This window comes from Microtus oregoni, unplaced genomic scaffold (genome assembly GCF_018167655.1).
Source record: "Microtus oregoni isolate MIOR12 unplaced genomic scaffold, Mior012 000003F_ref0000135, whole genome shotgun sequence".
Classification (NCBI taxonomy): domain Eukaryota; kingdom Metazoa; phylum Chordata; class Mammalia; order Rodentia; family Cricetidae; genus Microtus; species Microtus oregoni.
Window position 1 is genome coordinate 62,248,994 of NW_024543062.1, and position 56,397 is coordinate 62,305,390.

At 53.1% G+C, this 56,397-nt stretch overlaps 1 protein-coding gene and 1 long non-coding RNA gene across 3 annotated transcripts; one reads left to right on the plus strand and one right to left on the minus strand.

Annotated features, from left to right (window-relative positions):
- Positions 1-12,063: 12,063 nt before the first annotated feature.
- Positions 12,064-37,747, minus strand: Cdk18 (cyclin dependent kinase 18). Of its 2 annotated transcripts, none has more exons than XM_041648939.1 (16): positions 37,417-37,747; positions 21,364-21,530; positions 21,127-21,206; positions 20,538-20,663; positions 19,273-19,329; positions 17,847-17,961; positions 17,599-17,693; positions 17,264-17,326; positions 16,568-16,691; positions 16,292-16,412; positions 15,240-15,337; positions 14,975-15,080; positions 14,826-14,868; positions 14,208-14,298; positions 13,874-13,951; positions 12,064-13,348 (listed from the first exon to the last, which is right to left on the minus strand). In XM_041648939.1, exons 2-16 carry the CDS (start codon positions 21,503-21,505, stop codon positions 13,314-13,316), a joined length of 1,374 nt encoding a protein of 457 aa, XP_041504873.1. In that variant the 5' UTR covers positions 21,506-21,530; positions 37,417-37,747; the 3' UTR covers positions 12,064-13,313. The 2 variants fall into 2 exon arrangements, with proteins under 2 accessions (XP_041504873.1, XP_041504874.1); XM_041648940.1 differs by having other exon boundaries at positions 21,400-21,530; positions 37,417-37,746.
- LOC121446364 lies at positions 37,474-43,727 on the plus strand. The gene is made up of 3 exons (XR_005974055.1): positions 37,474-37,599; positions 38,496-38,559; positions 43,605-43,727. It is a non-coding gene; the product is annotated as an uncharacterized LOC121446364 (long non-coding RNA).
- The last annotated feature ends 12,670 nt before the right edge of the window (positions 43,728-56,397 follow it).

A 56,397-nucleotide genomic window follows, 5' to 3' on the forward strand; every position in this document is an offset into this window, starting at 1 on the left:
CGTGGGCTTCAGGCCCAGCCTGGGAGACCTTTGGGGCAAACCCTTAGCTTGTCAAGGTCCTTGGAACCTCCAACTTTGAAGCTGGCCTCCAGGAATTCTGGAGTCTCCATTGTTGCCCTTCTAGGCTCTAGCAGCCCAGCCAACCTCAAGGAATGGCAGAGCCTGTGAAAGTCTCAGCATTCATAATGGGCCACTCCTCTCCGGAAATGTTCCCTAACTCTGCTGAGAGCCTGCCAGGAGACTTGGTGACGGCACTCTTGGCACACACAATAGACTGGGGTCAGAACAATGTCGAGGAGAGAAAACATCCGCCTGTCACCTGTCCATAAGCTGCTGTCCTCCTGGGACACCCCTCATCCCATGACCAACTTTGGGCTCCCAGAGGAGGGGGGGAGTGCACCTCAGGGCGAGAGGCCAGCTGTGGCAGCCAGCAGGGGAGGCGCAGGCTGGATGCACAGCTGAAATTCCCCAACTTGACTGCACTCTGAACAGATGTGTGAGTCAGATTAGAAGTCAAATCCGCTTAGTCTGGCTCCCCTGCCAACCCTGGGACTGCTGCTCACAGCGCCAACACTGGACAGGATTAAAGCCCAAGCTAGCACACAGAACAGTCCCGAGTGCACGGCTGAGGGTAGCAGGGCTCGGCAGGTGGATGTACCTGGTGGGCTTGCTTCGTTCACCACACACGGGGCTCATGCTCTCGATGGAGTCATTCCGCCTGCCCTCTCTGCCCTGGGAAAGCTCGGGAAACAAAACTGGGCTACTGTGCAAGAGACGCCTTGGTACTTAAAAGGGGCTCCTTGGCCCTCAAGTAGTCCTACCACCCTAACGAAGGCCTCAGGGGAAGGGCTCATCTGAGGAAGAGCACAACCAAATACAGCGTGTGCCCTCTTCAGCACAGGAAGATCAGTCCAACAGAGATCCCACAGGTACCAAAACCCTGGGTCCTGGGGGCAGACCACAATGATAGGGAATTTCTAGATAATCTGGATTCCAGGGCCCTCCTACAGTGTGATTTCTCCCCTAAGTTCTGCGATGTTTAAATTGTGTCGATCTGGGTGGGCTTTGTGATGGTGAGTGGGTCCCATGGCCCTCTGTGCCAGCACTGATGGAGGATGTAATGCCAAGGAGGGCTTCCTGGTAGAGGGGAGTTTGAGACAAGCTTGAGAGAAAGGGGAACCGGCTGACGTGCTCACTTCACGGCAACACAGACAGTGAGAATGCAATGGGGCAGGGAAGGTTAGCATGCCGCCCCCCCCCCCCATGACGTGCAGGGAAGGTTAGCATGGCCCCGGGCAAGGACGACATGCAGGGAAGTGAGGGGGGGGGCATGTGAGGACCACGACGTGCAGGGAAGGCGAGCACGGCCCCCACACGAGGACGACGTGCAGGGAAGGCGAGCACGGCCCCCACACGAGGACGACGTGCAGGGAAGGCGAGCACGGCCCCCACACAAGGACAGCATGCAACCTCAGAAGTAATCCACATTGTCTTCTAATTCTTTTGTCTGTGTTTACTGACATAGAAGTGAGTGTAAGCAGATGTCACGAAACTAAAAGAGGCCCATGAAGGGTCAGAGGCTGAGGCTGTGAGGTAGGGAAGAGTAAGGAAGATGTGTCATGTGAGTCCTGTGAAAGTGTGAAAGGGAATTCTGGGGTGGAAGGAGTGGAAATGCAGGGAGCATCTAAAACCAAGGATGCATGAAAATGCCATGGGTACTGGGGGCAGAGAGATGGCTCAGCAGTTTTAAGATCATTGGCTGCTCTTCCAGAGGACCTAGGTTTGATTCCTAGCACGCACATGGCCGGGCACAACTGTCTCTGACGCCAGGGACTCTGATGCCCTCTTCTGGTCTCTGCAGGAACTGCATGCACATGTTACACAGAGATCCTTGCAGGTGAGACATCCACACACGTAAAACAAGAATAACATTTAAAAGAAAGTGCTGTGGGCTTGAGAGGTGGCCCAGTCAGTAAGATGCTGATGGCACAGCATGAAGACCTGAGTTGGAATCCCCAGCACTCAGGTAAAAAGCCAGAATCAGCACTTGGTACTGGGAGGGGTAGACAGCAGATGAGGTGGACACCGGCAGACTCTAATCCCTAGTTTATTGGCCAGTCAGTGCAGCCAATCAGAGAGCTCCACATCCAGGGAGAGACCCTGCTTCAAAAACAAGGTGAGAGCAATTGAGACAAAGGCAATGTTGACATCTGGTGAAGACATGTGCACCATACACAAACAATACATGTATGTACATACCCGCCTACACACATGCACACACACATGCAAAGACTATGTCATAAGGAAATCTGTTACTTTGCATGCTAATTAAAAATTAGACTAAAAGCATTAACGTGGGGCTGGCAATGTAGCTCAACGGTAGAATACTTGCCAAGCATGTATGAGTCCCTGGGTTCACCCCCAGTACAGGGATAGGTTGGCAGGCTAGTCAAGGCAGGGAGGGCATTCTGAAGTGGGGAGCCCAGTTTCAGGAACCAGGGTTGTATGTTGGTAGAGCTCATTCTCAGCTTATATAGACCTGGGTTCCATCCCCAGCGCTTCCTGCACAACCAGACATCTAGGGCCCATTTTCCTGATAGGGATGTGAGCATTGCGGTCCAGCACACACAAGGGGCCTGACCAAGGCTCACTGGGTAGGAACTGGGATAGAGGTGCTGCAGAGGGGTGGGCAGGGCATCCAGCAAGGGGTGCAAAGGCTTGAGGAAGGTGGCGCCTTCTGGGTAAGTGGGCCATCAGTTAGTACGGCTGCCGAGCATGTAAAACAGGACAAGGGCACCTTGCTGAGGAGCGGGCATAGCCCATACTGATAACAGGCCAGCCAGTAGCGAGTACTGAAGCTCCCCAAGCCTGTGACTAGGAACACCTGTGGGCATAGACCAGTCACTAAGGAAGCCATGGAAAGGAACACCTGTGGGCATAGACGCACGCCGAAGTCTAAAGAGGCAGCACTCAAGGGAGCGGGGTCCCAGCATGCTGCCCTGCGAGGGGGGCCTGGCTGGCAGGTGGGTTCCAGCAGGTTCCCAGTATAGCAGATGCTTCCTATTTATGCTAATCCGTTTAGACTTTTAGACACCTTTGAGCCTAGAGGTGGAAGTCCCATGTAGTTTCGGAGACTGTAAACACCTGCTGTACCACGGGGCTGAGCCCTCTGCAGGAGGGGCTCCCTCTGTATATATCATCTCTGCTCAAACCTGTGGAACTCAGATGCAGCGCCCACTTGCAGCCATGCTTATCCTTTCTGAAACAGCTGCTTTCTCCTTGACCGGACTAACCGGACTATAAGGAAAGATCCTTGTATTTATTTTTTAACTTCTAGTGTTTTACAGAGCGCTTTGAACCGAGTGATTTTCTTTTTCAGGTAGGAGTTCACTGTGGTGTCCAAGTTAGTCCCTGGGTTAGCTCCTGAGATCCACCCACCTCAGCTTCTCAAGTCTCTCCCACAGACATTCTCTCTCTCTCTCTCTCTCTCTCTCTCTCTCTCTCTCTCTCTCTCTCTCTCTCTCTCTCTCTCTCTCTCTCTCTCTCTTTCTCTCTCAGGGCTTCTCTGTGTAACAGTCCCTGGCTGTCCTGGAACTCCCTTTATACACCAGGCTGGTCTCAAACTCACGGAGATCCTCCTGCCTCTGCCTCCTCAGGGCTGGGAAAAAGGTGTGCACCACCATGCTGGGCTCTAAAAAGATTTCTAACATTCCTGTTTTAATAAAAATGATTTTGAGCACGTGTGAGGGCACATGCCTTTAATCCCAGCCCTGAGGAGACAGAGGCAGGTGGACGTTTGTGAGCTCCGTAGTTCTAGAGTTTAGTAGGCGCAGGCCTGTTGCTGGCAGATCCAGACTGGCTGGGCCTCTGGCCAGAGGATGCCCTCACCAAGCAGGGAATGAGCGGCAGAATGGCAGGTGACTGAAGGTGGCCACTTCAAGATGTCTGTCTGAGGTGGGGAAAAAAAGCAGGCCCTAACTTCCCCCCTTCTTCCCAGCCCTGGCAGCAGTCTACTCTCCTACACTCTGGCCTCAGGAACCCTAGAACCTCACGCTAATCTGTGGTCCTCAAAGGCCATCTGGTTGAAAGCCAATACCTGGTCGCATCCTGAGGTCCAGGGAGGAGAGACTTCCACAAGCACAGAAAGCTCGCTGGACATATTCTCCCCAGGCTCTGGAGAATGTTTTTCTAGAGAATTCTTAGAGAACGCATCTACTAGCCAGTTATACCTGGCTGCCCTGTGAGGCAGCAAATGGGAGAAGCTCAAGCAACAGGGTCAGGCCAGGCATGGCAGTGCTTGCTTTGGATCCCAGCACTCAGGAGGCTGAGAGATGAATCCCTATGAGTTCCTGGCCAGCCAAGGCTACAGGGTGAGACTCTGTCTCAAAATAAAAGGGGGGGTGGGGGGCAGAATCAGAGTAGATGTGAATCTGCTGCCTTCCTCAGGACCCTGTTGTGACCTGTTGGGGTCAGTGGTGCCCCCCAAACTCTCAATCTTTTCATTGTTCTCCAGTCTGCTTGGAAGCTCTTAGGGATGGTGCATTCCCTCCCTTAGAAGGTAGCCTGCACTGAGGAACCTGTGACCCAAGGCTTTTTGCTATGAATTTCCTTTCTATGTTTACTTCAGACACATTTACAGCCCTGGGAAAACAATGCAAAACAAACGAACAAACTCCAGGGCCGTCCGAACGGCTCTGCGGTTAAGAACACGGACTGCCCTTCCGCAGGTTCCAGCTTCATCGCCAGCACCTACAGGGCAGCTCTGGTTCCAGGGCATCTGTTGCCCTCTTCTGGCTTCCACAAGCACATGACATGTAAGCACGACATAGACATACATGCAGGTAAAACACTCATACACATAAAATAAAAAAATAAAAAAAAACACTCTCAGATAGTCATCTGATTTTTAGATTTTTTTGTGTTTTTTTTTTTGGGGGGGGGGTGGTTTTATTCAAGACAACGTTTCTCTGTGTGTAGCCCTGGCTGTCCTGGAACTCACTTTGTAGACCAGGCTGGCCTCGAACTTACAGGGATCTGCTTCTGGAATTAAATGTATGTGTCATTACCGCATGGCTCTAAAGTCATCTTTGGAAGCCTCACAATATATTTTCAATAGGTTCTACTAAATACGTTCATACTGAGATCATACCATGGGTAAAGACTGAGAGAACAGTAAACATGACTTTCAGTTTTAATTCCTGGGCTGGGCTCCCCTGGGAAGAGAGAAAGCTGGAGTTCCCGGCGTAGACTGGGTAGCAGCATGCAGAGGGAGGGCAGCAAATTTCCCGGAGTTCTCTGGGTGTCGGGCCCCTGTGAAGACTCTGTGAAGGGCACCGGCACGAACTGTTTTACAGAAAAGGAAATGAAGGCTCAGAGCAGTCACAAATCACTCACAGAGACCCAACATTGGGGACCGGGTGGGACTTGAAGCTGTTGTATCCCCAGGTTTGCAGCTCTGTACCCCGCCAGCTGGGACGGGTAGGTCCTTGTCAAAGGACCACGTAGGCATTGCCACACGGCTCTGTTGCATCTGAAAGAAGAAACTCTGGCAATTTATTTGTATTACTTATGTGGTATAAGGGACTGGAACTCAGGGCTTTCCACAGGTGAGGTAATTATTCTACCAATGGGCTAGACACAGGCCGGGGACTTGTGAAACAATGACGAATGGGCCATTCCTCATCCCTCAAGGCCTGAAGTCTCAGGAGAAGAGGCAAACCCACATCCTAAAGCCACAGGCTATACAGCTCTTGAGAGTAGGCGGGTGCTAAGCCAGAGTGGTGTTTACACAGGGCACTGAGGACAGCCCGCAGGTGACTTGGAGTGGTGGCAGAGAAGGAGGAGCTAGGGAAACTCTGGGGGAGGAGGAGGTACTGATGTGACGTTTCCAGTCCAGCAGGGAGCAGGGGCAGGTGCTCTTGCCTGGTTCTTGCTGTGACATCCACGCCTGCTAAGCCATGTGCTGACATCACTGGGAAGTGGATGGGGTGCTGAAAGGGTTGATATTTGAGGCTTCTCGGGATTTGAGGGATGGTTACAAAGGTACAGCTATTAGCTTCTTCCTTGGAGAAGAACCTGGATTGGGCTATTTATTTATTTTAGAGACAGGCTCTATGCCGTCCAAGCTGGTGCTGAATTTTGCCTCTGCGTGCCAAGTAGTTGGCACTGTAACCTGTGCCACTGCGCCCAGGTGGGTCACATGACTGCTATGCTTGGTGTTGTCCTGACACCCTCTAGAACAGTGGTTTTCAACCTGCGGGTCGCGACCCCTTTGGGATTTGACTGACCCTTTCACAGGGGTCGCCTAAGACCATTGGAAAACACAGGTATTTACATTATGAGTCATAACAATAGCAAAATTACAGCTATGGAGTAGCAACAACATAATTTTGTAGTTGGGGATCACTGCCACTTGAGGAACCGTATTAAAGGGTCCCAACACTAGGGAGGTTGAGAACCTCTGCTGTAGAACCACCCGGGCACCTGGGAGACGAGCTCCAGGCACACTTGCAAAGGATTATTTAGCCTCCAGACATGCCTCCGATTAGATTACTTGAGGTGTGAGGACCCAGCCTAAAAGTGAGCTTGGGTCCTGGATTGTATAAAAAGGAGACAGCAAGCTGAGCAAAAGCCTTTATCACCCTCTGCTTTGTGATGGTAGATGGATAAGATGTGACCACCTGCTTCAGGCTTCTGCTGTTTTAACTGGTCCTTGAACTAGGAACTGAACTAAATCCTTTCTTCATCGATTTTCCTGTTAGGGCACTTTAAACAAGTATTTATATTATTATTGTGTGTGAGATGGGGTGTGGGGTTGTGTGCTTGTGTCTTATCCCTGCAATGGGAACGGAAATGAAGACAGAAAATTGATTATCATCACCGTGATGAGCCTGACCTTTGGAACTGGTTTGTGGGAGGAATGTGGAACCGTCTGAGAGTTGGGGCTAAAAACACCCTAGCATGGAGGAAGCAGAGCACATGGGTCATTCTCGTGGGAGCTTGAGAGACAAGCATGCCCACAGAGACACTGGCAATGGCTCATGAGGTTTCTGAGAGGGACAAAGCTTGTATCAATGCAGCCGAGGACCACCTGACATTTAGACCCAGAATCTGGTTTCTTTCTACCTCTGTCCTGAGAACTTGAGTGAAATTCAATTTAAAACTAATGGGCCGGGGCTGGAGAGATGGCTCAGTGGTTAAGAGCATTGCCTGCTCTTCCAAAGGTCCTGAGTTCAATTCCCAGCAACCACATGGTGGCTCACAACCATCTGTAAAGATGTCTGGCGCCCTCATCTGGCCTTCAGGCATACAGACAGAATATTGTATACATAATAAATAAATATTTTTTTTTTAAAAAAAACTAATGGGCCAATTTGTTTGGCAGAGAACATCTCAGGACAGGCGAGCTCTCAGGCTGGTGCTGAGAAAGCAGCTGTAACTGAGGCCAGTATCACTGAAGAGCAACCTTCTGCATGGCACTGGGACAGCAAGAAAGGTGTCCTGAGAGCAGACCTCACCCACCCAGGAGAGGTTCCATCCTAAGCTGACGGCCGAGCTTGGGAGCATCATCCACGTGGTACAGGCTTTGCAGGCATGAAAGGAGTCAATTCTAGAACAAACTCCAAATTCCTCAGACTCCAAAAGGCTGTCAGAAATGAGCTCGTTAGACCAAAGGACTTCTGGCAGTTAGATAAAAGCCAAAATTTCTCAGGAATTCATGAAACCAAGTCCTATCTGCCCAAAAGAGGCATTTCCCTTACTTCTGGTAGAAGGGACATATGGTTACCCATGGAGCCTGTCAGAATACCAAAGCTCATGCTGACCAGTATCACAAGTACCTGTTAGCAGATTTCAAAGTCCATGCTAACATCCTAGCCCTTCTCACCTCCTCCCCTACCCTAAACTCCCTCCAGCTCACAGGCTTCTCTACTCTTAGCTACTCATCCTTATAGCTTTGCTGTTCTCACTATTATCTCCCTCCTTCCCTCCCTTGTTCTCTTATTCTCTCTCACTATGCTCTAGTCTCTGCCTCTTGCTATCTCACTATCTCCACCGCTCTCTCCCATTTTCCTAGCCCTAGGCCGTGCCCAGTCTACGTCTTTCTCAGTTCTGGTCTCTCCAGATGCCGCTGGTTATTTTCTTAAAACCTTAACCTTATCATGGAATGATCGTGATCATGTCAGCAGTTTTTGTTTGTTTGTTTTGTTTTACTGTATCCCTTGCATACAAAAGGCACAAAATTGGGGAAGCTATGGGATCTTGCTCCACTGAAGGCCAAAGCAGGGGCAAGAGCAAACATCTAATGTGGAGGGAAGTGGCTGGGGGTGTCTCATCATGTTGCCGTACTAAGTGCACCCTCGCCTGTCCATCTGTCTGAGGGAAGTCAGCACACTCATCTGGAGCAAGCTACTGACCATCAGCAATGTCACCACCCAGTGTCATAGCAGATGGAACAGGAATAGGGCCTGCTGTCCTTTTAAGTTGATAAGGGGCAGTGGGGCTGGGAACCTAGGGGAGGGATGGGTGAGTGTAGGGGTGCCTGATGGAGCAGAGGACAGTGACTTCTGACACTTTGACTTTGCCGCACATCCCCTGGCTATGGCTACTCTCTATAACAACAGAGTAAGATCCCATCGCTCTGTCCCATTGTTACAGAGAGCAGCTGTGGCCAGATGTGTGGCAGAGTCAAAGTTCCTGCTGGTCAATGTTCCTGTGAAATTGTGAAAGAAAAGCCTAAGTTGCCAGGGAGACGACAGAATATTGGAGATTCGTGAATGTGGGATGTCCACTGAGGAAACCTACATGCAGAGCTGGGCTCACCCAAGAGAGAGATGGAGGGGTGAAGGGCTACCCAATCCTTTAGGAGCCCAGTTGATTTCACTAGGAACCCCAAGTGCCAGACACGAAGCTGCAGGATTTAGTGTCTGCTGTTTGGGTTTGGGTATTTATTCTGACCATTCCTTGCTAAGCCCTGGTTCTTCCCTTTCAGGATAGGCATGCTAAATCTGTGCCATTATGTGCTGGAGGTATGTCACTTATTTCTTATTTTATAGGAACTCACACAGAAGAGATTGCTGTGGGCCTCAGATGAGACTTGGAATTTCGGAAGGCGTTAAAATTATTAAAGACTGGAGGTGGTTTTTCAAGTTGAATTAAATAGTGGATTTTTTTGGTATTATAAATTGGTCATGAGAAGGTAGAAGGTTATGATTTAAGTGATGTGTCTGAATGTCAACTTGACAAAGGGGAGGGTTGTGGTGGTGCCAGCCTGGCATGATCCAGATTCACGTGGGAGGCAAGCCTCCAGGCACACCTGGGATCCATTATTAGCCTCTGGGCATGCCTGATAGTGACTGATAGGTTAATTCAGGAGGGAGGAGCTATCCAAAGTGGGCTTGGGCGCTGGGCTATATAAGAGAAAGTGAAATGGGTCCATGCACTCAACACCCAGCTTCCTGCTGGTGATGTGACTGATAGGACCAGCCGCTTCGAGCTCCCACAGCCTTGGCTTTCCCGCCATGGCAGCCTGGGCCACTGAACCAAGAGCTGGAGCTGTGTCTCCCGAGTTACTGTTGTCTGTGTATTTTATCACGGCAACAGGAAGAGAAACTAAGGCAGGGTATGAGTGCTACTCAGTCACTCACTGGGTAGGACCTAGCACCGCAGAGCAAGAAGGAAAGAAGGCCAAGCAGGGGCAAGAGCAAACCTGTAATATGGAGGGAAGCGCGGAAGTCGGCACACTCATTGTGTGGCTGTGGTTGTGCAGGCATGAAGAAGGGTGCCCGAGTCTGTGAGAAGTCGCTTCTGGCTTAGAAGGCTGGCAGGGTCTAGGGATGGATCCCGCAGGGGACGTCTGTGGAAGAATGGGGCAGGAGAGCGCCAACCCTAGGTTCCATCGGTGGGAGCGAGCGTGGGAGCATGGGAGCCGCAGCCCAGCTCTGCAGCACTCAGCACACAGGATCTTCTCAGCAGCAGCTAGAAGCGGGCATGGGGGACGATAGGCCAGATGTGGCCCTGGGCATTCCTGACCCAGGAATGAGGGCGGTAAATGTGGTACCAGAGGGGACAATGACTCACCAGGGACTCCAGCAAAAGGCTTCTGTTAGGAGTGTCACACAGCATCAGGAAATGACTTCTGGATACCCAGGAAACAGGGCTCCAGGGCCTGGGGCTGGGCTGTGGCTCAGCTTGGTCCCTTGGGGACCAGCAGAGATTCCTGCAGGCCACAGCTCTGGCAGCTCATAGCTAGTCACTCAGCCCTGCCTCGCTCCTAGATCCAGCTTCCCCCTCCCAAGCCAACATCTCTCCCAAGTACACGCAAACCTGGAGTAAGCCTGATTCACAGGGTCTAGGCACAGCTCTCCCCCAGCCTGCCCGTTTTCTAGGGTGAAAGTTCCTTGACCCAGGCATGCCTCCCTGTACCTTCACAACCACAGCCAAACACAGGGACAGCTGCACAGGAGGGCTCTGGAAGACGCAGGGACTTCCGCACACGCTGGGCCCACAGTGTGGTAAGCGTCCGCCTGCACAGTGCTGCTCTTCCCGGGCCCTTCCTTGTACCTGCTTCATGCTTCCCTGTCTCACTGTTTACATGATCCTCTCTCCCTCCCCTCCCCTCCTTAAAGACCAAGGAGGGCTGGGCCGAACACAGACCCAGGGTTCTAAAATTCTAGGAAGGTTTTTGTTGTTGTTGTTCCTGAGTTGGTTTTCCCCAGCGCTGAGAATGGAACATGGGGCCCATAGACTCAAGGACCTTGTGCGTGATAGGCAAAGCCTCTGCCCCTGAGCCACGTCTCCAAGTCTTAACAGACTTGGGATTCTAATTTGTTGTGTGACCTGAGGCCAGGCATTTCATCTCAGGGGACTCCAGTGTTTTTGTATGTGATCAGGCAGAAAGAGATTGTAGCGGTGATTCGGTGAGATGGGTCTAAGCATTGGAGGCGGGCACAGGGAAGGCACCTTAGTATACAGGCTGCACGTCGTCATCTTCTCACTGGAGCTCAGTCTGCATGTTCCCCCGCCTTTCCCCTACAGAAAGCACTGATTTCTGCCTGAGAGGTTCTGCATGCTGATGCTTTGATGGGGTCTAGTGTGGGAAATGGTGTGTAACCAGGGACCAAGCCCTGGCCTAGCTCAACTTCCATGGCCTTGGCGAGGAAGCAGGACCCCCCCTTGAGTAAAAAAAAAACACAGAACAGATAAGGCCAGGAGGCATGCCTTAGGGCATTCTGCATGGGCTTGGAACAAATTTGAGCAGTGAACTGGAAAATAGCTGGATTCTCAGCACTTAAGATCTGTGTGATTTGAAGGAGAGCCAGGAAGTGCATTTGAGAGCATCAGGAAGTGCATTCAAAAATTAGTAAGGTCTGCACTTGCCACTGCCCTGGCGTGGCCACCTTCATATCAACTCAGCACTCACATTCTCTCTCTCTCTCTCTCTCTCTCTCTCCACCTCAATATCAACTCATCACTCATATTCTCTCTCTCTCTCTCTCTCTCTCTTTCTCTCTCTCTCTCTCTCTCTCTCTCTCTCACACACACACACACACACACACAGGCAGAGAGAGAGATCCCACCTGCTGCTTCCTTAGTGCTAGGGTTAAAGGTATACACTACTACACCTGGCCCAATTCTCTTTTTATCTTTGTGCCTTCCCATCTCATGAAACCAAGGAGCTGTGTGGTATTGGCAAAGCCGAGTGACCCATGGAAGCCAGACCCCATTCACCTCTTCAGGATTATCTCTGGGCCATCCCCGTTGGTCCCACCTCGCAGGCACACCCTGAGCCAAAGGCAGGATGCAGAATACAGATACCCAGGCCTGTGTGTTTTCTGTCTCACCCACAATCCTCAGGTGAGTTGAAATGACCTTGAACATAGCAGGGAGGGTACCAAAGTCTTCCCTCCCCCAGCACGGGGCAGGTTCAGTGATGTCACAGACCAGACTCTTCCCTGGTTTGTGTGTCTGTACAGGAAGCCCAGACACTTAAGAGTCTTTAGTCCTCTATCTTTGGCATTGTCCTATTAGCCACATTTTCTGAATGAGACTGCTCACTGCTTTCTGTACAACATGAATTAAATATATTCTCTGCTTTTGCTCTGAGTCACAGGACATTCACAGTCAGTGGGGAAGGGGGTTAGGGAGAACCCAGGCTCCAAGGGGTGGGGATGGGCATGGGGCCTGTGGAGAAAACATGGGCTTGACGTCCCCTTGGCCTTTGCCCTTCAAGTTCAACCAAGTGTGGGGAGACCTGGAACACGAGGTGGGTATGGAGGAAGGGTACCCTCTCCAGCTTACATAGTGGTGCCAGCACCTTTGCTCTCAGGACCACCCTCTTTGGAGGTTGGTGCCAGGGTCAGGTAGACAGGGCTAGGAAGGAGGTGGTGGATGGAGGAGAGGCCACACCAGCCCCAAAGAGCCAAGGCTACCTTGGTACCAGTGTCAGGGTGACCGTGCATATCTGGGTGCCAGCCTCAGGACCCTGAGACAGGGTTGACTTATTATCCCTCAGGGCTGATAACACCCGTGGGCGTGGTTTAGGGAGGAAGGGACACAGGGGCTAGGTCAGAGCTCCAGGAACAGTGTACTCTTCCACCTGCCAGTTTAAGGCAACCCTTTCCAGACTGGGGGATGGGCAGGGGGATGGCTGAGGTGGCAGGAGTACAGCTGGGAGTCCCAGATTACCTCCAGGTGCAGCTGGACATGGGTAGCATGCTGTGCTCTTTAGCTTTGGTTCAAGCCAGAGGGCACAGGGCTCTGGCAAGGAGGGGAAAACAGTATGGAGGGGTGGTGACAGGAGGGGCTCCTTTTTTTTTTGATGCTCCAGAGAGGTCTGCCTTGGGGTGGGGTTAGCACACACACTGGCACAATTCCAGGGTCCCAGGACCTTGTTCCTGGAGTAGTCCTTGTTCTTGGAGGGGAAGAAGGTGAAGGGAGAGTGTCCAAAGGCTAAGGAAGGGGTCTGTCAGGCTGATGAGCCAGGCAAACCCAGCCCCCCCCCCCAAATACCCCGCACTGCAGCTGGGAAAGGGTCCCAGGTTCCTCCTTGCCCCTCACTTCCTCTCAGGGAAGCAGCTGACGCCCCATCCCACAGTGGGTGACAAAGGGGTTGGTGTCCAGGTAGGAACCATCACAGAGGTGCGTGGCAAGCAAGGAAAGGAAGCAACTGCTACCACCAGGGCTGCCAAGTGGTCCTCAGACTGGCCACAGGCGTTCATTGCTCAGCCCTCGGATGGCCACACAGGCCCCATACTTCCTGAATTCACGTCCCCTGTGGCCTCCTGTCCCTCGAGTTGCACCACGGTGGACGCAGCTCAGAAGATGCTCTGTCGCCGGTTCTTCCCTCGCCCTGGAGAACGGAGCGGGACGGGAAGGGTTAAAGGGACCCTTGTCCTTCACACGCTTTGATCCAGGAAGCAAGGGCGTGTACTTGGATTCGGGTCTCATCCCTGCTGCTTGTAAGCTGTGCTAAATTGGGACTTATCTTCTAGGGGCCTCGGTTTCACTGAAGTGGAAAGCATTTACAGTGCCAGTCCACAGGGTGTTTTAAAGATTACACGAGACCATGCATGAGAACCACTGTCAGTCCAAGGCCATTGCCTGTGCTAGAAACAAAGTGTGGACTGGCCAGGAGCTTGGGATCTTCAAAGAGAACCCACCAGGGACAGGGTGCACCCCTGTCAGGGCTACTGTAAAAGGCAGTGAGTGAGGGAGGAACCTCGTATAAGGTATGTACGAGGGGGTGTAGTCTTCTCATCTCATCTCAAGGGTAGACTGCCAGGCCCATCTCTTCCTTAAAGGAGAGTCCTCCCTGGGGAAGGCAGTCTACTTGGTTGCTTCTAACAGAGGGTTTAGGGGGAGCCTGTGGCCCTACCTGGGTGCTGGAAGGCCAGGCCACGATAGCCTGGGTCCTTTTGGAGCTGGATCTCTTTCAGGGAGAAGATGGAGGCAGCTGGACAAGAGAAGAGGGGAGGGGAGGCCTCATGGGAGCCACTCTGCTTGCTCCTGTATCTACTGTCCCCACTTCCACTAAATCCACAGAGCTGAGGCAGCCTCCAGGCAAGACTCAGTTCTCCAAATGAGAATTGGGAAGGGGTAGCCATGTGTCCAAGATGACTTGCCTGGACCCAAGGGTCCAGCCCCTGTGATAGCCCCACCCACATCCACTGCCCCTTCCCTTGTTCTGGCCCCATCCCTTGGGTACTTACTGTCATCAAGCTGGTGTATGCGTTCTCCCAGAGACTGGAAGTAGGGGTGACTTAGGGCTGCCTCTGCTGACATACGACTCTTGGATTCATACTGAAAGGCACAGGGTAGGCTCTTGGGCCCTGCTGGAGAGCCTTCTAGAAAATGGGCCGAGGTGGGAGAAGCCCCCATCTGACCCAAACCAGGCAGCCTTGGGACTTAGGATACCAGGATTCAGACATCAGGAAAAAACTAAAATGGGGCTCCACAGAGGGGGCGGGAAGACTGCTTCTTGGGATGGGCATACATGAGCAGACGATGCCAATCATCACCTGAGGGAGTATTGGCGCTATCCGCAGATTGCACCGCTAACTACCCTTTACCCTGCGCTTGCTCCCAGGTGGGCGCTGTGTCAGCCCCACAATCTTGGCGTATCCCCAGCATCTTCTAAAGCATAAACTGATACCCGCCATGCAGCTGAGAAAACTAAGCCTCCCGTCCTCAGGAAGTGCCCAACCAGGCCTTGAGTACCAAGCACAGGGACTAGTGTCCCTTTGGGGCTTTGGAGCCGCAGGCCTGAGCTACTGGCTGGACTTTCTTTAGTGTCTCTCTCTCTCTGGGTAGGATTGGAGGAGACTCACCAGGAGGAGGCTGGTCAAGAGGTTGATGCCTTCAGTATCCAACCTGCAAGGAGGAGGCGCTGGCACAGGCACAGCCAGGGGCAGGCTGGGGACCCGAACCTCTGGGAGGGAGATCACAGTGGGGAGCCAGGGGCCTGGCAAGGGACTACCTGGGAGCGTGGCTGAGCAGCGGCTGTGGCAGGTACCGGGGGAAGTTGTAGGCTCGAAACTCAGAGAGGGACGTCACACCCGGCCATGTCTCTTCTGTAGGAGTCCCTGGAGAATTGGAATGGTAAGAAGCTTATATTGCAAGGGTTCAACACAGAAGAAGCCAACAAAGAGTAGTTCCCACCCGGCCCAGTCCTCCGTGCTCCTAGGTGGACAGAGTTCTGGTGACCCCTGCTGGTGACGTGGAGGGTACAGAGGGAAACTAACCCAGGAGACGGAAGATGAGGTACAATTCCTCCTTGACAGTAGAGCCTGGGAAGAGGGGCTTCCCGGTGGCCATCTCATAGAGGATGCAGCCCACGCCCCTGGGGAAGCAAGGGCAACGGTGAGGCCAAGAAGCACAACCATCCCTCCTAAGGCTTCTGTGTGAGAGAGTCAATGACACCCTAACACAAGCCTGGGAGGTCACCTCTGGGTCTTAAAAGGCTCCTAGAACCAACCAGACTCCCACTACGATCCCTCTCTGTGAGCCCTGGGTCCCCTAAGTCTGCTAGGCAGAAAGACAGGTGCATATTCTCACTCTCTGGGGAGCCTTGGGCTTGGCCAGAAACCTGGGTTGACTTTCAAGTTGAGCTGGTTTTCATTTTACACTAAATTGCTGTGTGATAATGCTCTTGTACACTGTAAAGATTTGTCACTCATGTTGATTTAATAAAACGCTGATTGGCCAGTAGCCAGGCAGGAAGCATAGGCTGAGCAACGAGACTAAGAAAATTCTGGGAAGAGGAAAGGCAGAGACTCAATCATCAGCCTGATGCAGAGAAAACAAGACGAGAATGTCTTACCAGGAAAGGGTACCAAGCCGTGGGGCTAAACATAGATAAGAATTATGGGTTAATTTAAGTTGTAAGAGCTAGCTAATAATAAGCATGAGCTAAGAGACCACACAGTTTGTAATTAATATAAGCCTCTGTGTTCATTTGGAACTGAATGTCTACAGGACCAGGCGGGACAGAAACTTCTGTCTATACCAAACCATACATTTGTCAATTTTAACAATCAAATAGTATGTCTCTTCCAAATGTTCTGGGAGAAAACTCATCTACCCTCTGGCGATTCCCACCTTTACTCATGGGGAGGCATATCAGAAGTACAGGATTAGATGGTCTATAAGCTCAGAGCCACTGATATATTTCTGATTTAATTTGCTAGCAGTAGCACAGCAGGGAGAAGGGGCACTCTGAGCAAGGTCAGGGTCATCTTGGACAGGGTCTAAAGTCATGGACAGTCTCTCCTACTCCCCTCTGCTGCTCACTCACCACATGTCAATGGGGGTAGAGTACTCTGTGGATCCCAGCAGCACATCTGGGGGCCTGTACCAGAGAGTCACCACCTCATTGGAATACGTCTTTGTAGGCACTGATTTGGCACGGGCCAGGCCTAGGAACAGAGAGGTCGCTGAATCTCTGCTAAAGGGTCCTGAAGAGTCAGGTTCTCGGGCATCCCTCAGAATCCCTCTGTCCTGAGGAGACTGTGCACCCCAGGGGTCAGACCCACTTGCCAACCCTGACCCCTGACCCTGGCGTCTGCCTCACCAAAGTCAGCCAGCTTTAGCTCGCCCCTCTCGTTGATAAGCAGGTTCTGGGGCTTCAGGTCCCGGTGCAGGATCTTGCGGCGGTGGCAATAGGCCAGGCCCCGGAGCAGCTGGAACATGAAAATCTGGCGGAGAGAGGGAAAAGGGGAAGTGTGATAGGACCAGGTCCTATGTGGGAGACCCTTTGCCTCTGTCTCAGACCAGAGAGGAAGGCTCTAGGAAGGCTCCCTGGTTCTGCTGGCCACCCTGCAGGCCACCTGGGACCTGTGCACACCAGGAGTCATACACGGAGAGGAGGCAGTGAGTGTGAGGGGCTGGCGTGGCCTCTACATGGGAAGTAGGAGAGCAGAGGGAGTGAGGGTCCTCTAGGCAGGCATGGATGTGCTCAGTTATTCATCACCAGAGCTGGTCATCCGCCCTCCTCGCTTCTCAGAGGCCTCCCCTCACTCTGGCAGAGAGCTCATGCTTGATAGAGTTAAGAGAGGAATCTGTGCCAGCAGCTAGACAGAAGTGGAGGGCAAGTCTGTTCTCGGCTGGGGTGCTCAGAATGGCTTCTAGACTAGCCGAGTGGCCTTTCCCTCCTTCCTGCGTTTGAAGCGCCAAGCAACCTCAGCAGCTGGTGGGAAGAGGAGCACCCCGCGCTGGCCTTGATGACAGGTAGCTGCCATGATGAGGTCCCAACCTTAGAGGCCCTCACCTTGACATTGTGCATGCTCATGAGGTTTCCACAGTGGTCTAGATACTGTTTCAGGTCACTGTCCTGGAACAGACAGTCAGGTTCAGTGCTGCCCCCTGCCTGGCCAGTGGTCCAGACCCAGGCTGAAAGGAAACCCTCTTCAGTCTGGCCTCTGCCTGCTGGCAGCACAGGGCCCTGGCTCTGAACCCTTGGCCCTCTTCCGCATGGGAACTTCATTGACAAACAAACGCTAGGGTCCTTCCCTTGCCCCACCCTTCCCAGGCCCTCACCCTCTCTCTTCCCTACCCACTTCACCCACCACAGGGGAAGAGGCTGCCAGCCCCAGTCCAGCTCACCAGGTACTCAAACACCAGGGTGAGGGACCGATCTGTGTGAATGAGGTCATGCAGGGTCACAATATTGGCGTGTTTCAGGTCCTTCAGCAGAGACACTGGGGAGACAGGCCCACCTGGGTCCCCAGGCCCACCAATACCTCCCCACTATCCCTTCCAAGGGCCAAAGATGGCCCTTCACCCAGGCTCCCACCAGGTGTAGGTTGAGCCCCTCCTCCCAGAGGCCCAGGGTGCAGACCCGGACATTGTACCCTCTCGAATGGCAGTACAGGGTGCTCCCTCCTCATGCTCCAGCCGGATCTCCTTCAGGGCCACGAGGTTCTCTGTCAGCTTGCTGCGCCCCTTGAAGACGGTGGCATAGGTACCCTGGGACAGAGCATTCCTGGTCAGCCCAGGAGGGTCCTGTTCCTGTTCCCAGTTCCACCGTTTAGGTGTCTGCTTGGGTTAGGATTCAAGCTGGGTACCCTACTCCCTCTGTTCAAATGGTCTGCTTTTTCTGAAAGTATCCCAATTAATTTCCTGGCTGGAGTGCCCATTCCTCTGCTCCCCTGCTCCCCGGCTGGAGTGGACTGCCCATTCCTCTGCTCCCCTGCTCCCCCGCTGGAGTGGGCTGCCCATTCCTCTGCTCCCCTGCTCCCCCGCTGGAGTGGGCTGCCCATTCCTCTGCTCCCCTGCTCCCCGGCTGGAGTGGACTGCCCATTCCTCTGCTCCCCCGCTGGAGTGGGCTGCCCATTCCTCTGCTCCCCTGCTCCCCGGCTGGAGTGGACTGCCCATTCCTCTGCTCCCCCGCTGGAGTGTGCTGCCCATTCCTCTGCTCCCCTGCTCCCCTGCTGGAGTGGACTGCCCATTCCTCTGCTCCCCCGCTGGAGTGGGCTGCCCATTCCTCTGCTCCCCTGCTCCCCTGCTCCCCCGCTGGAGTGGACTGCCCATTCCTCTGCTCCCCCGCTGGAGTGGGCTGCCCATTCCTCTGCTCCCCTGCTCCCCTGCTCCCCCGCTGGAGTGGACTGCCCATTCCTCTGCTCCCCCGCTGGAGTGGGCTGCCCATTCCTCTGCTCCCCTGCTCCCCTGCTGGAGTGGACTGCCCATTCCTCTGCTCCCCCGCTGGAGTGGACTGCCCATTCCTCTGCTCCCCTGCTGGAGTGGGCTGTCCATTGCTCTGCTCCCAGACTGTCTGCCCCTCGGTTATTATAGCCCAGCCTTGCTCTTAGGTCATGATGATATGGCTCTTGAAAGACAGGGCCTTCTTACCCTTCACAAGCCTATACCCCCTCCAGTCACAGAGCCTCACACAGCGATGTAGAAGCAATTTAGTAACAGAGCCCTTGCTGTGTGGCAGACACCAGGAACTTTCTTGGGTACCCTGCAATCTCCCCCAACAATAAAATCACTACTGTCATCCTTTGACAGAGAATGAAACTGAGGTGAGAGGCCATGGGACATGTCACAGTCGTGGGGCTAGCGAGGGTTCAAATCCAGGCCATAACTACTTGACTAGATTCTGTCCAGAGACCTCTGTCCTCTAGGCCTCATTCAAGATCAAGGGACATCTCAACAGCTGCTGAAGGCCAGGCCAGGCTGCTTGGCTGGGACAGTGTGACTCGGAGGGTCAGGAGCCGTGAGGGGCAGAAGAGTCGTCACCAACCATCCTGCTGCCCAGACAACAACACCGACTCTTACCTCCCCCAGCTTGTCCAGTTTCACATACGTTTCCAGTTTCCCAAAGCCGATATCTGACTGGGAAGGAGACACAGGAGACTATGAGACTCAAAGGCCCAGCAGATCTTTCTAGTCCATATTCCTTCAGGAGGGAGGGCCGGAAGCGAGACGCCCCCATTGTACAGAGAAGCTCCAAGGCTACAAGCTCCAGGGAGCTTCAAAGTCGTCCTTTTCTCCTTATGAGAGCTGAGGGACCCCTTTGATGGGGGCCCTTCCTCCATGAGTCGGAGATGGACACACCTTGCCGAGCTGCCTTCCCAGCATCCACCTCACTGCCTGCCTGGCTCTCTTGCTCAGGAGGTTACTGGCTCCTCCAGGGCAGGCCTGACATTCTCTACTTTGTAGAGACAAAGTCTCTCATCATTTCATCTCATCTGGCTCAGGACAGGACGTATCTTAATAAGACAGGCTCTGAGGCCCACTCACGGGTGAGGCTCCTAGGAATTCCTCACAGCAGGCTGGGACCTGGAAGCCTGTGATGGGTGTTCTGACAGGTCGGGCTGTCTGTCTGTTTCCTTGTTGTTTTACTGGGGAGGGCTTTCATTGTCATTAAGTATTACATAACATATGTGAGCTATATAAGAGACCGTATGGCCTTGTAGCAGCAACAGAGGACCATAGCTGAGTGTGTTTGCTTGTTCTTCTCATCAGCAGGAACATGCTTCCTTAATCCATGTTCTCCAGGTCCCTACGCACAGCAGTGACTGACTCCAGAGATGCGCCTATTTCTTTCCATCAAAGGCCACTGGAGAGGAAGTGACAGCTCTCTAGACTTTGCTCCCATTAGTGCATTAGTGAGATTGTGGGTGTGCACAATGGCTGTTTGGGATGACCAAGCATATGCCCACGACGGCGAGGCAGGGAGAGTCTCGAACCACGTCTCTACACAGCGAAACACCATCTGAACCTTATCTGGCTTCTGGTTTTGTTTTTTTGAGATATAGTCTTACAGTGTACCCTTGGCTGTCCTGGAACTGCGCAGCCCAGGCTGACCTTGAATTCTTGTCACCCTGCATCAGCCTCCCAAGGAATGCTGGGAGTACAGATATGACTCACAACAATGTTTATTGGTCTTAACCTGGGAGACCCTGGAGCCTACTTGTTGTAGGGAGACTATTGGAATCCAGAGAGACCAGCAGGTGGCGCCAGAGGCACAGGAATCTTTCTGCCTCTCTACCCTGACTGGTGTCTCCCACTCAGCACACTCTGACCCTCCTTGGACTCACCAGGGAGGCACGACGAGACATTCGAGTGAGTGGCTTGGGCAGCCCTGGGCTCTCCAGTTGTAGCTTCTGCAGGAATTCCTGGGGCAGGCGGATATCCATGGGCAGAGAGAGCCTCTTGTTGAGGTCCTGAGGTGGCAGATGAGACGGGAATACCATGTTGGCCTCGGGAGGTCCCTGCCTTTCACTCTGGATCTATCTGTTCTTATAGAGCAGGGCCAAGCCACGGGCTGTGACCTCAGGTTCACGGCTACCTGAAGGGTATACAAATGTGAACCTACAAGGATTACTGTGTGACCCTTAAGAGGTTTCATCCCCTCTCTAGGCCACAGAAGCCGGACTGTAGACCACGAATCTCACACCCTCACAATGTAATTTCGTAAGCACATTTTTCTATGCTTAGCACAGATATGTGGCTCATAACAACAGACAAGCTGTCTAGCCAGGAGCGTTCTAGTCTTTGACATATATTCTCATGCAGTTCCCTCAATGACCTACTTCGATTTGAGCCCCCAGTGATCGGGGGAACCACTGTGCCATGTCTACGGCTGTGGATGGGCCTGACCTGTGGAGCCTGAAGGGGCACCCTCACCTCCATGGAGAAGCGGCGCTGGCTCTGCCGTTGTGGGTACTGCATGCCAGGGGACAGCTGCCTGGGCTCATCCCCGCCATCTGCGGGGGAGAACACGCTCGGTCTCAGTCCACAGCGCTGAGTGGCACGCCTGAGCAGGACAGGCGTTGGTTCCTACCTCCCACTCCACGGTCTGTGGACAGCCCAGGGCACCCACCCCCCTCTGGCCCTGATGTACAGCAAATCAGCAGGGCTCACAGGAAGTCTGGGAGGGAAAGAGCGAGATGGCCTGACCCTCATCCTCGTTCCTCTGGGTGAACTCAGCCAAGGACTCCTCAATGGTCTCTGGGCGGGGCACGGACAGGGAAAGCCTTCGCTTAAAGTTCTTCATCTTGTTCATGGTCAGCAGGGGGCCGTTGTGGGTCCTGGGATAGAGAGGAAAGAACAAGGCGATGTGGCCGCTCTATACCCATGGGAGCCAGGCTTTAGGTCATCCTGACCAGAGCCTCAGTTCCATGATGATGGATCTAACCCTGTTCCTTCCTCTGTGACTCTCAGCCACCTTCTGTCCATGACTATGCCCTCCCCTGCCGTTACAGCATCAACGAGTACAACTACAGGTTTGCAAGAGGCCACTCTCGACAGTCAGCCTTCAGCTAGGGTGTCTGGAGATCTCTGAGACAGGAGGCCATACCTGGATGGCCTTCAGGCTATTGGCTCTTTCTGAAAGACCCTAACTGCTTGGTGCCCACTTGTCAATAGTCTTGACACCTGATACTGATAACGAGAATGTTCCCGCTCTCATCCTGGGTCCTCGGGAAGGAGGTCAAGGGAGAGCGAGCACAAAGCCCAACCTCTGCTCCAGCTGCAGTGTGCAAGTCAGGAACAGCGTGGGAAACCCAGGCAGACCAGGAAAAGGGAAGCCTGAACTGCTGGCCCCTCCCTCGCCGCAGTCCTCTGAGCAGGCCTGGGTGCCCTGGGCTGAGGACACAGTGGGGCGGGAGCTGCCCTGTTCTATTGCCCTCTAAGTTCTGCCCTCCGGACGGCACCACGAATGTTACTGCTGCTTCCCACAGGTGGATGCTCCATTCCCTCCCTCCCCCCTCCTTCCCTCCTTCTCCCCCTCCTCCTTCCCCCTCCCTTCCTCTTTCCCCCCTCCCTCCCTCCTTCCCTCTCTTCCTCCCTCCCTCCCTCCCTCCTTTATCCCTATTTTGATACATAGTCTCACTGTATATTTCTAATGCCTGGCCTGGAACTTATTATATTGACCAGGCTGGCCTCAAACTCACAAAGATTCATCTGCCTCAGCCTCTTGAGTGCTGGGATTAAAAACCCATACAGCCATGCTTTTCCCACAGGCCCCACCCTCCGTGGGCTTCAAGAGCACCCATCTACAGTCACATGGACATCCTGCTGGGCACCATACCGCCTTCAGTTACAGAGGGGCTGCAGGCACCAGAGGCTACACAACCTCCTTAGCTCCCCACCCTGGCCAGGAAGGCATCAGGAGGGCCAACCCTATGGGAGGGGGCATCTGCACTCCTCCCTGGGCCTACTTATAACCCACTTCTGGAGGATGCTCAGGCCTGTGGCTGGCCGGCACCCAGTTGCCAAGGCAACCAGGCCCCCCCGAATCCTCCTGGTTTAAAGGATTATGGGTCAGTAACATGTTTGCTTTGCTTAACGATCATATCCTCTGTCCTCTGCTAGCCTGGAAAAGGTCCTCTTTTTGGCACTCCATGCTCCTGGCTGCCTCTACCACAACTGAGCTGGACCCTCAGGCTCTCCTGACCCAAGAGAAGGCTTTGGCCTGCATGGCCTGTTGAGTCCTCCTCTGCTGAGGAGCTTGCAGACCAAGTCAGTCAGGATGGCACACCACCGGTGGGTGGGTGGAGCATCTCCTGCGTACAGCCTGGCGCCGAACACTCGGTTACAGTACCTAAATAAGATCCCTGTTCCCTCCCGAGGGGCTCAGGTTACTGTCAGCGTGCTGCCCAGGGCTCTCCTCGGCTTCCTTGCCTTGCCCACCTGGGCCCACCCCAGCTGGATTCCCACTTATGGCCCCAGCCTGTATGACGTCACAGGCCTGCCCTCTGCAGAACTCAGGGAGTTCCCAGATGACAGCCACCCTGCTACATGTCCCCATGTGTGGCATCTGGCTCAAAGGACCCACAGAGGCAATGGTTACAGGACAGACAGGCTCCAGGGACAAGAAGACTCAGTCGTCCCCTACCTGGTAACCTTCATTTCTAGCAAGACCAGAGGGCGGCGAGCACTCCACGTACATGTTCACTGGTGTGCAGCTGAATGCTGCCGTGACCAGGGTCATCCGAACACATGCTAACTACCAGCTTCTGGAGCTAGAGCCTGGGAAAACGCTTGGGGACTCAGGGCCTTGCTAGTGGTAGGCAAGGAGACTGCCTCCACCTTCTCCTTCAGGGTTCTTAAAGAGTGTGTGTGTGTGTGTGTGTGTGTGTACGTCACATGTGTATAGGGTCCCCTGGGGGGCAGAAGAGGAAGTTGGATCCTCTGGAGTTGGAATTTTGGGCAGCTGAGAGCTGCCTGAAATGGATTCTGGGAACTGAACCCAGGTCCTCTGAAAGAGCAGCAAGCACTCTTAACCACTGAGCCATGGTTCCTACCCACTCTACTGTAGCAATAGGTATTTCAATGTAGTCTTGGCTAGTTTTGCATTTCCAATCTTCCTGCCTCAATCTCTCAAGGGCTAGGATTATAGCCCTGTCTCTCCAAGACAGGCAGAGAAGATGTGTATTTAAAACAGGGTAGCCGGGCAGTATTGGCATACGCCTTTACTCCCAGTACTTGGGAAGCAGAGGCAGGAGGATCTCTGTGAGTTCAAGGCCAGCCTGGTCTAGAGTTAGTTCCAGGACAGCTAGGGCTGTTACAGAGAGAAACCCTGTCTCAAGAAAACAAAACAAAAAATAGGGTCCCTGATAATCAGCATGTGTAGACATGGCTGGCGGCATCTGGGGTTCAGGTGAGGTGGGGTTCCAATCTACCATCTGGGCTAGGTGGAGAGCCCTCAGAGCTGCAGAGGGTCCAGGAAGGAGACAGACACAGCTGCAGGAGCCCCACAGGGGAGATGCTAGGACTGGGGAACACACATATGCTTCCTAAGTTCTAGGAGCGAGCTGAGCGGAACGGTGTGTGTGTGTGTGTGTGTGCGCGCGCGCGCGCGCGCGCGCGCGCACACGCTGCCAGAGCTATCTGAGGGGACATGGGGCACGAGGCCAAGGCTGTTCAAGGGATGCAGGGGACACACACACTTGGCTGTTCGTGGTGTCAGCTTTATCAAGAGGGACCAGCCGTGTCTGAAAGCAGCTCTCCCATAAGGCCACCCTACAGTGTGGGCTTACAGGTTGGTGGGATGGGTTGCTGGCTCGGTAACTCCCGGTAGCTGCCATGATTTACACCCTGGCTTTTGTTCAGGGCGGATAATTTCTATCAGACAAAGATCAAGCCAAAATCCCATCTGCTCTCTCTAGGGTTCAATTGGGAGTAAAGAGCCTATAGCTGGCCTAGGATGGAGCGGAGGGCAGAGCAGGGAGGAAGAGCTGGAAAAGCGGAACGGAACCGAGGCTCCAGGCTCCAGGCTTGACCTGAGCAGTGTGATGGATGACCGCATAGCAACAGCAACCAGCTGTTCTCTGTACTGGAGAAGTGGCCAAGAGGAAATGGCTATCACTACAGCATGAGGAACGGAGGTCAGACGTTAGGATGGACTTCCTGATGGTGACATGGGAACAGGCAGGGGGAATGGTGACCAGAGCAGAGAGTGGCTACTTCTCTCTGGTAGGGACAATTAGGGCATTGAACCCAATAGGGTCTTGGGTGTGACAGGGTACCCGGGGCACTGAATGGTTTGTTGTTCCCCAGCTCAAGACACAAGATGCTCTGTCACTCTTGCCTTGGGAGAATCAGCTCCTCAGATTTGGGGGCTGAGGGGGAAGGGAGACAGGAAAAAGATCTGTCACCTTGGTGCTGTCTGCCTCTCGTCCCCAACTAGAGACAGAAAGACCCAGTGTGACCCAGTCTGAGGCCCGCCCAGGGCCAGGCACAGTGTGGCCTTTGTCCCCAGGCCAAAGAGCCATCTGGGTCTGTCCCGTGCAACTGGTGCCAGGGTAAGAGACGTGTGGTTTAGGGGTGTCAGGTGGCATGGGGGAGGGCACAGCAGAGGCCCCTCTGAGACTGTGGGCTGAGTAGGCAGACCCTAGTCAGCTGGCCTCCCGCCTCCTGCCCAGGTAAGCCTCTGTCTCCTTACCTGGGCACACACCAGCTGCCGGCACTTCCTGTTGGTGCCAGAGACAAGGGTGTCACAGGCGACGGGAGGAGGAGCCAGACTCCCAGGCCAGCAGGGAGCCAGCGAGGAAGGAGAAGGTGCTTATGGAGAGTTTCAGTCTGCACCATAGACGCCCGCAAGAAGGGACTGTCCTGCTCAAACCAAGTGCACGACAGTGACCACATCACTGCTCTCTGCTAGCTGAGGTTCTCCCCACTCCTGTCCCCTCCCTGAGCCCAGGAGTCGCAAATGTTCTTCCCCACCTCAGTCAACAGTCAGAAGAACACTCTCCAGCTGAGCCACCCTCCAGCCTGGCCTTGTGCCTTCTGATGGGTAGGGAGATAAACAGCCAGGGAAACAGGCAGGGTTGTAGATGCAAGAAGGGAGGAGGGATGGGGAAGAGGGATGGGTGGGAAAAGGCTCCCTGGGGCTGGAGAGATGAGTCAGTAGCTGCTCTTCCAGAGGACCCACATGGCAGCTCACCACTGTAGCTCCAGTTCCAGGGGATCCGCCACCCTCACACAGACATACATGCAGGCAACACGCCAGTGCACATAAAATAAAAATAATAAATTGTTAAAATGAAGGTGAAGCCTCAGAAGTAGTTCAGAGTAGAATGTAAGGGAGCAGGTCAGCGTGGGGCGGGAGGTCAAGTGGGGGAAGTGGGGGGGGCAGTCAGCCAGGACAGGGTGGGAGAAGCAGGTCAGTGAGGATGGTTGGGAGTAAGTCAGTGAGGGCGGGGGTGGGGGGTGGGAGCAGGACAGCAGGGACTGGGGGGAGCAGGTAAGCAGGGATTGGGGGGTACAGGTCAGCAGGGACTGGGGGAGCAGGTCAGCAGGGACTGGGGGGAGCAGGTGCAAAGGTCCTGAGGCAGACCTGAGCGCTAGCCTTTTGAGCAGTCCTATGCAGTCCAGGGAATGCAGAGCAGCTGCTGTGTCGGGAATCTAGGTGTACCGGAGGGTGCGAACAGAGGAGTGGCAAGATCCCACCCATGCTTGAATGGACTCCCTCTGGCTGCTATGCTAATAACAGACTGTACGTAGGCAAGCAGCCCTGTCAGGCAGCTCCAGTAGAGACCCAAGTGAGAGACAGCGGACTGGGCCAGTCATGGCAGCCGTGGAGGAGGGAAGCAGTGGCTAGCGGGTAGGTTTTATGTGGGGTGAGAAAGCAGTCAAGGACAAGAGGCTGAGCAGTCGGTGGAGGGGGGGGGCAGGGAGAGACTGGGAACGTAGGTTTGTGTGGAAAGATCAGGAGTTGGATGGAGCGGTAAGGTTTTGGTATCAGATGACCTCGGGTAGCATCAGCACAGCCCACTGTGGCTCTGGCTCTTCGTGCAGCTGCAACCTAACCACACAGCCCCGCCCACTGTCTCCCCAGTGGCCCAGATGCCAGCAGGGAAGAGAGCAGGCACTGGGGCCAAGCAGTTCCGTACCCTGGAAGAGTGGATGCTGAAGTCCCCCTCTTCAGACAGCTCTGCAGGTCACACATGGCAGGGCCAGTGCAAAGCAAGGGAGAGGGCCTAACGCTCCTCTTAGGAGGAAGCAAGCGCCACAGAGTTGCTCAGGTTCCATGGTCCAGATGGAGGGTACACCTAACCTGCTGTCCCCTAGCCCAGGACAACCTCAGGTATCTCCTATCCCTATGCTGAGCTTGGGACCCTGGCCAGGAGAATATGGAGGCTGAGGAGGTTGGCAGAACAGACAGGCACTAGGAAGAAGCTCAGGGTAGGGATGAGCATGACTTCTTAACTTCAGAGGCCAGCCCTGAGCTCAGTGAACTCCTTCCATGCTCTCTGGAGCCTCCCACCTAGACAGGACTGCAGATACCCAGCCTGCACTAAGCTCTGTCAGGATCTCGGCCCTCCTGACTAGCCTCCTGTCTCACCAGCCCTGCGCCATGGGCTCTGCCTCCAGAGAGCTTTGCACATGTACTCTGGGTCCTTGGGCCTTCAGTTTTGTCAACCCCAACCCAGGGCAGCTGGGTGCCCTGCTTCCAGTGGGGCCTGACTTACTACTTGTCCCACACCAAGGCATGGTGGTTCTTGTGCTTTGCTGGCACGGGACAGTAGGCATGCGTGGACACCTGCTCTGTTTGGGGAATTGGGGGTGAGGCTTTGCTGGCACCGGACAGTAGGCATGCATGGACACCTGCTCTGTTTGGGGCACCACTCACTGGGAGGATGAGGCTTTGTTCTGGAGTCAGTTTCTGGGCCTACGGCCAGAGGCTGAACGATATAACGAGGGGCTACCCCCTTCCTAAAGCCCAAGAGGGTCTGACCCTCAGGCCCAAAGGCAGACCAACAACTGGGGACTTCCTGACACCCTCTGCTCCCCTGCCCTGTCCTTATCTCAGGCACCCAGCCACTGGGTGCCTTGGGGAAATTTCAAAGAACCAGAGGCAACAGCTGACCAAGTTTGCAGATGTCATAAGCAGGGACTCAAAGGCATTCACCTTCAGGAAAAGCTGTACTTGAGGGAGCTGGTGGATCCCATCATCCTTCGCCAGCCACCAGGCCCTGCGGAAGGATGAGGCACAGGGAAGCTGGTTGCCCCTGCTGCCTGGGGCAAGAGCAGCAGCCGGAACTTGCTTCACTGACACCCTGTCCCAGCTGGATGAGAAAAGCCGTGGGTCTGGATCCTTCAGGGTGGCCAGAGCTGAGGAGGACAGATAGGCCTGTGGTCACTGTGCCAAGGAACAGATGCTGTGGACAGTGACTGAACAAAAAGAATATTCCTACAGATTCTGGAATGCAGGAAACAGGAGAAGGCCTTCTGGGACCAAGCTGGGCAAAGCCTAGAGGAAGCCGGCTCTGGAGGCTAAGTGTTGGGCTCTGGGCCCTACAGTGTCTTTCGTCTGGCTTTGGTGCTGGGATGTAGCTCAGTGGTCAAATGTGGGCCGTGTCTCATTCTGACCAGAAGGATCCTATGGTGAGAGCCACATGCCATGAGCCCTAATCGCCAAAGTTCTCCATCTGTGTCTAAGAACGTACACATACTGGCAGTGCGAGCCAGAAGGTACCCTGTGTCTTACTTAGTCTTGCCTCCTAATCCTACTATGACGGGCACCTATGCTCCACCTTGGCACGCTTCCAACATGATGCCCTGACATGCTAGACATCCCTCAAGTGTGCAGAGCCTTCACAGGAAGCACAAACTCCAGGGTCTGGCACACAGGACTCTGGTGCCTGGATTCCTTGTCTCCTCCCCCTCTTTTTCTTTTGGTGCTGTTTTAGAGACAGGGTCTCTCTATGCAGTCCTGGAGCCCACGATGTAGACCAGGCTGGCATTGAACTCACAGAGGTCCTCCTTCCTCTGTGTCCCATGTACGAGATCAAAGGTGTGCACCACCACATCCAGCCCTCTTCTCTTCTCAACAGCTCCCAACTCTTCCAAGGGTTGACAGTCCTTGCCACACTCAAACCCCACTGCTCTGCATACAGCACCCTTCTGGAATGCTCTTCCTCATTCCCCACCTCCTGGGGAAGCTATACATGAGCACACCTCCTTCCTCCAGGGGAAACGAGAGGCTTTCTCTTGCCATCATCCGAGCAGCCTGCATATACTCAGAACCACGCCTGATGTTGGTCAGGACAGGTATGGGGCCTTCCTCACTCAGTGTTTCCCTTATACACAGCAGTGCCTGGACTCAGCAGCTCCTCAGAAGGAATAAACAAGGGAGTGAGAAGCCCACTGAGCTCCAAGTCACAGTGCTTAACATGCCTTTCTTCCTAGATGCACACAAACACTAGACTCCTCAAGGACAAAGATGGTACCTTGGTCAAATGTGAGCTCCAGGACCCACTGCTACACGCAGTCAGGGACTGTTGTCCTTCCCACTACCTCTTTCAGGCAGCCAGAGACCTGTTTCTAGGCTTATCATCCCCTTGGTAGGGTCACAGGAGGGCTAGCCTGGCCCTGCTCTCTCCTTGGGTACCCTAGAATAAGCTGTACAGCTCCCCAACACTGGACACTCTTCCTTGGCTCTCTGCGGCTAGAAAGGGAACTGGATTGCAGTGGCAGGTGGACCAGGGACCAGAGGAGAGCTAGCTACTGACCCTCCAAACCCAGGTCAACTGTGACCTCTCTCCCCAGTGATATCTCCTCCAGCCTGGGACTTTGGGTCCCCATCATATCATTCTGGCACACCTGGCAGACAGAGCACCTGACTTGGCCCAGGAGCTGTCTGATCCTTCACTGCCCTTGCTTGTCTGTGCACAGACAAGGGCCGGGTCTAACTCACCACTCCCCCACGATCATGGTCTGCCCAGAGTCACTCATGAACACGCAAAGGCTGGGCACAAGGCTTACATTATGCCCTAGCCCTCCTCGTCTGCATCTATGGCTGTGGGGATGGGAGGATGGGGCAGAAAGGACAGCTTCCTGGCCAGCAGAAATTCTCACAGGAAGTCACACAGTGTCGGATCTGGAGGTGTTCCAATGAGGGCGGACAGTGAAAAGAACCAAATGCATCTGGCTGCTTCCAGGGCTGTGGGATGGGGCCTCGTCTTAGCCTCCCATCTCTTGCAGGCAGATTATACCAGAGACTCACAGGACAAGTGCTCCGCTAGGCACAGCCCTGGCTCCAACCCCACTTCTAGCCTTCCATGTGGTCACCTCAGCCCTCCTGATGTCCCTCTTTACCCTCTGGCTTCTCGGAGCGCAGGGACCTCTGCACATACAGAATCTAATAGTTTTCTCTTTTGAAGGGGGAGTGGTACTCAGTTAAGGTCTGCCTGTAATTTGCAAGGAGGTTCTGGGTTTCCTGGCAATGAGTTAGGACAAGCTGCCTTCTCTCCTCTGTCAGCTCTGGGCCTGGTAGACAGAACAAACCATCTATAGGGGCTGACAGGGCCTTCCTCAATCTTTCTCTCGGCAAAACCACTCCCAAACTCAACTAAAGTGCCACTTCCCTGAGAAGCAGTCAGTACGTGACCACGCCACAGCTGGGAGCAGGGGCAGGACAGGCCCAGCCTCCATCTCCCATCCCCTCTGCTCCCACTCAGAGCTCTCTTCATCCTCTCCTGCTCCTCCTGGCCCTCCACCTTAAAGGGCCTCCCTCAGACGTCCCTCAAATCTGTGACCCTGCAATCCTGCTGCGAGGTGTATACCCAAGAGAAGGGAAAGCTGTCTGAGAAGCCACTTCCCTGCAGTGTTATTCTCAGCGCCCATGAAATACGACAGTCAAGTGCCCAGGGCACGTGCGTGAATTTTAAAATTGGGAATGCTATTTAACCATTAAGAAGGAAATCTTGCCGGTTAGGCCACGGGCGAGCCAAGTGGATAAGAAAAGACACAGAGACACACAGAAAGCTGCTGTTATGGAAAAGGACGGCAGAATGGTTGGTCCCGGGGCTGGGGCAGAGAGACGGCAGGAGAAGGAGAGCCAGCGGGTCAGAGTTGGGGCAGGGCGCATAAATCCTGCTGCTGTGCACAGGATGGAGACTAGAACTGGCTAGGAAAGACTCAGAGCATTCCCACCTCTGAGTAACGGTTATACCCAGATTTAATCACTAGGCAACGGCTACATGCAACATCACATCACAACGCGTCCTCAAAACATGTGTAATTCTTATTAGACAATTCAAAATAAGTCTGTGTATTTTCTAATTATCTGAGGTTTTCCTTAAGCCCTAAAGGCCCAGCTGTTTTCCCTCCTTCTACATCTGCAGACACTGCCACCGACACCTTCGGAACAAACAGCAGAAACACAGGACATCGAGTTCCGGCCCCTTTGGTTTTCCCTGGTAGCTCATGGTGTCTCATGTTTTTGTTTTGTTTTTTTGGTTTTTCGAGACAGGGTTTCTTTCTTTTTTTTTTTTTTTTTTTTTTTTGATTTTTCGAGACAGGGTTTCTCCACAGCTTTTGGTTCCTGTCCTGGAACTAGCTCTTGTAGACCAGGCTGGCCTTGAACTCACAGAGATCCGCCTGCCTCTGCCTCCCGAGTGCTGGGATTAAAGGCGTGCGCCACCACCACCGCAGCGTCTCACGTTTTTTTCTCCATGCTTAACTTTAGTGCAGAACTGCAGGGGCCTTTGAATGCTAGTGTCCCAGGGGACCTCAGAGTCCTAGAAGCCGGGAGTGGGTATATAAGGGAATTTCCTGGCATCTTTAGCCATGGTCCTGTTTGTTTTCCACCCCCACCAGCCTGGTCCACACTAACCCCTAGGCACATTTTGACGGGTCACTCTCTTCTAATGCCCCCTGTTCCCATCAGAGTGGTTGGCCACTCCCACAACCACTGCCAGGCTCACTGACTGGCCCAGGCTCTCCTTGGGACTGTCCCAGGTGACCACCCTGACCTGGGTTCCCCCATGCCTCCTCTAGAGAGCCTCTGGGTGGCCCTGGCTGTTCCATGGTTCCCTAAATATCCCTGTCAGTGTCACTCACCAGCCAGGTCACAGGCCCCTTGAGGGCTCCCTTCCGCTTCCTGGGCTCACAAGCTCATGTTCAGCTCCAGGCCCTCTCCCATGCTTTGTGCTGCTTGGTCTCAATAACAGCTCAACTCCCGGGTCCCCTCCATTTCTTCCCCTCCCCCTGCTTCCCTCCCACCCTCATATCTAGTGAACTCACTTCCTCACCTGTCCCTGAATGACAGTACACCCCAAGTTCCCTTTTTGGCCCTTTGCTCTTCCCCTCTACAGTAGATTTCCTGGGTGATCTCATCCTCTCCCGGGGTGGAAACCACAACCCCCGTGCTGGTGACTCTCAGACCCACAGCTCCAGGCCCCCTCAACCCTGGGCCTCGGCATGCAAGGGCCGACTATCTACCAGGAACCTCTGGCCCAATGTCTCCCATGAGTCCAGTCTAAGAGGCGTTTTCAAGTAAAAAGGGCAGCTGTGTACAACCCAGGGAAGCTGCATGTCAGGGTATAGATGCACCGACCCACCTGCATATACAAACATCATTGCAGCAGGTGGAGAACGGGCAGTTGGTCCCCATGCCATGAGTGGTCGCCTGGGTGGTTTTCACTGCCCCTCTACTGTGCCTTCTACCATTCCCATACTGAACACTTACCGCTTACCTAGCAAGGAAAGAGCCATACCTCTTTGTAAATAAAGAGTATTTTTAGCTTGAGATTCCAGAGCAATTTAGTGCAAGGCCCAGGGAATAGCATGATTACTTTGAGCAAGGGTCAGAAAGCTTTTCCGGTAAAAAGACAGCCAGCCACTCTTCCCAGGCTCCTGGGTTCCGTTCCCGGCTGCGGTCATGCAATGCCACCCTTGTGAAGGATGATTGTGCCTTGCATTTTAGGAAAGTTTTAAGGACACTAAGATCTCAATTTTACAAATTTAAGTGCCATAAAACATTCTTTTGAGTTTTTCCCAACCACTCAAAAAAAAAAAAAAACCCTAAGAACATCTCTTAGGCCTGGAGCGGTAGCACATGGCTATAATTCTAATACTCGTGAGTGAGAAATAGGAAGATTGTCACAAGTTGGAGGCCAGCCTGGTCTACAAGTCCCAGGCCAGCCAGGGCTACATAGCAAGACATTGTCTTGAAAAGTCAAATCAGGCCTACAGATAAAGTTCAGTGGGCAAAGTTCTGGCATGCATGAGGCCCTGGGATCAATCCTAGTACTACAAAAACTATAGAAGTTGCATATGCCAAGAGAAATGAGGATTAGAATTTCAAGCTGTCCTCAGCTATATAGCGAGTTTGAGGCTAGCATGGGAACACATAAGACACTGGCTCAATAAACAAACAAACAAATAAAACTATTCTTATTTCATAGTAGGCGAGATCTGAAAAGGGCCCGTGCCTTACAGCCCCTGCCTTTGAATATCCAATATATACAATATTTGAATCCTGCATCTACTTCCTTGCTCATACTTTTCTCCTCCTATCTGACTGGAGGATGAGGCTCCTGGAGCTTCCTTGCCTCTCTGAACCATGGCAAAGACTAGGAACCTAGACTCAGTGGAAAAAAGTTTCTGGGCTGTGAAATTTGGAGGGTCACAAGGCTAAGACCCTGCTGGGGTCTCACCAGCAAAAGATGGTGGCATAAAATGGGGCTTGACGGGGCGTAGGAATCTGTGGCCTGTGTTTCTATGTCTCAAGCAAGCCAGTTTTCTGTCCAAGGTTCTTGAGAGTGACAGAGCAGAGCTGAGAACAGAAGTGAGTTTGTGACATGGAGCTCAATGTCCTTTCTGCTCCCCACAGCTACTGGGTACCACTGTCAAGGATGCCAACAGCACACTCTGCCTGCCTGGCTTGGTGATGAAGCCACATTAGAGAATCAGCTCAGAAAATGCCACCCAGCTCAAATGCAACAGTTAGATCAGGGGAAGGCTCTGTGACCTCCTGGCTGGCCGTAGCTAGTCTGGAGACCCTGCTCTCCAGCCACACACCTGCCTCCTGGCAGTGAATCCCACTAGCACATGGAAAGGACAGCGATGTCCCCTAGGTCTGTCCACACTGCAAGAGTTTCCTTGGCTGGATGGCTGTCACCAGAGGAAAGTAAGGCTTAGTTCCTGAAGGGGCTCCCCAGACAAAAGAGGGAGCGATATAATGTGTGTAGGCAGAAATCAGCAGCGCTCTCAGGATTTCCTTTAGAGAAGATTCAGGTGCAGGGCCAGCAACCTCGTTCACCACCACCCTTCAATAATGACAACGGGTAAGGCACCAAGCTGAGGCCCAGGGAAGACATGACGTCACTGCAATCCTCACAGCCACAGGAACCACTGCAAAGCCGGGAGGCTGAGGCTAGCGGGGAGCAGACTGCTCACCCAAAGTTATTGAGTGTAGGGGCGGATTTTATACTAAGCATCAGCCTGCGCCAGCGGCCAGCAGGAGACACACACATGTAAATGATGAGCGAACAAGTCAACCCGCCTCTTCTGGGCCACTCTTTCTGCTTCACCTGTTTCCAGGGAAGACCAGCTAATGGCGGCGAGAGGGAGGACATGAGTTCAAATCTCCGGGATCTACGGAAAAGCCAGACACAGTGGAGTAGGCTTAAAATCCCATCATCAGGCAGCAGAAACAGGCGGATATAAGGACAGGCGGTGGGCCAGTCAGCCTGACCAGAGGGTGAGCTCCAGGCTCAGCAAGAGACTCTGATAAAAAAAAAAAAAGGGTGGTGCAGACATCTGACATCAGTCTCTGGTCTACACACAGTGGTCTTTTTGGTTTGTTTGTTTTTTGTTAAAGAAGGGTCAGCTTAGCATGGTGCCATATGCCTTTAGTTCCACCATTTGAGTGGGTGGCAAAGGCAGGCCGATCTCTGCGAGTTCAAATCCAGCCTGGTCGACATAGTGCGTCTGAGGACAGCCAGGGGTTTGTAGAAAGACCCCTCCTCAAAAGGGGAATTCAGTATATCGAGGGTGTACATACGCAGGAAGAGAGTATGTATCACCATGGTCCCTTCCAAAGTTTGGGACAATGTCTTCCACGGCAGAGTGTCCTGACTTACCAGGGTCCTGCTTGCTGTTGGGCAACTGTGTGACCCTGACCTGCCTCCCAAACCCACCTCCTCAGCTGACAGGGCCTTGGGAGCATTGGGGGCAGATACTTCCTGCAGGCAGTAGGTTAGGCAGAAAAGCACCCACTTTCTCCCTCCTTCTCCCTCCTGCTGTGCCACAGGCTAGCTCAGGCCTGGCCACCAGCCCTATAGTGATTCTGGGCCTCTGGCCACCTGGGAGCTGCAGTGTGTGTGTGTGTGTGTTTGTGTGTGTATGCGTGCATGTGCTCATGTGCACTCATAAGCACATGCCGCTGTAGGAGCCAGGGCTAACCTTGGCGAGTTCCTACCCTCTGAGACAGGGAAGTGCCTACTCAGCAGCCAGTACCCAGAGAGCGAAGGTGAAGGGTCCAGGGAAGGAGAGAGAAAGGGTTACTGGGGGACACAAAGCCCAGGGAGAGAAACGTGACTGATTCTCAGAGGAGTGAAGTTAAGCAGGTAGGTCTGGAACCCAGCCAGCCAGGCCCTCGTGGACAGCGGAGCAGAGCAGGGACCTGCTAAAAGGCTGAAGTCCCTCAGCTCCATGGCTACCTGACTGACCGGGCCTAGCCAAGAGCGCTGGCCCTTCCTGGCATGCTTCCATTCCTCTCCCCCACTCTCTTATAGAGAACCCTCCTCTCCAACCTAAAGGGACAAACCTACAGTCCAGACTCAGCCCCAGGGCATCGCCGAGAGACTGACTTTCCCAATTCTTAGCACACTCGGCTTCCATGTGTTATCTTACACCACTCACAGAATAGCCTCCTTATCAGAAGCCCCTCTTCACACAGGACACTGAGGAAGTTCAGGCTGGGAGGACACGGGGCCCAATAATGGCTTAGGTGTGGCCATCCTTCTTCCCCTCCAGGTCCCAAACTTAGGAAAGGAAAGGAGGAATCAGAGGAGGAGGAGGGATGAAGGGGGAGGCTAGACCCAGAAGACACACATCAGGCGGGCTCTGGGAGCAGGATGGAGTAACTCGCAGAGAACACATAGTCTGGAGAAAAACACAGCCCCATTCCCTCTAGATCCTAGGGCAGGGAGCCCCTCTGTGCACAATCCCAGACTAGGAACTGACTTGCTTCTCAGATCTTGTCCCTCTAGTAAAGCTTGGTTCTGCCTGGCACAGGACAGGGGAGCCCGATCACTGAGAAAACTACCCCAATCACCCTTTCTGAGGATTCCAGCACAGGGTGGGTCCTGCCCAGGTGGAGCAGGGTCGAGAGCAGGCTTGGGATCAGCTAGAAGGAGACAGATCACACCTCTACATCCCCTTGGGAGCATTCATTCCCTGGGGTCTGTTCCCTGGCTAGCGAAATGGTTGGTGATAACAGCAATCATGAAATATCATGAGATTATTGTGACACCTTGCTTGGCACACAGCAGGGACTGGAGGGAGACAGGAGCTTGGCTGGGGCAAAGGAAACCTCTTTTACTATGCACACCAAGCCCACAACCGCAGTTGCCTGTTGGCCACATCCCAGATGATATCCCAGGCCCAAGGCATGATAAAAGCATGAGCTGTCCAGGATACAAGGATTTGGCTCTCCCAGCACCCTGACCCCCACCTCACTGTGTCTAAGTGTCTATGCTGAATCTCACATCTAATGTGGCGGGGGCTGGCTGGTAATGAACTACAGGGCCCAGGCCACAGACTGCAGCAGGGTAGGATGGGGAAGGTTGTTATGGGCTGAGCTGGGATGGAAAAGTCAAAAGGTTCTGAGGACAGCCTTTATCCTACAATTCCACCCACCCCTGCTTTTGTGAAAGGCTTCGGGAGAAATAAATGAGGCCACTGGGGCCTAGAGGGGCGCTGACCCCTCAGGACAGAAAACAACAAAAAACAAACGACAAGGCATTCAGAAGCCAGTGGCCTGTCCCCCAACAGGGTGGAACAGGGCCTCTGAGCCACCCCATTTTCAGAGTCCGGTTTGCGTCCTCCAAACACAGCAAGCTAGGACTTCTGAGCCCAAACCATCCAGCCCCCCTTTTCCACACTCTATCATCCCTGTCCCTAGCTCCATGAAGAGGGAGGGTCACTGCCTCTCTGGACTTCCCCAAGAGAGAAGAGACACGTTCTCTAGCGACCTTATTCACCACGGAGCCAATGCTGGAAGCTGCGTGCTTCACCTGTCCTCGGTTTGCCCCAGGTCTCTGGCCTACCACCCACGGCCTCTGGGGCTGGAAAGTTCACTAAAGCCCAGAAAGTCCTTCAACAAGGCATTCCGGCCCTACACTCCAGGGCCCTATCGTTAGCCGGGACTCCTGACCCTTGTCCTTTCCATAAGGAACGCAATTAGCGTCCAGCTTGCGCCTGGGTGGGAACTTTTGCTTTTGTAGGCTTCCGACAGAGCCCGGGGTCAAAGGGAGTCCCTGATCAAGAGTCCCCGCCGGGCACACATTCTGCCTCAGCACCTGGAACTTGGGAGTGGCTTTCCCAGGACATCCTTCACCCCCCAAAACACAAGCGCGCCCAGTTATCGCCAATCGCCCACAACAGCTAGGGAATTTTGCTCGAATCGCTCTCTCCAGCGCAAAGGTAGACGGCCCCTTTAAGGGCTGCCCAGCTTACCTTTGCTCAGCTTGCCCGGCGCGGTGCCCCTCTCTAGCCGCCGCGGTCTCAGCGCGTGTCCGGGTCGCGGCGAGCCGACTCGCGCCCGCCGCGGCCGCGAGGCCAAGGCTGGGTGACCTGCCCCGCGCCCCACGCCCTGCCGGGGTCCCCACTCGGGACCCTGACTCTCCTGGCTCTCGAAAGGTGAGTGGTATCCCCCCCTCCAAAAAAAAAGCTGCAACCTGAGCTGTGGGAGGAGGGAGAAGGGAGGGGTGCAGGAAGGTGGGGAAGAAGAGGAGGAGGAGGAGGAGGAGGAGGAGGAAGGCAAAAGCCCGGCCCCAGCCAGAGTTTTTCACGTGTACAAGTTGACTCCGCCCTTGTCCGAACCGGCCCTGCCCACAGCCGCTGCCAATCCCCTGCTCTCGCTCTGTCCTTGTGGCCACCCCTTTCTCCCATTCTGAAAACTAGGGCCGGTGTGTCTTCCTTTTCCCCTCACAAGCTGGCCCTGGGTACATGGTGAGGTCCTCTGGTTTGGACCACAAGGGGACAGGTCTCTAAATGCCCCTACCCAACCTGCTGTGTGCCAACTCGCCCCTTCCCGCCCAGTGCCTATCACCTAAGACTAATGTTCAAGCACAGGGCATAGGGCATGGGCCATTCTCCTGTCTCTGAATCCCCCCTCCCTGCCCCCAGCTCTGCCTCTCCATGTCATGGAGGAAGAGTTCCTTCCCCCACAGCATTCCACTTCCACTGTGAAGAGGAACTGTCTTTTTTTGGCCAACTGAGTCATCTAAGAAGCTCTGCAGATAGCCAATGCTAATTCAGTTCTCATTTTACACAAGGGGAAACTGAGTCCCAGAAAGGAGACTGAAGGGGCCCAAAGTCCTGCAAGGTATTCATAGGGAGTCAAGATGAGAACCAGGTCAATGATCATCCTACCTGCACCATCTAACTTCAGGGGTCAAAAGAACAACTGCCCCCTGGGGGATACTGGAGAGATGGTTCAACGGTTAAGGGCACTGACTGCTCTTGCAGAGGACCTAGGTTCAGTTCCCAGTACCTATATGACAAGTCATAACTGTCTGTGACTCCTGTTCTAGGGGATCTGGCCCCTTCTTCTGGTCTCCATGGCACCGAGAACATATGTGGTACACACGTCTAGATGTAAGTAAAACACATATACACATAAGCTAAAAATGAATATCTTTTTTTTAAAGCACACAACATCAAAAAGCTGGAACAGCTTGAAGGACTGTGCTCTCAGGCAGGGCCCTCTAGTCTTCCTTCCTGTGCTCTGAGGGGTCCTCCGACACAGGCCTATGCCCTAGAAGACAAGACTTCTACAACCTGGGTGCTCTTGAGAAGGGCGCTTTGAATCCAACTCTTGGCTTAAGGGGGGTGTGGTGTTGGGAGTAGGGCAGTCTTCTGAAAGACATGGGCCTGAGGTCACAACCACAGCTGGAGACAGGAGAAAGAAGACACAGGGCCTAAGCATGAGAGTGACCTCGGGGGGTTGACATCCCACAAAGGGCCTCCCAACTCTAGGCTACCTGTTTTCTCTACCAGGGCATAGAGATTTCTCTGGGCACGAGTGCTTTATAAAACTCTGTCTGCCACAAGCTGAAGGCTTCAGAGTGCGGCTGCAGCCAGAGCCTCTGGGTTGGGGGCAGACGATACAGCCTGTCCTGCTGTATGACTAAGTAAGAGGAAAGGGAATGAGGTGTAGTGGCCCAGGCCTGTAAACCCAGCAGGCAGGAGGAAAACACAGGTCAGTCTGGTCTCCAGAGTGAGTTCCAGGCCAGTCAAGGCTGCCCAGTGAGGCCCAGTCTCAAGAAGACGAAGAGGAGGAAGTTGAGGAGGAGGAAGAAGAGGAGGAAGAGGAAGAAGAGGAGGAGAACAATAACAGCAGGGAGTAGGGAGGCAATGCCAAGTTCAGGCAGGGCTGGAGGGCTGGACTATGGCTAAGTATCTAGGGGATTAGAGATGATGGGACCAAAGGGTAGAGATTCAGAGAGCCAGGGGGTAAGATCAAAAGGTCTCAACAAGCAGTTTCTGAGGATCTTCTGCATGTCAAACAGTAGTCAGGCCCCTGAGCACAGAGGATATATAAAACCCAGACCCTAGCCTCCCCCAGGAGCTCGTGGGGAAGGGAAGCAAACGGGTGCTCAAGTCTGCTTTCTGTTGCTGTATCAAATGACTGAGATAGCCATCTTATAAAGGGAACATGAGAAGGAGGAAGGGAGAGAGAGAGAGAGAGAGAGAGAGAGAGAGAGAGAGAGCATGAACAGTCCATGAACAAATGACTGCTTTCGAAACCATGACAGCATAGTACGTCATGGTTAGGAGCAGGTGGAAGAGCAACGCCATCCGTCTCAGGGCTTGGAAGTCAAAGAGAGCAAAGAATAGAGCTGGGGTCCTATTGTCCCCTCAGGGGTACAAGTTCAGCGGCCACCAAGCCCTGAAGTGTGGCCACGGGATGGCAACTGGCCCATTGTGACACTTCTGCGGCCCAGGGGTCAGTATTGGATGGCCCAGGGACAGTCCCTGTGCTCCGCCTGAGCTGAGGGTTACTGGAAGGGAAGCCGGGAGGGAAGAAGGGTCGTTCTCTTTTCCCTGCAGGGGTGATACTAAAACCAGGATGACATGGAGTAGCGTAGAGCATCTCAGGAAAGACATCTCACCAGGTCACCTTGGGTCACTACAGTGACCAAGTGGAAGGCTGCTAGTGGGGGCGAAGCCAGAGATGGCAATCCCAGTCGGGGGCCAATCCCAGTGAAAAGAGAGGCCGTCATAGACTGTGACAGTCCCAGAAGTGGAGAGAGGAAACCTGATTTGAGAGCTGGTTAGAACACTCACAGAACCATGTGTCTGTTTGTGCCGCAAGATCAAAGAGTTAAGAGAGTCAAGGTTGGGGGCAGCAGTGTGATGGGCTGGACAGGGCCTTGAGGCTTCTTCAGTGTGCCCTCACACCCAGCCCTCCTTTGGACCACTATGTGATCTTGGGCCTAATTTGGCAAATCTATAGGAGAAAGACACTAAAGTCAATCTTATGATTGTGGTATATATCAGAGATCGTGGATGCTAAAGGCCTAGCCCAGGGCTTGGCTCACAAGGACTCCGAAAGCAGTAGAGGTAACTACCATCCTTTGCCTACCCAAAAAACATTTCTGAAGTGCTTGCTGTATGTAAGATGCTGGGTCGTTGGGCTCAGCCCGTTCTCGTGCGACTCATTATCCGCTGGGAGAGAGGCGTGCAGAGGGACTGTCACATGCCAAGACAACGTTGGCTGGGGCAGAGGACAGCAGCTTTATTCTGCCCCAGCATCCCTTGACAAAGGACACTGACAGCCAGCGTAAACAATACAAGGCCAGTTGCCTGGCTCAAGACGGTCAAATCATCCCATCTCCATTCGGGAGTTCCATTCAGAATTTTGAAGTCACCCCTTTATAAAGGGGGCAATTTTGAAAGGTCTTAGCGGGGCTCAGGGCTGCAATCCCAGCTCGTCCGAAGGCTAAAGAAGCAAGAGGATGAAAAGTTCAACACATGTCTGGTCTACATGTGGAGTCCAGTCCAGTCTGGGTGTCTAAATAATATAAAGGGCCTAGGGGTATAACTCAGTGGTAGAGTGCTTGCATAGCAGGCATACCCTAGATTTAATTTCCAGTACCAATAATAAAAATAATGATAAAAAAATAGAGTCATTGTCTCAGCTGGCGTGGTGATCCCAACACTGGGGATGCTGAGGCAAGAGGATATAATGAGCTGGAAGCTGGCTTAGACTACTCAGAGGTGAGATCTTGTCTCCAAAAACCTAAACGAAGGCGGCACCGGTGGCTGTAATGGGTATCTAAACACACAGAGAATGACACACAGAGCGTCAACAGTCCCAGAAAAAGCCCTGGGAAGAAGGGTTAGCTAGATAAGAGTGAAGGTCTGACGTGGCAGGGCCCCAGCTGAGTCCTGAGTATGCCGTGGGCACTTCATGTCCATCCAGGCATAGGAGCTGACGATGTGACGCTTGAGACACCCTCATCTGCTCCCCATCTGTGTCCTCCCGAGACTGCCTTCCAAAGCTTTCGCTGTCCTCCCTCAGTTCTGCCAGTTTCCTTGCACACATCTCTCCAGACAGTTCGGTAGCTGCAACACTAGCTGGCACTAAGGCAGGACGGCCAATCTGCTAGCCTCTAATCAAGACCTCCGGCTGTAAAGCCCCAAAGACCGAGTGACCTTGGCTTGTTGTTTTCTATCTGTGCAGGAGATGGTAACAGGCCCTCTCTCATGAGGCTCCGTGAGTTCAGAGAGATGTAAACTTGGCACCCGACACCCCATCAATATTCCTTCCCTTCTCTGCAGCCCATGTGTCTCCATCCTCACAGAGGATCAGACAGCAGGCTCTCAACTGAGAGTGTTCCTAGCAGCCCCACTCCTGGGGTCTCTCCTTCAGCATCCCCTTCTTTCTATCTGGGAGAACTTGGAGTATTCGTGGGAGGCCCAGGGTGGTCCTTGTAGTGGCATGATTCCGGCAGACCTGAGCAGCAAAGGGTGGGGGTGAGGAGCAGCCCAACTCCCCCCTTTCTGTTCTGAGCTCTGCAGATAGGATTGTGTCCTGAGGTGCCTGAGGGATATGTGGGGGATCTGGAAACTGCTCTCCCTCACAGACTGTGTGGGCAGCACATTTGAATAATTTCTGTAAACCCAAAGTTCAAGCTTGTCCCACTTCTTTCCCCAGAAGGCTACAGGGAGAGCTTGGCTGGCTGTGAAGCTCTTCTGGTGAGCACATGCGTATGTGCACACACACATACAGACACACACACACACACAGACACACACACACACACACATGTAGGTGGCCTCCAGAAGCCTTTCAGGGACCCTTGGAAGGCTAGAAACCCAAGCCTTCCATGAAGATGCAAGACTTACTCTAGTTATCCAGGGCCCAGTCTCAATTTTTCTCTTCAACAGAATGGTGCAGTAGGAATGTCCATATCTCTTATGGGACAAGGCTCCCAGAGGCTGGACAAGCTGCAAAGCCGTCTGCTTGAGACTGGGGAGTCCAAGGTTCAGAAGTAGGAAATGACAATCAGAGAGGTTTGCTCTAACAACAGTCGTGTCCTGGGCAGGGAGAACAGAGAGGGACTGCAGAGACCTGAGGATAGACCAACATGCCTCAGCCCAAGTGGCCTCAGATCTAATAATCAGTGGGGACAACAGGACAGGGCTGGACAGAGCCAGTTTTAATCCCTGGTCATTGTTTTCCAATGATGTGCAGAGATAGGGAATAATTTGCAGAAAAATGTCATTCCAGTGTGATTTCAGCTGAGTTCAGGATTTCTGGTTTTATCACTGTACCAGGTATCCTGCCCAGGCATGTGTATGTTCATGTATGTACACATACAGACACACACACACACACACAAACACTCCTTGCATAACTACTCTAGACTTCATTGGAATGACAACTTCATCCCCAGAGGGCTTTGCGGCAGGGTAGACATACCTGCCTTGTTGACCCTGGCAATCATCAAATTAGAACCCCACCCCTGCATTCAGCAGCAGTCCCAACACTTACCTCTCTCTCCCTCTCCCTCTCCAGATTGATGCATTACCATGGCAACAAAGCCATCCCACAGAGCCTGAGTAAATGGGAAGGTGTCCCTTAGCAACAAGACTGGAGCAGTGGTTGGGGAGGATGCTGGTGAGGTTGGCGGGGAGGGCAGGCCACTGAGAGGATCTCCTGGCAGGGTCCAGAGGAACAGTTCTTGGAGCTGGGTCTGGGGCTTGCCCATTCCTGGAATGGGGCTGAAGATTCGTCCCTGTATTACAGGGATGTACAGTCACTTTCCGACTTGGGAGCAACAGATTTGTCTTCTCAGAAAACCTTAAGGAATTTGAAAACTTTTGGGAACAAGAGTTGATCGATTGCTAGAAAGTCGTAAGCCAAACCCTAAGACTCATCGTGTAAGTTCACTTTAGAGCTGGCCTCAAGTCCAGTAGGAAACATCTACTCAGTTATGTGCCCTGTGAAGAAGCCAGGTATTGGTTTCAGATGTGAGAACGTCCTGCTGAAAGCCTGTGGATGTGTCCAGGAGAGTATTGGGTGGACCAGGAGGTGGGAGACAGAGGTGCCTCACTGCCCTGGAGAGGCCAAAACCTGAGGGCTGCACTTGGAAACTGACCCTGACTTTCACCTCTTGTAACTCTTGCCTCAGTTGGCCACCAGAGACTGCAACTGAAAGCAGATCTCTGACAGCGGTTTCCTCTGCCCAGCAGCTTCCAGCGGTTCCTGATAGTGGCCTGGAGTCACCAAGTCTGCCTTTGGAATCTGATGGCCCCCTTACCAAAGTCAAAGTCACAGAAGCACAGCCTTTTCATTTTGGGGGGCTGTGGGCTTCTTCAAGCTCAAGCAGAGACTTTGTCATAGAGGCGTGACACACCAGGTCCTTTGTGACCTGTCCGTGCCTTCCTCCTCAACTCCCCTTGACTTTTTCCCTTTTACGGTGCATGTCCAGGTGCATAAAACTATGTCCACCTCCCTGGTGTGCAACTCTACCATTCTCATTCCTACCTGCTAGGGAAGCTTTCTCCTTCCCCTCTAGCCTACTAGACTCTTGTTCATTCTTTACAGCCCAGCTCAGTGACTGTCTCCCTGGCACACACGGTCCCTGATGCTGTGTAGACAGGCTTGGTCTCTACCTTCCATCTCTGTGTGTCTTTTACTGGGTTGTGAGTCGCTCAAGAGACTGTGTCTTGCCCCAGCAACCAGCACAGAACAAACAGGGTTCTCCAGATCCTGGAGAACCAAGATGGTGGAACTGAAGAACAAGAGCTAACCTGAGAAGAGGGGGAGCAAACCAGAAGGTAGGACAAGAGCCAAGAGGAGGGGAGACAATGAGGGGAGTCGGGAGGAGCGGAAGGTCCAGGCTGTTAATGACCACAAGGCAGCATTGGAAACTCTGGGTAGATGGCCTGCTGCCTTGGTTTGCCCAGGACTTGCTCAGTCCTGGCGTGAGATGGGCCTTATCACCTGATTGGTGACCTTTTCCAGGGAAGGTCTGGAATTAGGACTGAGTACTAGTCTAAGAGGTGAATGGAGGGCGGGGAAGGAAGACTGAGGGCATTGTGGATGCTAAGTCACTCAGACCTAAAGGAGGAGGAACCTGGCAGTGTGCCAGCCTCCCAGGCTGTCTCCTGCCTTCTACCCTGCAGAGAAAGCAAACAAAGCGAATTGCAGGACATCCTGTTCACGCTTAATGGCTTCTTCCTTAACGCCAGGCCCTAAGCCCACTGCCTGGGTCACTGCCCCAGTCCCCAGAAGACGAGTGGTCCTGTGCCTACTGACAGGCTGGGCAGGCACTGGAGGCTTTATTCAGTTTGCACTGTGGCTCCTGCTTAGATTAAGGCAGGTCTTCTCTGTAGACGTGTTATCTAGAATCTCATTTGGGGGCTGGAGTGTGGCTCAGCAGTAGAGTGGTTACCTGGCCGGCTGAATGAAGGCTTTGTGTTGCATCTGATGCCAGCACTATGCAAGCACAAACGCATTGCATTGTGTAGACGACCCAGCTTGAAAGCAGGGATGGGCCTCCCCGGTCCTCTCGCCCTCAGGGATGGGCCTCCCGATTTCTCTCGCCCTCAGGGATGAGCCTCTCTGGTCCTCTCGCCCTCAGGGATGGGCCTCCCTGGTCCTCTCGCCCTCAGGGATGGGCCTCCCTGGTCCTCTCGCCCTCAGGGATGAGCCTCCCTGGTCCTCTCGCCCTCCCTTGTTTTCTTCCCTTCGAAGATACTAACTGCTACTTTTTCAGTGGTGGAGCACTTCTCCTGGGGCCCCAGCCTCCTGACTTCGTAAGGGTGGGGAATGTTACACCCTGAGCTTAGGAGGGCTCTAGATGTGACTTTAGCTCTTTGTAAAAACAGTTTACAAACCCATCCTATGGACTACGGAAGAGGGACATGAAATGCAGGGGCAAGAGATGCATTCATCTAAGAAGAGAGTCTCCACACACTAGCGTGCTAGAGCAGTCCTGCCGGCTTCCGCTCTGTGTGATAAACTGCTACTTTGTGCCTCGGCCTCTTCGTCTGTAGAATGGGTAGAATAGTGCCATTCTTCTGGGGTCATGTGCTGACGGATGGACGGTGACTGAAAAGAGCTCAGTGTGGTTCTTGAAATATGTAAGGCTCTGTCCTCTGAGCCCCACTGCTGTCATTTCCCTGAGAGTCCACCATGTTCAAGACCTGCGGTCCACCGGCAGGTGGGGAGGGCCATTGAACCAACCACCCTCTCAGCCAATCATACGCAGTTCTGCCCAAATTATCTGCAGGCCTGGGGTCTCAGGTGGGAACCAGAGTACACAGACTGGGAAAGGCTAGGGGAGAGGGGTTCATCCATGCACCTCTGGAGAAAGGTCGTCCATGCTGGGTATACCAGACCTTCTAGTTCAGCTGCTTTGGGGGGGTCACCTGTGCTCCTGTCAGGAGCCCCCCCCCCCCATGCTGTATGAGCCAACCCGAGAAACCCATTGGATGAGCTGTGGTGGAATCTAAGTTTGGTTTGTCACTGGGACATCAGAAGGAGGGAGCTGCTGTTGTTTACATTTTCCCCCAGGGAAGGAATTTTAGCTTTTAGTGGCAGACTAATGAGGGGAATCATTAGCTGTTGTCAGTTTTCAGAGAGAAAATTTTTCTGAGGGTCTCGGAAGGTTCTAAGAGCTTCCCCCTGTAGGTGACAGACGCCCCCCACATACAATGTGGCAGCTTCTTAGGCAGGTGCGGAGGAGGAACTGTCGGGAGATGCATTTGAGATCCTGACTTTCCTCTCTGCGTCATCCTGTGCCAAACAGTGTCCAAACACGACACTGCTCTAAACAGCCACGTGGAGTTAGAGGCCGCTGAACTCACCCACTGGGCCACCGAAGAGCGTGCCATGTTGCAACACGTTGAGAGAGACCAGAACTCAACCCCCCGACCCCTCAGTTGAGTCAGAAAAAGTCAAAGAGGATTTTGCTCTGATGAAGCTAAAGGCGCTCACCGCCACTGCAATCAGGCCCCTTAAATTACAGAGCCCACCTGCCAACCGCCTGGTACCATCTCATTAGACGGGTGCCGCGAGAAGGTGCCATATGCCCTGTGGGAGCACCTGACCACCAAGTTCCTGCTCCGTAATTAAACCCCAAACCCCAACCTCACCCCCTCCTAACCCCCTCTCAGGAAACAACAAAGTTGCCTCCCCTGCTCCAGGCAAGAGAAACTCAAGCTGAGAATCATGCGCTTCCAGCTTGGCCCTCCATGACTATGGGGTTCTAGGAGACTTGGGGAGATCAAGTAAAACAGAGGGAGCCCCACGTCTTGCCACATGGCTACCCAGAACTCAGCAAAGCCAGCAAGGACACACTGGCTTCCAGGGGATTCTGAGGGTAGACTTTAGGAAGTGAGTTAGAAAGAGGCATGGTGGAACACTGAGCTGGCTCAGTAGGTGAAAACCCTTCTCATGTAAACTGATCTCCTGGTATCTATCTCCAGGGAAAAACAGAATCAGTCAACCAACCCTGGCATGGTGTCCTCTGAATTCCATACGTGTGCCATGGCATGTACCTGAGGGCATGCGCGCGCACGCACACACACACACAGTAATCCTGGCTCAAAGTTTGTTCTAGAACAGTTACGCACACCCACACACACCCTCACCCCCTCCCCACTCCACTGAAAGATGCATGGATACCAGTGACGGACAGAGTCAGCTGGGATACTCTCAGAGCCTTCTGACCAGAGCTGTGTGAGACGTGTCTGGCTGACAGGTCCACCTGGCATGGAGGCAGATGTGTGGTAGGAGAAATGGATTGACAGGCGAGGTCCCTCACTAGAGAGGCTTCCATAGCGACAGAGTGGTCGGCTGGCTGGACAGCGGGGAGGTACCAAGCGATTAGCTTGGCATAAATGCCCTCATGGCTCCAGCCAGCCGTGACCACTAGCCATAGAATAGAGGAATGGACAAGGCCAGCAGTCCTATGCAAATACCGCTGCCCAGGGTAAGGTATGGGGCTGGAGGAAGGCCAGCAGCAGCCTGGGCTGGGAGGGAAGCACCTCTTCCCCATCCTTACCCCGAGTTCTCTGGTCTCCTGTCTGAGCCTCCTGGGCCTGTATGATGCCAAGTTGTATGGGAAGAACAGAACTATAAAGAAAGCTGCCCACGCTGGGCAGTGGTGGCGCACGCCTTTAATCCCGGCACTCGGGAGGCAGAGGTAGGCGGATCTCTGTGAGTTCGAGGCCAGCCTGGTCTACAAGAGCTAGTTCCAGGACAGGAACCGAAAAAGCTACAGAGAAACCCTGTCTCAAAAAAAAAAAAAAAAAAAAAAAAAAAAGAAAGCTGCCCAGCCTAAGGGAGAAGGTGAGTCTATAGTAGAAATAAAAGATATGACTGTGGCTAGCTTTGTTTTGTTTTGTTTTTTGTTTTTTTCGAGACAGGGTTTCTCTGTGTAGCTTTGGAGCCTCTCCAGGAACTAGCTTTTGTACACCAAGCTGGCCTCGAACTCACAGAGATCCACTTGCCTCTGCCTCCTGAGTGCTGGGATTAAAGGTGTGCACCACCACCCAGCTCAGCTAGCATTTTAAATTAAAGTCAAGCACTAGATTGTATAAAGCTCCTAGCCAGAGCCCAGGAATTTGTCTCTGCTGTTACAGCCAGGAAGTGCTCAGAACCCTCTCCAGCCCTGCCACTCCCCGAAGTGATGCAGGCTCTGTTTGGCACCATGCCAGTGCTGATTTTGCCCTCCACCCCCAAACTGGGGATGGAGAGGTACAAACAGCCTTGTGGTCATGAGTCATGGCCTCTAAGGGTTAGCACAACCCAGAAAATGCCTAGGCAGGTTGTGTCCCCTTACCACTTGTTCAAGTCCCAGCTGTCGGACAGGGCTGGGTCCAGCCAGACATGTACCGAGGGCCAGTGGGAAAACTACCGTCTGAGGTCCAGCATTAGAGAGACAGCAGGGTGTCTTTGCAGTCACCCCAAATGAACCCAGCCCTGGGAAGATGGTAGTCTGGAGTTGTTGCTGATTTCCCTAATCTCCTCTCAGGCCAACTTCCCCTTTTCTTGCAGCCTAGGAGCCCCTGGGGCCCCAGCACAGCCAGGTGTGGCTTGAGTGATCACAGGGCCTGTAGAACAGGGAGGGGTGAGCAGGGGTCAGCATCTGGGGTCACCGTGGACAGGCACAGGGCACTGAGGAGTGAGGAAGAGGAAAAGGCCTAGCCTTATATCGGGGTTTCTTCCGGGATGAGCCACGTGACCCAGTACTGTGAGCCCCTAGAGTTTCCCTGGAGTAGAACCTGGCTGTACTGTGCGACAGATTCCAGACCTACTCACTGGAACCCATCTGAGTGATCAGCTTGGTCCACAGACCTTCTGCTTGAATGATTCAGGCATATCTGAATGTGCGGTCACTAACAGGTGACCAAATAATGGTGGCGTGACCGGGTACAATACCTAAAATACCAGGCCGTCCTGAATCAGACAAGTGCCAAATGGATTGGCAAGAAACCAGCCTCTCCAGAGGCCTGCATTCCAATGGCCCAGCCCAACCTCACAAGTTGGTGGCACCAGACAGAGGCTCATGTAGCCTGGGCAAGGAAGGAATTTGTGGCTTGCACTTCCCCAGAGCTACTGTTGGCCCAGGGAGCCTGCCAACACAACAGCTCCTGTGGGCACTGCTATCTTTGAGCATTTCTTCCCAGGATCCCTACCACTCATGAGCCATGACTGAATGCTCTTAATTAAACAACTGGTAAATGAATTTAAGCCAATATTTACTCCTGGAGAGATAGAAGGAGCACACGTCATCCGGGCAACTGGAGGTCAGTGGGCCAGGCTTCTCTCTTCTCTGGAACGGCGGGAGGTTCTCAGACTTGAGGTTTCCTTCCACCCACCCCTTTGCCTTCTCTTCCCTCCAGGATGGGAAAGTCTGGAGGGGGATCTTTGTCTCTGAGAAGAATGACAGAAGGCTGAGCAGAGGAGGGATTTCAAGGCAGGGCTCAGCAGAAACACAAACCACCCTCTTGAGACCCAAAGCCACCCAGAACAGTCCTGACCAGGAACCCAGATGGAAGCTTCCAGAAAAGGAGGCATCCTACAAGAAAGGATTGGCCTCTTTTCCCTGAGAGGAAGCGAGGGGCAAGGTGGGGACCTGAGTGAGAGTTTTGTTGAGTGATAGAATAAAAGAGGGCCCTCCATGAGCACAGGCAGGCAGCTGCCTCCTCAGAAGGGAGGACTACAGTGCTGGTAAGAATCCAGCAATGGGCCAGGCGCTGGCACACACCTTTCATCCCAGCGCTCGGGAGGCGTAGGCAGGCGGATCTCTGTGAGTTTGAGGCCAGCCTGGTCTACAAGAGCTAGTTCCAGTACAGGCTCCAAAGCTACAGAGAAACCCTGTCTCGAAAAAACAAGCAAATAAAAAAAGGAATCCAGCAATGGCCGGTTTCCCTCATTCCCTCATGGCTGGCATTTTCTTTTATTCCCCACCACCACCACCACCACACCACCGCTGCCGCCGCCACCCTGCTGGTGTGAGTAGCAGTAACCCTTGAAATCCAGGAGGCATTGGCAGCTAACTCCCTGGCACTTGGCACTTGGAGGAGAAGCGAGCAGAGAGCAAACAGATCAGAGAAGGGCTGGACAGCCACAGTGCAGACTGGCAGATGAGCTCAGGGGCTGCCCAGAAGAGGTGCGAATGGCAATTATGTAGCAGGTCACATTTACCCCGAGGGCTAAACAAATGCTATAATTTTATTTTAGGGATGAGAAGACGGAGGCTAGCAGAGGCGAGTGACTTTCTCTGTCACTCGCGTCATGCAGTAGTGTCTATCCAGAGCAGGTGTGACTTTCTCTGTCACTCGCGTCATGCAGTAGTGTCTATCCAGAGCAGGTGTGCTTTTCGTCTCCGACTGAAGCTAGGCTCCAGGGCAAGGCAGCCTGGAGCAGGTCGGGCTCCGGGATGTGTGTGGTGGATTTCTGCCACACACCAGGATGCAGCCCCATCCCCACTGAGATTCTGTGAGTCATAGACCATAGAGTCACTCAAGAAAGAAATGGTCTCTGACCACAGAAGAGTCTGGCATAGATGCTCTAGGGATTGCCTGTGGCCTTGGGCTCTGGGTTGACTCCCTAAGCTTTGCTTTCCGTGAAGGAAATGTGGTCTATTTCTACAATTGTTTGAAAGTTAAATGAAATCTTGTTTATAAAACATCTAGCATGAGCCGGGGGCATGGTTCATTGCTGTGCAATTATGAGGACCTGAGATAGAAATTCCAGCAGTCACATTAAAAGCCCAGTGGCTGTGCGCACACATGCCTCTAACCCTAGTTCTGGGGTGTGCTGGGGCAGAGATGGGGGACCCCTGAGGCTTGCTGATTAGCTCCAGATTTTGGTGAGATACCCTGTCTCGTAGGAATAAGGTGGAGGGTAATAGAGGAGGACACCCATGGTCTTGTGCACACACTTCAACACACACACACACATGCGCGCGTGCACACACACACATGCGCGCTCGCACACACACTGTAGATTGCTTAAGAAATGGTAATTCTCACCAGGAGGTGATGGTGGACACATTTTATCCAGCATTCAGGAGGCAGAGGCAAGCAGATTTCTGAGTTCAAGGCCAACCTGGTCTATATCGTGAGTTCCAGGACAGCCAGGACTACACAGAAAAACCCCGTCTCAAAACACCAAGACCAAACAAAACAAAACAAAACAAAAACAACAAAAGAGAAGTAATTCTCAGAGCTAGAGAGATGGAGGCAAGAGCACTCGATCCTCTTGAAGAGGACCCAGGTTCACTTCCCAGTACCTTCATGGTAAGTCACAACTTTATCAACCTCAATTCCAGGGGATTCAATGTCCTCTTCTGGCCTCTCCTGGCCTCCTCAGGTACCAGACATTTGATGCTCATACATACACGTAGGCAAACACTCATACACAATAAAAATAAATAAAATTTTTCAATGGAAAAGAAAGAGTTCTCAGCCTCAGAGTGCGGCTCGTCCTGCACTCAACTGGACCCGACTCAGCAGGGTCTCTCAGTGGTCCCACGCCCGGCTGAGTGCCCTATTGCTAGCTTCTTGAGTCTTGGTGCTGTTGTTTTGAGACAGTCTTTCTATGGTGCCCGGGCTGGCCTTGAACTTTTTCATCTTCCTTGCCTTAGCCTCTGAAGTTATGGAATGACCAGCATGTAACCACCACACCTGGCTAAATTATTTTTTGCTTTCTTCTTCTTCTTTTTTTTTTTCTGAGACCGGGTCTCTTTGTGTGGCCCTGGCTGGCCTAGAACTTGTCACTTAGGTTCTGCTGGCACCACACTCACAGAGATCTGCCTGCTTCTGTCTCCAGAGTGTTGGGATTAAAAACTAAAGGTGTGCTTCCCCCTCTCCTCCCACTCCCAGGTTTCTGATTAAATTCTTTTTATAAAAAACAGATTTACTTATTATGTATACAGTGTTCTGTGTGCATGTACACCTGCTGGCCAGAAGAGGGCACCATATATCATTGTGAATGGTTGTGAACCATCATGTGGGTGCTGTGACTTCAACTCAGGACCTCTGGAAGAGCAGCCAGTGCTCTTAACCTCTGAACCATCTCTCCAGCCCCTCTTGGTTCAATTCTTTTTTTTTTTTTTTTTCGAGACAGGGTTTCTCTGTGGTTTTGGAGCCTGTCCTGGAACTAGCTCTTGTAGACCAGGCTGGTCTCGAACTCACAGAGTTCCGCCTGCCTCTGCCTCCTGAGTGCTGGGATTAAAGGCGTGCGCCACCACCGCCCGGCCTTGGTTCAATTCTTAATACCACTGAACAAAAGGCCCTGGCTTCTTTCATTTTCCAGTGGGTCCCCCAAATTATCTAGCTCATCCTGGATCTCACTTTGGGTTCAGTTCCCTGAATGCAGAAGGATTATGGTGTTCAGCTCTAAACCAAGCCCCATCTCCCCATCATGATGCCCCAGGGGCACCCTGTGTCACTCAGCCTCTCCCAGTGTACCTCGGCCACTTACATGAAATCAAAGCTCGGTGCAATTACATCTCTCCTTGGCCTTCTGGATCCTGCAGAATGATGCTTCCGAGAAGGGGGACTTCACCCAGAGCTTGAGCCCTGGTACCTGGACATCAAGGGGCATTTCCCCAGTGCCACCAGCTCATTTAGGGATCAACTGTCTGTCCAAGTGAGGAGTCTGCCAGTCTGGGGGTGTTGTGGCCCACTCCCCACCAGCTGGAGCAAGGGTTGCAGGAACAAGGTCGGGAGCCAGTCTGCAGACCTGCAGGAGGCGAGCTAGCCCACTGCCTTCTCACTTCATACTGCTCTAGGCCTCTGACCTCCTAGGTTGCCCCTTAGTTGTTTTTAGACTGCTGCTCCCAGGGGTCCTTGAGCTTGCTAATTTGGTAGCCTGTGCCTCCTGATTTCTGAGAAGCAATACTGCCAGAAGGAGGGGAGAAGGGAGGTGCACTCTCAGGCTGGGGACTGAATTACTCTCCTTTTTAACCCGTTTCTAGCTCCAGGGGACATCGGAGTGCCAGCTTTCACTTTTCACAGTGCCACCCACTGTGAGGGTTGAGAGAGGGGGACAGATGAAAGGTGCCTGGGGAGAAGCCACAAGGCCTAGGGGCAGGAAACTCAGTACTTCAACGGGGGAAATTCTTGAGCAGAAAGTCACCGCTCTTGGATCTAAAGCCTGCCTCTCCTCCAGCCAGCACAGGTGCTGTGTGTGTGTGTGTGTGTGTGTGTGTGTGTATGTGTGTGTGTGTGTGTGCGCGCGCGCGCATGTGCCTGCCTGATGTGGGCCACTAGGAAAGCAATGTGTGGGGCAGGAGACCTGAGGGCAGCTTCCAACCTCCAAGTCCTGGAACCTGAAGGAGCCAAGGCAAAGAACATCCCTAAGGATCCCAAACAGTGAGAGGGTGATGCTGGTGGAGGGGGAGCTGACCCCAGCCAGATAGCTGGCTCATCCCACTGTGCCATCCAGATCCTGAGGCTCCGGGGGCAGTATGATGCTGCTGCTTCTGCCTGTATCTCACGCTTAGATCTTGGGGCATGCTCCTGGAACAGAGAGACCTGAGGGCTCCCATTCAGGAATGATCTTAAAGATAAACATCCTATGGTGGACCTGATGGTATGAGTCTGTAACCTCAGCAACTCAGGACGCTGAGGCAGGAGGATGACAAGTTCAAGGCCTGCCTGGGCTACACAGAATGACTTTCAGTTCAGTCTGGGTAACTGAATGAGACTTTCTCAGAATAAAAGTGAAAAATTGTAAATAGCCATATTAACTGTTGTTAAATGTTTCTGAACATTCTCCAAGTGCCAAACACTTCCACGTAATACAGCACTCACCCAGTTCCAGGAGATAATGCCATCAGCATTGCCCTGCATGTACTCAGTCATTGCCTATATATCCATTTAGTTCATATATATTTTAAAGTTTTATTTCTTTATTTGAGACAAGGTCTCACTGTGTAGTCCAAGCTGCCCCACCTGCCTTAACCTCCCTAGCGCTGGGGTCTCACATATACACGCGCCCCTGAAATAAATAAAACATAGACTCAAGGCCACGCAGCTAGTAGCCCATCCGGCTGGGATTTGGGCCCTGGCCCACTCTCCCCAGCTCTGCTCCAAAGATCATGGCTTTGAGTTTCTACTTCAGTGTTCTTGTTCATGCATCCGTGGAGCTGATCCAGAAGGTTTTTAGTTGAAAAGCCCCAGGAGAACCACTTCCTTTTGATTTGGTGTCCCCTTTTTCCTGCCCAACACAGGAGGTAAACCTTAAGTTTGGGACCACAGCTTTGCTTCCCAATCTCCAAGAACCTCCTCGGTGACCTCTGCTGCCACCTGCTGGCCGTCAGTCTTGGGATGTTGGAAAGTTCTTTTTCTCTAAGGGACGTCATCCTTTCCCTATGGCTAAGGGATCATTTCTGATGCCTATGGGACTATTTGACTCGCTAGCCTTCTCTTCTGAGATCCAGGGTGGCATATCCCAGTGCACAAGGCTCTAACCCAGGGTCAGAGTGGTGGCTCAGTGGTTAAGAGAACTGACTAGTCTTCTAGAGGATCCGGGTTCAATTCCCAGCACCCACATGGCAGCTTACAGCTGTCTATGACTCCAGTTCCAGGGGACCTGATACCCATAGCAAAACACCAATACACATAAACTGAAAGGGGAAAAAGGCTCTAACCCTCCAGCACCCCATAACTCCTCCCGAGTAACACACCCCTGAGTGTAAAAAAGGCCAATGTGTTGACAGAGGTTTCTGTCCCGCCCAGCTCTGCCGTCGTTCAGTCCCAAAGAACTACAAGTCCCAGGCGCCCCTGAACCGCACGTACAGTGATGGAAGTGTGACCCCAAGCTCTTTGGAGTGGCTGGGTGCAGGCGCTTCGGCTGAGGCATGGCCTGAAGGGGCATGCGGGGGTTCCCAATCATGGAAACTAGAAGTGAATGAGTCTCATGAAGAGAAGACAGAGTGGGGGCAGGACCGTGGATGGGTTCTGGTGAGGGGAATGGATAAGGAAATGAAGCAATGGAAAGGCCTTAGAAGGAGCCATCAGACCGGAGCTGAGCAAGGATGGATACGGCGAGACTCCCATGTCTTAGAGCAAAGGTCAGAGGCAGTTTGGTGCCTGTTTCTGTTCACCTGCAAGCTAAGAGCGGTAGCTCTTTCTCTTTGGATGCTAAGGATTGAAGTCAAGGCCTTGGACAAGACTTTTCATTGTTTAAATGCTTAAAAAAGATACAAGAGAACATTTTTGTAAGGAATGAAAATAGTAGAAGGCTCCAAATTTCAACATCTCTAAATAAAGTTTTATCGACACTCAACCATGCTGTTAGCTAGGCTACGTCCTTGACTGCAGCCTGTGGACAGAGGTCGGTAATTGTGATGCAGGCCTCATGAGCTTAAAGCATTCATTATTCGTCCCTTTACCGAAAAGCTGACAGTCCTGTGCCCTAGAAGAAAAGGGAGGTGGGCCTTGGGAAAGAAGGGAGACCTTAGGCTCCTGGGGGAGGGGAAAGACACAGGAGCTGTGCCTAGGCTGGGCTGCCCAAGAGCCGTTCTAGACCCTGCCACAGTAAGAATGTTCCTGTAACAATGAGCCCGTGTCTTCCCAACCTTGTTTTGCACAGCTTGCTCCACTACTGTGAAAGCAAATTTTATAACTCTTAAGTGGGAACATCTCTATCTTTACTACGGGAACCCTAACCTAACCATGATGCAGACCTTGAAGGGTTGTGGATAACAGCCTCTTGAGGCCTTGGTAGTGTAACACCAACAGACAAGGTTGTGAGGTGAATATACTTTCCAGTTTGACCACTAGAGGGCAGGAAGGCCCTGCTGGCTGCTCGGAGGTCTGCAGGGTACCCAGCCCGGGGAGAAAGGCCCTCCCCTGCTGTTTACAACCGTGCCCTTTGATCAGCTCCTGTTCTCACAGCCTGCCAAGGACCCGGCTAATGCAGAGCTTCCCGCTGGGGCGAGCCAGGCTTCCTTCTGCCCCTTTCTCTGTTTCTGCCTGGCAGAACAGACTGAGGTGAGGCCTCGATGTAAATGCTCTCTGCCCATGTCTGTTTGCAGTTTGCAAAGCCCCTTGCAGAATCCTCCAGTGTCCTCTGATTTGGCAGAGCAGGTGACATAATAGTCTTTCATTCAGGTGAATGACGTGAGGTTCGGAGAGATTGAGTGACTTGCCCAAACCTGTGAGCTGGAGAACAGGGTGTGGGTATCAGAGCTGGCATGGTGATGCCCTGCAGAAGGTGACGCTTACTGACCGTACTTTCCAAGGAGTCTGCCTCCATCTTCCACAGTTTCTCTTTGTGCTCCTGCTCCCACATCGGGAGGAAAACCGGTAGAACTTCCCAACTTCCCTTTCCATACCACCCACAGATGCTTCAGACATATGAGTTTATTTCTGCAGACTTCAGCTCCCCTGGGAATTAGTGGACAGGGGTGGGTCCTCAGGAGAAGTTGAGAACACAAAGGCAGATACACACTT

Coding starts and splice junctions, on each gene's coding strand:
- Cdk18 (XM_041648939.1), bottom strand. CDS start 21,505: ATGAACAAGATGAAGAACTTTAAGCGAAGGCTTTCCCTGTCCGTGCCC. Junction 17,962..19,272: donor AACTGGACAAGCTGGGGGAG/GTAAGAGTCGGT, acceptor GCTCTGTCCCAG/GGTACCTATGCCACCGTCTT. Junction 16,413..16,567: donor GCTAAAGCTGGCTGACTTTG/GTGAGGCAGACG, acceptor CTCTGTTCCTAG/GCCTGGCCCGTGCCAAATCA.